Here is a 72089-nt window from a genome sequence, read left to right on the forward strand (position 1 = left end):
TGGTATGATATTGTTTATTCTCAAACTGAAGGACTCTCTTTAATAATTCTTGTAACCTCAGTTTGGATTTACATATCCCCTTAATTTCTGTTTATCTTGAAATGTCCTAATTTTACCATCATATCTGAATAAGAGTTTTGCAGGGTATATTATTCTTGGTTGGCAGTTTTTTTTCATTCAAGGTTTTATATATGTTATCCCATTTCCTTCTTGCCTGCATGGTTTCTGCTGAGTAATCAGAATTTAGTCTCATTGTTTCTCCCTCGTATGCGACTTTTGTTTTTCTCGAGTTTCTCTCAAGATTCTTTCTTTGTCTCTGGTTTTAGTGAATGTGATTATGATACATGCATTGGTGTTTTTCTTTTGGGGTCTGTCCTATATGGGGTTCGTTGAGCTTCTTGGACGGTCACTTTTTCATCAATCGTGATATTAGGAAAGTTTTCTGTCAGCAACTCTTCAGTGATTGTCTGTGTGTTTTTCATTTTCTCCCCCTGTTCTGGAACTCCGATCACAAGTAAAATTTTTGCTTTTGATTGTATCGCACATAATTCTCAGGATTTCTTAATTTTTCTTTGTTCTTTTTTTCTGATTTTTTCCCCAAAGTAATACCCAAGTATTTGTCTTCAATTTCACTGAACTTTTCTTCCATTGTTTGAAATCTGATCCCCAGACCTTCCATGACACTGTCCATTTCTGAAATCTTATTGTTTATCTTTTGGATTTCTAATTGTTGTTTTTTTTATGATTTCTAGTTGTGAATTTATTTTGACATTTTGTTCCTGTATTATTTTCATGAATTCTTCCATTTTTTGTCTGTACTTTCTGTGGATTTGTCTATTTTTCCTCATTTTTGTCTGCTTTTTGCTTCAATTCCTGGATAGCTCTGAATATTAGAGATTTGGATTCCCTATTAAGTAGTTCCAGTGCCTTTTCTTCTACCGGAAAGTCATTTCATGTTTTATTTTGGAATCCCACTGGAACCATCCTGTCCTTTTTTATATATATGTTTTGATATTGCCTGCTGTCTTCAGGACATTCATTATTTTCTTTGTTTATTGATTGTAGATTTGTTTATTTCATCCTGCTTTTTTATTTTGTTTGGTTATATCTGGGCAGGCAGGCTGTGTGTTCCTTGTTGTTTGCTCATCTGTGGGCTCAATACTTTTCACCCTCTCGTCCAAAGGGCAGCGCTGGTCACTCAGCTATGGCACAGCAGGGCAGATCCAGCTAAAGGGGAGGGGCTGGGATGGGTTGTTTATGGCATGTACTAGGGCCAACAGGACAGGTTGGGGGTCAGTGCAGGGCAGGTTCTGGTAGGCTGAGCCTATGCTGCTTAGGACTGTGATGTTCATTGCCTAGTGTAGTTAAGCAGAAAGGAAAAGGGAGGTTTTGATGTGTGAAGCTAAGACAGGTATGAGAAAGAAGAGGTAGAGGAGAGAGAAACGGGAACCAAAAAGCAAAAAAGTGCTCAGAGAACTAGCCATTGGAGTGGAGAGATGAGAAACCAAGAAAAACAAACAGGAAAAGAGAAAAAATAAATAAGTTTTTTTTTAAAAAGGCCCCCAAGGATCCCAGTGACATGGGTATGCAGACTGAGGCAGTGGCTCCAAAGCCATGCAGTACAGCCTGGCTAGAAGGGATGGAGATGGCACACAGCACCAGAAATTCAGGAAGCAGGAAAAGAAGGTAAGTAGAAAGAGACAAGAAACTGATAAATGAAGAAAAACAAACAGGAAAAAGAAAGAAAAGCTTCCAGGGATCCCACCAGCATGACATCACAGACCTGGGAAGGGGCTCTCAAGCTACAAAAAGAAAATAAACAAAGAGTACAAAAAAAAAAAAAAAGAAGCACCCAGAGATCCCACCAGCATTGCAGCACGGATGGCAGAAGAAGTTCCCCAGCCAAGTGGTGTTTTACAGCCTGTCAGGAAGAAGGAAAGATGGCACACAGAACCAAGTGTTTGAGAGAAAGGAGGAGGAGGAGGTGACAGGCAGGGACAGAACAAAAAGAAGCCAAAAAAAAAAAGCAACACAAGCAACAACAAAATGGCACTGAAGGAGCCGGCCTATGTGGGCGGGGTGAATCCTAGTGGCAGGGAGCCAGTGCCTTCCGGCCAGCCTAGCAAACTGGGCCTGCTTGAGAAGCATCAGGGACCAAGCAGGGGGAAGAAGGGTGGGGGGCGAGGAAGGGTATATTGCTGGCTACTGGTTGTTTTGTCTCCTGCTGGAAGCTCTGTGAAGCTGCTTTCTGGTACTCCCTGTCTGCCAATCCCCAACAGGCATCCAAGATGCTGAATCCGTGCTGTTTTAGCTGACATGGGACCTCTGTTTGTATCTCTCCTTAGTCTCTGTTCTCTGTCAGTTTCTTATTGCCTTCAGGTGTACTAGAAACTGGGAGAGCTGAAAAAGGATCTTCCCTTAGAGCCTTCAGAAACAGCATAGCCCTGCTGACAACCTTAGTTCAGACTTTGAGCCCCCAGAACGTTGAGACAAAAGATTTTTCTCATTTTAAGCCACCCACTTTGTGGTACTTTATTATTAAAAAAAAAATTACCATTGATTCGATTCTAACTCACAGCAACCCTATAGGACAGAGTAGAACTGCCACATAGAGTTTCCAAGGAGCTTCTGGTGAATTCGAACTGCTGATGTTTTGGTTAGCAGCCATAGCACTTAACCACGACACCACTAGGGTTTCCACTTTGATATGGCAGCCCTATAAAACTAATACACCTGTTAAGTTGCCAGTATTTGATCATATTTGTTCTATGTAACTGGCAATGGGATTAAAGGTCATTGTTTTATCACCACCGTGTGTATCCCTATTCAACTTATAAATTTGCACCTTTTTAAACTTGTTAATAGTGGAACATTAATATATAAAATTTGTGTCCTGATTGTGCTTTTGAAATTCAATCATGTGGCTGGGTGTAATAGTAACTAATTTGTTTAAATTCTGTATGTATTTACGTTATGTATGGTGATATTACAAAATACACCTGATTTTTTATGTTGATGGAAATTTTGGTAGCTCTGTTTGAACATTCTCATGCCTGTCTCCTGGTGGAAATGAGTCAGTTTTATACCTGGGGTGGAATTTTTGGGTGCAGTAGAGTACTTACTCTCCTTTGACAACTTCTGAAGAGTTTGTCTAAGTGGATGAAACATTTTAAACATCCGTAAGAAGTTCCTGGTGATCCAAATAATCACTAACACATTTTCGTTTATTGTGAAAATTTAGAGGGTGTAAAAATTATTTCATTTGTTGGCATTTCCTTTATTATTAATGAAGTCAAGCATCTTCTCACATATTTATCGTCCATGTATTTTTCCTCTTGTGGAAACTTCTCTCTGATACTTCTATTGAGCTCTTTATCCATTTCTTATTAATTCATATCAGTTCTTTATATAACCAAGATATTAATCTTTGTCAGTAATATGCAGTGCTAATTTATTTTTTAGGTGCATGGTTGGTTTTTTGCCTATCCTTTATAGTATTTTTGGATGAATATATGTTCTTAGTTTTAATATAGTTGTATTTCTCAGAGCTTTCCTTAGTGAATTGTGCTCAGTAGGTCTTGTTTGTGAAACTGCTAGTTACCTCAATCTATAGTTTTGTCTTTTATATTTGAAGCTTGAACTTACTTAGAATTTTTTCTTGCTTTTGACATGAGGCAAGAATTCAAGTTCATTTTTATGTTGTAATACCTTTTATTAAAATAATCCGTCAATCCAATTCAGTAGCAAATAAAGTGGCCATTTATATTGGTCCTTATGTGGGCTCTCTCTTAAGGTCAATAGAGCCATTTTATCTATCTCTGAATGCATATTACATGTTTTAATTATTGTAACATAACAGTCAGATGAAAATATCTTTGTTGTCATAACAAACAAGGCCCAACATCACTCAGTACTGCAAAACTATCACAGCTTCACTATTTTCCTGATAATTTTTAATTTACTACAATATTGATAACAAAAAGCCATAATTTCAACCTATGATCTGCAATGCAAAAAAAAAAAAAAAAGTATATTTAAGCTAGAATTTTGAAATTAGGAAAACTTGGTACCAAATTCTAAAAACGGCATAAAATGGCTGTTACGTGTTCATTTTGATCCCAAAGATTATATTATGCAGTGCTGAATATAATATGCAGAAATGACAGCAACATTCAATGAGCCATACATAAAAATTAGCCTTCAAAATCAGTACTTTGAGGGTGCATTTGCTATATTATCATTTGTATTTATACAGAAGATATATATATATATAAAAGCCAAACCCATTGCTGTTGAGTTGATTCTGACTCACAGCTATGCTATGGGATACAGTAGGACTGCCCCATACAGTTTCCAAGAGGTGCCTGTTGGATTCGAACTGCCAACCTTTTGGTTAGCAGCTGTAGCTCTTAACCACTAGACCACCAGTGTTTCCATATATATATATATATATATATATACCCCCACATGTCTGTCAGTTTATCTTGTGATGTTGCTGTGATGCTGGAAGCTATGCCACCTATGCTATGCATTGGGCACATCTGCTGCAAAGGACCTCTTTAAAGTGTCGAAGAGCAAAGATGTCACCTTGAAGACTAAGGTGCGCCTGACCCAAGCCATGGTATTTTCAATTGCATCATATGCCTGTGAAAGCTAGACAATGAATAAGGAAGACCGAAGTACTGATGCTTTTCAATTGTGGTGCTGGTGAAGAATACTGAATATACCATGGACTGTCAAAAGAACGAAGAAATCTGTCTTGGGAGAAGTACAACCAGAATGCTCCTTAGAGGTAAGGATGGCAAGATTGCATCTTACATACTTTGGACATGTTGTTAGGAGCGATCAGTCCCTGGAGAAGGACATCATGCTTGGTAAAGTAGAGGGTCGGTGAAAAAGAGGAAGACCCTCAAGGAGATAGATTGACACAGTGGCTGCAACAGTTTTGTTCTGTGGTTCATAGGGTTGCTATGAATGGGAAATGACACAACAGCACCTAACAACAACAAATATATATATATATACACACACCCCAACCCCAGTGCCGTCGAGTCGATTCCAACTCATAGCAACCCTGTAGGACAGAGTAGAACTGCCCCATAGAGTTTCCAAGGAGTGCCTGGTGGATTCGAACTGCCGACCCTTTGGTTAGCAGCCATAGCACTTAGCCACTATGCCACCAGGGTTTCCAATATATATAATATTAATATAAACTATTTTTTTAACCTAAACATGGTGTCAGTCTTCCTGACAATGTTTTAGAATAGGGATGACTTTGAATGCACCTGCAGAAAGAAGGGAGCTTGTCCATGTGTGCAAAGGGCCTGAAAGGACAGTGAGCAGAGAAATTAGAGCGTAGGGGATGGCATAATACTGGCCCCAGGGTGTGGCCATCAGACAGCACAATAGTTTTCCTTCTCTGAGCCTTGCTCCTTAGGGATTTGCAGTGCTCTTTTTTTAAGATTATAATTACAACAAAAACTCTTACTAATGAGGGATTTTGGATATTGAACTCTCAAAGGCCACAAAGACTACAAAGAATCCTCCTGTGACCACCCTACCTAACAACCCTACCCAGGTTCATTGGCTGAGCACCTGAGCCAAGGGACCATCACTTCAGTGCATTTCTCATCATTGTACTATTCCGTTAATGCCTTTTTTTTTTTTTGTAATTTTATCATGGGAAAATATATTTAACAAAACACTTGCCATTGAAACCAAATTTAAGTGTACAATTCAGAAACAACTATTGCATTCATTTAGTTGTAAAAATGTCACCACTATCCATTTCCTAATGTTTTTTATCACCCAAAAGAGAAATCACATTTTATTTATCCATTCATGCGTTGATGAGCACTTGGGTTGTTTATACCGTTTGGCTATTGTAAATAATGCTACAATCAATACTGATGTAAAGAAACTGAGTTGTTGCCTACAAGTCATGTATTGAATTGTGTCCCCCAAAAATACATGGCAACTTGGTTTGGCCATGATTCCCAATATTGTGTGGTTGTCCTTCATTTTGTGATTTCCCTATGTGTTATAAATCAAAATCTCTGCGTGTGGTTAAAGAGGATTAGGGTGGAAGTAAAACACTTGCTCAGGTCACATCCCTGATCAAATGTAAAGGGAGTTTCCCTGGAGTGCGGTCTGCACTACCTTATATCTTACAAGAGATAAAAGGAAAGGGAAGCAAGCAGAGGGTTGAGGGACCTCGTACCACCAAGAAAGCAGTGCTGGGAGCAGAGTGTGTCTGCTGAGGTTCCTGCACAGAGAAGCTCCTAGTCCAGGGGAATATTGACAAGAAGGACTTTCTTCCAGAGCCGACAGAGTGAGAAAGCCTCCTCCTGGAGCTGATGCCCTAAATTTGGACTTGTAGTCTACTAGACTGTGAGAGAATAAAAATCACTTTATTAAAGCTGCCCACTTGTGATATTTCTGTTATAGTGGCACTGAATGACTAAGACAATGAGAGTAGGATTTCTGAGTCATATGGTAATTCTATGTTTAACTTCTTGAAGAAACTTGTGTTTTCAAGAATTTTACACTATTTTACATTCCCACCAGCAATGGATGAGCATTTCAATTTCTCAACAGCCTCATCAAAACTTGTTATTTTTCACTTTTCTAGTAGTAGTCACCCCAGGGGGTATGAGGGAGTATCTTATAGTGGGTTTGATTTGTATTTTCCCAATGACTAATGATGTTGAGCATCTTTCCAAGGCTTACTGACCAGTTGTATATCTTCTTTGGAGAAATGTCCATTCAAGTTTTTGCTCATTTTTAAATGGGGTTGTTTGTCCTTTTGTCATTGAGTTGTAGAAGTTTTTCCTGTATTCTGAATATTAAATCCTTATCAGATATGTGGTACCCAAATACTCTCTCCCATTCTGTAGGTTGCCCCTTCCTTTTATTGATAAAGCCCACTGATGCACAAAAGTTTTAAATTTATTTTTAATTAAAACTTAATTCACATACTACAAAATTTTTCCTTTTACAATGTGCAATTCAGTGGGTTTTAGTACATTCACAAAGTTCTACATCAATCACCATTATCTAATTTCAAAACACTTTCATCACCCCCAAAACTAAACTCTGTACTAATTAGCAAAAATAAAAAAAAAAAACCGTTGCCATCGAGTCAATTCCAACTCATAGTGACCCTACAGGACAGAATAGAACTGCTCCCTAGGGTTTCCAAGGAGTGTCTGGTGGATTCAAACTGGCAACCTTTTGGTTAGCAGCAGTAGGTCTTAACCACTACAGCCATCAGGGTCTCCTACTAATTAGCAGTCACTGCATAATTCTCTAAACCCCTAGGTCTTGAAAACGACTAATCTGATTTGTGCATCTATGGATTTGCCTGCTCTAGATATTTCATATACATGAAATCATAAAACGTATGGCCTTTTTTTCCTCTGGTTTCTCTCATTTAGTATAATGTATTCAAGGTTCATCCATACTGGAGCATGTATCATAACTTTATCCCTTTTTTTGCTTAGTAATATTCAGTTGTATAGCTACACTACATTTTATTTATTCATTCATGGATTGATGGGCATTTGAGTTGTGACCATTGTGTTACTGTTATGACTAATGCTGATATGAACATTTGAGTACAAGTTTTCATGTAGACATAGCCTTTCAGTTACCTTGAGTATAAACCTAGGAGGGGTATTGCTTAGCCATAAATGAACTATGTTTAACATTCTGAGGAACTGCCAAACTGTTTGACAAAGTGGCTGCACAATTTTCATTCCCACCAGCAATGTATGAGAGTTCTAATTTCCCCACATTCTCTCCATTTGTTATTTTTTTTTTTTGTATAGCCATCCTAGTTGGAGTGACATGTTATTTCATTGTGTTTCTTTAAATGAAAAAATTATTGCAGTAAAATATATATTTTAAAAAGTTTGCCATTTAGCTATTACCAACAGTATTCATTTCCAAAAGTTATACATCAATCCAAAGAGAAATTCAATATCCCTTTTGCAATGACTCCTATTTCCTCACTCTTGTCCCCCGCACAGTTTCTGGAAACCACTAATAAGCTTTTCTGTCTATGCATTTGTGTAACTAGGTACTTCAGATAAGTAGGATTATAAAATATTTCCCTTTTGTGTCCATCTTATTTTACTCAGAATAAAGTTTTCAAGGTTCGTTCATGTTCTAGCATGTGTCAAAGCTTCATTTCTCTTTATGGCTGAATACTATTCCATGGATGAATATACAAAATATTGCTAATTTATTCATCTGCTGATGGACACATGGCTTGTTTCCACCTTTGGCTATTGTAAATAATCATGTAATAAATATCGGGGTACAAATATCTGTTCGAGTCCTTGCTTTCAACTCTCTTGGCTATATAACTGCAAATGAAATTATTGGGTCATATGATATTTCTGTATTTAACTTTTTGATGAACTGTCAAACTGTTTTCCACAGGGGCTGCACATTTTACATTTCCACCAACAATGTATGAAAACAAAACAAAACCATTGTCGCCAAGTCAATTCCAATTCCTAGTGACCCTATAGGACAGGGTAGAGTTGCCCCATAGGATTTTCCAGGAATAACTGGTGGATTCAAATGGCTGAACTTTGGATTAGCAGCCAAGTTCTTAACTACTGCATCACAGGGCTCCAACAAGGTATGAGGATTCCAGTTTCTCCACACCCTTGACAACACTTGTTAGTTTTCATTTTTCTGATATTAGCCAACCTAGTGGTAGTGAACTGGTATCTCATCATGGTTTTGATTTGCATTTCCCTAAAGACTGATAGCATTGCTGATGTTAGATGGATTCCAGCTGAAAGGAAAGAAGGCCAGAAAGACGTTTACTGTGTTTTGTTGATTATGCAAAGGGATTTGACAGTGTGGATCATAACAAATTATGGATAGCATTGCAAAGAATAGAAATTCCAGAACACTTAGTCGTGGTCATGAGGAAATTGTACTTAGACCAAGAAGCAAGTGTTTGAATGGAGCAAGTGGATACTGCATGGTTTAGTTAAGAAAGGTGTGCATCAGAATTGTATCCTTTCAGCATGCTTATTCAGTCTGTAGGCTGAGCAAATACTCTGTGAAGCTGGACAGTATGAAGAAGAACATGACATCAGAATTGGAGAAAGACTCATTAACAACCTACATGCAAATGACGAAACACGGCTTGCTGAAAGTGAAGAGGACTTGAAGCACTTACTGATGAAGATCAAAGATCACAGCTTTCACTATGGGTTACACCTTACATAAAGAAAACCAAAATCCTCACAACTGGACTAACAAGCAACATTAGGATAAATGGAGAAAACATTGAAGTTGTCAATTATTTCATTTTACTTGGATACACAATCAACACCCATGGAAGTAGCAGTCAAGAAATCAAGCGATGCTTTGCGTTGGGCAAATCAGCTGCAAAAGACCTCATTAAAGTGTTAAAAAGCAAAGATGTCACTTTAAGGACTAAGGTGTGCCTGACCCAAACCATGGTGTTTTCAGCCTCCTCATACGCATGTGAAGGTTGGACAATGAATAAAGAAGATCAAAAAAGAATTGATGCCTTTGAATTATGTTGTTGGCAAAGTATATTGAGTATACCATGGACTGCCAGAAGAACAAACAAATCTGTCTCAGAAGGATGCTCATTAGAAGCGAGAATGGTGAGACTAGGTCTCAATAAAATGGGTTGACACAGGGGCAGCAAAACTGGGCTCAAGCATAACAATAATTGTGAGGATGACACAGGATCGGGCAGTGTTTCTTCCTGTTGCACACAGTGTCACCATGAGACAGAACTAACTCGATGGCACCTAACAGTAACAACACAGTAATAGCCACTCCCAGTGAGCATGAGGGGGTATCTCGTTGTGGTTTTGATTTGTATTTCCCTAACTACTAACGATGTTAAGCATCTTTCCGTGGCTTACTGGCCATCTGTGTATCTTCTTTGGAGAAATGTCTATTCAAGATTTTGTTCATTTTTAAATTGTGTCATTTGTCTTTTTTCATTGCATTCTAGAGGTTTTTTTCTGATTTTGAACATTAAACCCCTGTCAGATATATGGTAGCCAAATGCATTCTTCTACTTCGTAGGCTGCCGCTTCTTTTTCCTGATAAAATCCCTTAATGCACAAAAGCTTTAAATTTATTTTCATTTTTAATAATATTTTCATTAAAATACAATTCACTTACCATGAAATTTATCCTTTTAAAATGTACAATTTGGTAGTTTTTAGTACATTGACAAAGGTGTTCACTGATCACCATTATCTAACTCCAGAACATTTTAATCACCCCAAAAACTAAATCCTATATAATTAACAGTCACTGCACACTTCTCTGAACCGTCAGTTCCTGAAAACCACTAATCCGATTTCTATCTCTGTGGATTTGCCTACTCTAGATACTTCATATACCTGAAATGATACAATGTATGACCTTTTCTTAGATCTTATTTCTTTCGTTTATTATAGTGTATTGAAGATTCATCCATGCTACAGAATGTATCATAACTTCATTCCTTATTTGCTGAGTAATATTCCACTGTATTGCTGTACCACATTTTTTCATTCATAGGTTGATGGACATTTGAGATGTTTCCACTGCTTTGCTATGATGACTCATGGCGCTATGGACATTTTAGCACAAGCCTTTGTATAGACACAGTTTTTCATTCACCTTGAGTGTAAACTTGGAGAGGAATTGCTGAGCCATAAACTAACTTTATGTTTAACATTTTGAGAAATTCAAACTGTTTGACAAAGTGGCTGCACAATTTTCCCTCCCACCAACGGTGTATGAGAGTTCCCATTTCTCCACATTCTCTCTAATATTTGGTATTATCTGTTTTTATTTACTTATTTTTCATTGATTTTTTGTATAGCCAGCCTCACAGCAGTGACGTGGTATCTCATTGTGTGTGTGTTTTCCTTTTTTAAATTTTATTGTGGCAAAATATATATAACAAAAAGTTTGCCACTTAACTAATTTTAAATGTGCAGTTCAATGAGATTAACTACATTTACCATGTTGTGCTACCATCAACACTATTCATTTCAAAAAGCTTTGCATCACCCCCAAGAGAAATTCAGTATCCCTTCAGCAGTGACTCCTATTCCCTCACCCTCAGCTTCTGGAAACCACTGATAAACTTTGCTCTCTAAGCGTTTGTGTAACTAGATACCTTGTGTAATTAGGATCATAAAATACTTGCCCTTTCGTGTCCATCTTATTTCACTCAGCATGAAGTTTTCAAGGTTCGACCAAGTTCTGGCATGTGTCAGAACTTCATTTCTCTTTACAGCTGAATAATATTCCATTGTACGGACATGCAAAATTTTGCTAATGTCTTCATCTGTTGATGGACACATGGCTTGTTTCCACCTTTGGTTATTGTAAACACTGCTGTGATAAACACTGCCACACAAGTATCTGTCTCAGTTTCAGTGTCATGGAATGAATTATGTCCCCCCAAAAATGTGTATCAACTTGTTTAGTCCATGATTCCCAGTATTCTGTAGTTGTCCTCCATTTTGTGATTGTGACTTTATGCTAAAAGGTTAGGGGTGGGATTGTAACACGACTCTTACCCAGGTCCCATCCCTGATAAAACGTAAAGGGAGTTTCCTTGGGGTGTGGCCTACACCGCGTTTAATCTTTCAAGAGATAAAAAGAAAGAGAAGCCATTCTGGCCAATGGTTTATCAATTTTGTTAATTTTTTCAAAGAACCAGCTTTTGGTTTGTTAATTTTTTCAATTGTTTTTCTGTTCTCTAATTCACTTTGTTCAGCTCTAATTTGTATTGTTTTCTTCTGGTGCCTGATGGATTTTTTTGCTGCTCACTTTCTATTTGTTCAAGTTGTAGGGACAGTTCTCTGATTTTGGCTCTTTCTTCTTTTTGTATGTGTGCATTTATCGATATAAATTGGCCTCTGAGCACTGCTTTTGCTGTGTCCCAGAGGTTTTGATAGGAAGATTTTCATTCTCATTGCATTCTGTGAATTTCCTTATTCCCTCCTTAATGTCTTCTATAACCCAGTCTTTTTTCAGGAGGGTATTGTTCAGTTTCCAAGTATTGATTTCTTTTCCCTAATTTTTCTGTTATTGATTTCCACTTTTACGGCCTTGTGGTCTGAGAAGATGCTTTGTAATATTTCGATGTTTTGGATTCTGCAAAGGTTTGTTTATGACCTAATATGTGGTCTATCCTAGAGAATGTTCCATGTGCGCTAGAAAAAAAAGTATACTTTGCAGCAGTTGGGTGGAGAGTTCTGTATAAGTCAATGAGGTCAAGGTGGTTGATTGTAGTAATTAGGTCTTCCGTGTCTCTGTTGAGCTTCTTACTGGATGTCCTGTCCTTCTCCGAAAGTGGTGTGTTGAAGTCTCCTACTATAATTGTGGAGGTGTCTATCTCACTTTTTTCGATTGTGAGGATGGTGCAGGAACAGGCTGCGTTTTGTTCTGTTGTACATAGGGTCGCTATGAGTCACAACAGTCTTGAGGGCACCGAGCAACAACGACAACATTTATCTATTTTGTCTTTGTTGCTTGTGCTTTTGGTGCCAATTAAGAATTCATTGTCAAAAACAAGGTCTTGAAATTTTACTCTTATGTTTTTTTTATAAGAGTTTCATGGTTTTACTTCTTATATTTAGCCCGTTGGATGCATATTGAGTTAATTTTTACATATGGTGTGAGGTATGGGCCCATCTTCATTCTTTCGCATTAGTCTAGTTCTCCCAGCACCATTTATTAAAGAGACTGTTCCTCCTCCATTTAATGGACTTGGTACCCTTGTCAAAAATCAATTTGGCATAAATGTATGAGTTTACTTCTCTGCTCTTAATTCTATTCCATTGGTTTATATGTTCATCCTTATATCATTACAACACTATTTTGATTAGTTTCTTTATAGTATGTTTTGAAATCAGGAAATGTGAGTCTTCCTATTTTATTGATCTTTTTTAAGAGTGTTTTGGCTATTTAGTTTTACATGAATTTTAGGAATAGTATTTTCATTTCTGAAAAAGGTCTGTTAGAAATTTGACAGATATTGCATTGAATCTGTAGTTTACTTTGGGGACTATTGACATGTTAACAATATTGAGAGTTCTAGTCCATAAACAGAGAATATCTTTCCACTGATTTAGATCTTCTTTAATTTCCTTCGGCAATGTTTTATAGTTTTCATTATAAAAGTACTTTCCTCTGTGGTTAATTTTATTCCTAGATATCTTATTCTTTTATATGCCATTGTAAGACGAAATGCCTTCTTAATTTTCTTTTAATATGCGTCATTGCTGACATATAGGTAAAACAGCAGATTTTTGTGTTGTTCATGTACCCTGCAACTTTGTTGAAATCATTTATTAGTAATAGTAGCTTTGCTGTGGATTCTTTGGGATTTTTCATATACATAGAATCATGTCATCTGTGAGTGGAGATAATTTTTCCTTTCCTTTCAGGTTTGAATGCCTTTCATTTCTTTTTCTTGCCTAATTTCTCTGGTTAGAACTTCTAGTCCAATGTTGAATAGCAGTGGTGAGAGAGGGTATTTTTATCTTATTCCTGATTTTAGAGGGGAAATCTTTCAGTCTTTCTCTATTGAGTATGATCTTTATTGCTCATTATAATGTTGAGAAATTTCCCTTCTGTTCCGAGTTTCTGGAGTGTTTTCTCATGAAAGGGTGTTGGATTTTGTCCAGTGTTTTGTTTTGTTTTGCATCTATTGAGATGATCATGTGGTGTATTACATTCATTGATTTTCTTATGTTTCATTTTGGGCAAAATTCTACTTGGTAATAGCATATAGTCTTCTTAGTACACTGTTAAATTTGATCTGCCAGTATTTTGTTGAGTATCTTCACACTGATATTCATAATAGACATTGTTTTTGCAATAGCCAAAAGACTTATGGCTGGCTTTAAAGTCACCTACACACTAACAACTCCCAAATTTATGTCTTCCAGAAGGAACACTCTCCTGGATTCCAGACCTCTGTAGTGAACTGCTCACTTAATATCACCATGTGAATTCCTAACAGGCACCTCAAATTCAACATACTCTAAAATACTACACTGATACTTAGATTTTGTCCACAGTATTTCCAATCACTCTTGATGGCAACCCTATTTTTTAAGGTGCTGAGCTGTTTTCTCTAACTGAGCATCATCTTTGATCCCTCTCTCTTTCTTATACCCCACGCCCACTTTTTCAGAAAACCCTGTTGTCTATACAATACAAATATATCCAGATTTCCACCAAAATTCACCACTTCCACAGTTATCACCAAGGTGAAAGCCACCACTATTCCAGGAATATTACAAAATCACTACACATAGTGACCCTGTGTCGGCCTTTGCCATCAGGAGACTGTTTGAATAATCTGTCTGACACTACATCTTTGATCTCATCTTTTCTATTCTCCACATGATTCACCCCCTTTCAACCTTCCTGGCCTCTGTATGATCTGATCATTGATTTTTTTTCTGAATTATTGATCTTGTGGGTCATCATTTTTGCTTTGCTTTTCTTCAAGGATATTAAGTCAGATTTTACTGATAATATTTGAATGGGAAGATTTTTTTCCCCCTCCATGTTTTTCCATCTGTATGCTCACTATTTCTTGTCTAACATGTTCACAGTAGCCCTCACCAATCACCACTCCTCTAATACTGACTTCCTTTTCCTGACTCTCGTGGTGCAGTAAATTGAGACTATCACAATTTCAGCCATTGTGCTAACAGGTAGCTTGGTTCATATTCTCCTTGGAGGCTTTTCTGAAACTTTCAGCTGTTCTAAGTCTGTATTCGTGGCCCAGTCAGTGTCCACAAGGCTTGTGTTCACCCAGGTTTTTCAAATAAAAAATGCTAACTCTGCCCTTGATTTCAATGCCAAATTTTTTCTAGAATATTTTGTCCTCTTTATCTGAATGAGTACACTTACAGCTAAAAGTTCTTGCTTTGTACACAAATCCATAGCTCACCATACTCACCACTAATGTTTCTGTTCTTTTTTTAGTACCTGGAAAACATAACTGGTATTTTTTTTTTTTTATTGTACTTTAAGTGAAAGTTAAAAATCAAGTCAGTCTCTTGTACAAAAAAATTTATATACCCTCTGCTACGTACTTCTAGTTGCTCTCCCCCGTTGGGATAGCACACTTCCTCTCTCTATGCTGTATTCCCCATGTCCATTCAGCCAGCTTCTGTCCCCCTGTGCCATCTCCATGCCTCTCCAGACAGGAGCTGCCCACATAGTCTCATGTGTCTCCTTGGGCCAAGAAACTCACTCATCACCAGTATCATTTTTTTATCTTATACTCCAATCAGATCTCTGTCTAAAGAGTTGGCTTTGGGAATGGTTCCAGTCTTGGGCTAACAGAAGGTCTGGGGATGATAACCTCTGAGGTCCTTCTAGTCTCACTCAGACCATTAAGTCTGGTCTTTTTATGAGAACTTAAGATCTGCATCCTGCTGCTCACCTACTCCGTCAGGAACTCTCTGTTGTGTTCCCTGTCAGGGCAGTCATCAGTTATAGCCAGGCACCATCTAGTTCTTCTGGTCTCAGGCTGATGTAGTCTCTTATTTATGTGGCCCTTTCTGTCTCTTGGGCTCATAATTGCGTTTTGTCTTTGGTGTTCTTCATTCTCCTTTGCTCCAGGTTGGTTGAGACCAATTGATGTATCTTAGATGGCCACTTGCTAGTGCTTAACACCTCAGGATGCTAGTGTCCTGCTTCCTCTGATAGACAGATGCTCCACATTGCTACAGTTAGTAACCTCATAGGGACATATAACCTCCTTCCTTCCTTCTGCTTTTTCCTGGGAGTTTTTATGCCTTCTTCCTCTTCTGTCATCTCTCTGTACCTCTTGCTCTGGATGACCTCCTGCTGTAGAAGATTACACCCTACTTGTAGCTGTCAATGCGTCAGCCCCAATAAACACCTATTCAGCTGCTATCTCATGGTCATAACATTTTTCTTTCTTTCTTTTTTTTATTGTGCTTTAAATGAAAGTTTACAAATCAAGTGAGTCTCTTATACAAAAACTTATACACCCCTGGTTATGTAACCCTAGCTGCTCTCCCCCTAATGTGACAGTACACTTCTTCTCTCCACCCTGTACTGCTGTGTCCATTCAACCAGCTTCTGTCCCCCTTTGCCTTCTCATCTCACCCCCAGACAGGAGCTGCTCACATAATCTCATGTGTCTAGTGGACCCAAGAAGCTCACTCTTCATCAGTATCATTTTCTGTCTTATAGTCCAGTCCAATCTCTGTTTGAAGAGTTGGCTTTGGGAATGGTTCCAGTCTTGGGCTAACAGAGGCTCCGGGGACCATGACCTCTGGGATCCCTCCAGTCTCAGTTAGACCATTAAGTCTGGTCTTTTCATAAGAATTTGAGATCTGCATCCCACTGTTCTCCTGCTCCATCAGGGATTCTCTGTTTTGTTCCCTGTCAGGGTAAACATCAATGGTAGCTAGGCACCATCCAGTTCTTCCGATCTCAGGCTGATGTGTTCTCTGGGTTATGTGGCACTTTCTGTCTCTTGGGCTCATATTTACCTTGTGTCTTTGGTATTCATCGTTTTCCTTTGCTCCAGGTGGGTTGAGAGCAATTGGTGCATCTTAGATGGCCACTTACTAGCATTTAAGGCCCCAGATGCCACTCACCAAAGTGGGATGCAGAGAGTTTTCTTAATACATTTTTTTTATGCCAATTGACCTAGACATCCCCTGAAACCATGGTCCCCAGGTCCACATCTCTGCTACTCTGGCCTTCGAAGTATTTGGTTGTATTCAGGAAACTTCTTAGCTTTTGGTTTAGTCCAGTTGTGCTGACCTCCCTGTGTTGTATGTTGTCTTTCTCTTCACCTAAAATGGTTCTTGTCTATTATTTAATTAGTGAATACCCATTTCCCTCCCTTCCCACCCTCATAACCATCAAAGAATATTTCCTTCTGTGTTTAACCTTTTTCTTGAGTTCTTACGATAGTGGTCTCATACAATATTTGTCCTTTTGGGACTGACTAATTTCACTCAGCATAATACCTTCCAGACTCCTCTATGCATAACCTTTTTTCTTGATCACCCTTAAATTCCATTAAACTCACTACACTAAGTGCATTTCAACTTGGATTGAAACCTGACTTGGCTTTTCATCTAGATCTGTGCTGTTTGACAAATGATTTCAACACTCTAAGCTCAGTTTCTTTGGGAATTTTCCACAGAAGACTTCTTATTATGGGATGGTGTTAGTAGCCTTCTCAGACAAAAGCAAGTGGGAGAGGATAAATAAGGCAGGGAAGGATCTAAGAAAGGTAGCAGTCATAGCTAGAGAGTAGCTTCAGCCTCATCTAATGGATAGGGTTGTGAATTGCACCCCATACTTTCCTCACTGTGAGAAAAGTGTGCTGACCTTTCATGCCTCGATTCAGTAACTACTGAGATCTGCCACTGATAAGCTGTCTCTGCTAATCACAATATTAGCATCCTCCACACTCAGTTTCATCATCTACAAAATAATCTCTGCGATTTGAAGAAAAAGAATTGACACTAACATCCTCAAGCAATAAAGGTATACGTCATTACAAAGAAAGGCCTTCAGAGGTAGGAAACATACAGGAACAGAAAAGTAGGCTGCATTTAGTCTTCTGCAAGGTGGCTTAATCCTAGAACTGGCTTATCCTCATGATCTCCTGATTGCTGCAATAGGCTCAGGTGTCATATCCACAGGTGATGTCCAGAGAGAGGAAACTTGCTGTCCTTCTCTGGATTTATTGTTAATAAACCCTTCCATGGAGTCACCAGAGGGTATCCCCTTTGTATTGGGTTGAATATGCCTCTCCCAATGATATCTCAATCCCTGGAATCTCTGTACTTTACTGAGACAATTAAAAGGGTGAATGTTTGTGCCCACACTTTTTGTGTCATATTTAAGAAACCATTTTGCAATCCAAGATCATGAAAATTTGCCTCTCTATTTCCTCTAAGAGGTTTATAGTTTTAGTCTCTGGTCTCTGATTTGATAAACTGATGATGACAGGGAGCTCAAACAAAAATCCAAATACAAACAAAACCTGGCTAGATCCATAGTTCTTGACCATGTAGTGAGCCAGATTTCCACTAGGAAAATCCTCTGCTTTCTTGGGCTTGGCATACCCCATTTTGAGAGAGCCTTAAGTACTACAAAACAACAAATTCACCAAACTCACAATAAATATTGAATTCAAGCTCAAAATGCAAAAGGAGTAGAGCTGGAGAGTCCGAGAGGGCTTACCAACGTGGCCTTCAGATGCTGCATGGAGGCAGTAAGATGAAACGGTTTTTATGGACATTACATCTGTGCTCAACGAGAGCTCTCGGGGAAGTTATTCAGGTGCTATGGATCCAAATTCTGGTGCCAGGAATTGTCAAGAAACCTAAATGCACAGACAAATACCAGACATTAGTGTAACAGAATATTTGTTTTGTGAGTGGATATGATTCCAATCAGGCAACAGTTGACTCAAAAATACGGGGAAGGCACTCCAAAGAGGGGATGGTGAAAACAGGTTATACAGGTCATTGTCATGTTAATTTCTCAGGAGATAGCATTGGAATACATTCAGGATTCCAGGGTCAGTCAGCTCTAGGAGCAGAATCACTAAGAACATGCCATACATTTCCCAGTCAGACCCTGAGGTTCCTGCTTCTTGAAACTGACTACCAAACCTAACCAAACCAAAACAAACCCATTACTGTCTACTCAATTCCAACTCATAGTGACTCTGTAGGACAGAGTAAAATTGCCCCCATAGGGTTTCCAAGAAATGCCTGTGGATTTGAGCTGCCAACCTTTTGGTTAGCAGCTGTAACTCTTACCCACTATGCCACCAGGGTTTCCTGAAACTGACTGCACCTTGGTAATTCTTTAAAACAACCTAAGGCCTGAGGCAAAACAGTCTCCAATGAACTGCTCACTAGGATATTGTTTGACTTGAAGGTGGCTGCAGGAAAATCAGTTCCTTAAAGGGTCAAGGTACAAAAGGACACTTAAGGGTAAATGCTGTGGGTGAGTCACAACAACTCCATGAATCAGAAATCTGGATTCCAGGAGAATTAAAATGGTTTGTCAAAAACTGGTTGTCTATATGTGGGACTCTATCAAGAGAAATAACCTACAAGTGATTGGACTACCAGAACAGGGAGGGATAACAGAAAATACAGAGAGAATTGTTGAAGATTTGTTGGCAGAAAACTTCCCTGATATAGTGAAAGATGAGAAGATATCTATCCAAGATGCTTATCGAACTCCACATAAGGTAGATGCTAAAAGAAAGTCATCAAGACATATTACAATCAAACTTGCCAACACCAAAGATAAAGAGAGAATTTTAAGAGCACTTAGGGATAAATGAAAAGTCACCTGCAAAGGAGAGCCAATAAGAATAAGCTCAGACTACTCAGCAGAAACCATGCAGGCAAGAAGGCAAAAAATTAAGGAAAAAAAATTGCCAGCCAAGGGTCATATATTCGGCAAAACTTCTCTTAAATATGAAGGTGAAATTATGACATTTACAGGTAAACGGAAGTTTAGGGAACTCTTAAAAAGCAAAAAAAAACTACAAGAAATACTAAAGGGAGTTCTTTGGTTAGAAAATCAATGACACCAGGTATCAACCCAAGACTAGAACACTGGGCAGACCAATCAGAAGTCAACCCAGACAGAGAAATCAAAAAAACAAAGTAAGATTAAAAGAAAAAAAAAAAAAAAACTCAAAACAAGGTAACAGCAATGTTATGATATAAAAGAAGACAATATTTATAACAATAAAGAAGGACTAAGAAATGTAATCATAGACCTTCCATATGGAGAGGAATATACAGCGATATAAAGAAATAAAAGGTTTAAATTTAGAAAAATACAGGTAAATAATAAAGTTACCACAAAGGAGACAAACTATCCTACTCATCAAAATAAAATACAAGAAAAAAATAGAGACTCAGCAGAAACAAAATCAATAACAACAAATATGAGGAAAGGACAAATATATAAAGTTAATCTACTCAGCACATAAAGTTAAGTGAGAAAAAGAAACTGTCAACAACACACAAAAAAAGACATCAAGATGATAGCACTAAATTCATACCTATCCATAATTACACTGAATGTAAATGGGCTAAAAGCACCAATAAAGAGACAGAGAGTGGCAGAATGGATTAAAAAACGTACTCCATCTGTATGTTGCTTACAAGAGACACACCTTAGACTTAGAGACACAAACAAACTAAAACTCAAAGGATGGAAAAAATATATCAAGCAAACAACAATCAAAAAAGAGCAGGAGTGGTAATATTAATTTCTGACAAAATAGACTTTGAAGTTAAATCCACCATAAAGGATGAGGAAGGACCCTACATAATGATTAAAGGGACAATGTACCAAGAAGATATAACCATATTAAATATTTATGCACCCAATGACAGGGCTGCAAGATACATAAAACAAACTATCAACATTGAAAAGTGAGATAGACAGCTCCACAATAATAGTAAGAGACTTCAACACTCCACTTTTGGTGAAGGACAGGACCTCCAGAAAGAAGCTCGATAAAGACACGGAAGATCTAAATGCCACAATCAACCAACTTGACCTCGTAGACATATACAGAACACTCCACCCAAGAGCAACCAACTACGCTTTCTTTTCTAGTGCACATGGAACATTCTCTAGAATAGACCACATAATAGGTCATAAAGCAAGCCTTAGGAGAATCCAAAAACATTGAAATATTACAAAGCAGCTTCTCTGACCATAAGGCCATAAAAGTAGAAATCAGTAATAGAAAAAGCAGGGCAAAGAAACCGAATACTTGGAAACTGAACAATATCCTGCTCAAAAGACTGAATTATAGAAGACATTAAGGATGGAATAAAGAAATTCATAGAATCCAGCAAGAATAAAAACACTTCCTATCAGAACCTTTGGAACACAGAGAAAGCAGTGCTCAGAGGCCAGTTTGTATCAATAAATGCACATATCCAAAAAGAAGAAAGGGCCAAAATCAAAGAATTATCCCTACAACTTGAACAAATAGAAAGGGAGCAACAAAAGAAACACCCACACAGCAGAAGAAAACAAATTAAAAAAAAAATTAGAGCAGAACTAAATAAAATAGAAAACAGAAAAACAATTGAAAGAATTAACAAGACCAAAAGCTGGTTCTTTGAGAAAATCAACAAAAGTGATAAACCATTGGCCAAACTGACAAAAGAAAAACAGGAGAGGAAGTAAATGCCCCTCATAAGAAATGAGATGGGCAATATTACAACAGACCCAACTGAAATTAAAAGAGTCATATCAGATTACTACAAAAAATTGTACTCTAACAAATTTGAAAACCTAGAAGTAATGGGTGATTTCCTAGAAACACACTGCCTACCTAAACTAACACACACAGAGGTAGAACAACTAAATGGACCCATAACAAAAGAAGAGATTAAAAAGGTAATCAAAACACTCCCAACAACAAAAAAACTCTTGCCCAGACGGCTTCACTGCAGAGTTCTAACAAATTCTCAGAGAAAAGTTAACACCACTACTACTAAAAGTATTTCAGAGCATAGAAAAGGACAGAATACTACCAAACTCATTATATGAAACCACCATATCCCCAATACCAAAACCAGGTAAAGACACCACAAGAAAAGAAAATTATAGACCTATACCCCTCATGAACTTAGATGCAAAAATCCTCAACGAAATTCTAGCCAATAGAATTCAACAACATATCAAAAAAATAATTCACCATGACCAACTGGGATTCATACCAGGTATTTTTTTTATGCAGGGATGGTTCAACATTAGAAAAACAATTAATGTAATCCATTACATAAATAAAACAAAAGACAAGAATCATATGATTTTATCAATTGATACAGAAAAGGCATTTGACAAAGTTCAACACCCATTCATGATACAAACTCTTAGCAAAATTGGAATAGAAGGAAAATTCTTCAACGTAATAAGGGCATTTATACAAAGTCAACAGCCAACATCACCCTAAATGGAGAGAGCCTGAAAGCATTCCTCTTGAGAACGGGAACAGACAAGGATGCCCTTTATCACCGCTCTCATTCAACATTGTGCTGGAGATCCTAGCCAGTGCAATTAGGCTAGACAAAGAAATAAAGGGCATCCAGATTGGCAAGGAAGAAGTAAAATTATCTCTATTTGCAGGTTACATGATTTTATACACAGAAAACCCTAAGGAACCCTCCAGAAAACAACTGAAACTAATAGTTCAGCAGAGTATCGGGATACAAAATAAACATACAAAAATCAGTTGGATTCCTCTACACCAACAAAAAGAACATCAAAAAGGAAATCATTAAATCAATACCATTTACAGTAGCCCCCAAGAAGATAAAATATTTAGGAGTACATCTTACCAGAGATGTAAAAGACTTATACAAAGAAAACTATAAAACACTTCTGGAAGAAACCAAAAGAGACCTACATAAGTGGAAAAACATACCTTGCTCATGGATAGAAGACTTAACACTATGAAAATATCTATTCTACCAAAAGCAACCTATACATTTAATGCAATTCCAATCCAAATTCCAACGACATTCTTTAATGAGATGGAGAAACAAATGACCAACTTCATATGAAAGGGAAAGAGGCCCCAGATAAGTAAAGCATTACTGAAAAAGAAGAACAAAGTGGGAGGCCTTACTTTACCTGATTTTAGAACCTATTATACCACCACAGGAGTCAAAACAGCCTGGTACTGGTAAAACAACAGAAACATAGACCAAAGGAACAGAATTATAAATCCATCCACATATGAGCAGTTGATATTTGACAAAGACCTCAAAAGAGTTAAATGGGGGAAAAGACAGTCTTTTTAACAAACGCTGCTGGCATAACTGGATATCCATCTGCAAAAAAATGAAACAAGACCCATACCTCACTCCATGCACAAAAACTAACTCAAAATGAATCAAAGACCTAAATATAAAATATAAAATGGTAAACATCATGAAAGAAAATATAGAGACAATGTCAGGAGCCCTAATACATAGCATAAATAGTATACAAAGCATTACTAACAATGCAGAAGAAAAACTGGATAACTGGGAGCTCCTAAAAATCAAACACCTATGTTTATCCAAAGACTTTACCAAAAGAGTAAAAAGATTACCTACAGACTGGGAAAAACTTTTTAGCTATGACATTTCCGGTCAGCGCCTGATCTCTAAAATCTATATGATACTGCAAAAACTCAACTATAAAAAGATTAACCCAATTAAAAAATGGGCAAAAGATATGACCAGACACTTCACTAAAGAAGACATTAAGGTAGCTAACAGATACATAAGGAAATACTCACGATCCTTACCCATTAGAGAAATGCAAATCAAAACTACAATGAGATTTCATCTCACTCCAACAAGGCTGGCATTAATCCAAAAAACACAAAGCAGTAAATGTTGGAGAGGCTGTGGCGAGATTGGAACACTTAAACACTGCTTGTGGGAATGTAAAATGGTACAACCACTTTGGAAATCAATTGGGTGCTTCCTTAAAAAGCTAGACATAGAACTACCATACGATCCAGCAATCTTACTCCTTGGAATATATCCTAGAGAAATAAGAGCCTTCACACAAACAGATATATGCACACTCATGTTCATTGCAGCACTGTTTATGATAGCAAAAAGATGAAGGCAACCAAGGTGCCCATCAACACATGAATGGATAAATAAATTATGGTATATTCACACAATATACTAGGCATCGAAAAAGAACAGTGAGGAATCTGTGAAACATTTCATAACATGCAGGAATCTGGAAAGCGTTATGCTGAGTGAAATTAGTCAGTTGCAAAAGGACAAACATTGTATTAAAAAAAAAGACCACTAATATAAGAACTCAAGAAATAGTTTAAACAGAGAAGAAAATATTCTTTGATGGTTACGAGACGGGAGAGGGAGGGAAGGAGGGAAAGGGGTATTCACTAATTAGACAGTAGATAAGAACTACTTAAGGTGATGAGAAAGACAACACACAATACAGGTGAAGTCAGCACAACCAGACTAAACGAAAAGCAAAGAAGTTTCTGGAATAAACTGAAAGTTTCGAAGGCCATTGTAGCAGGGGTCGGGGTTTGGGGACCATGGTTTCAGGGGACATCTAAGTCAACTGGCATAATAAAATCTATTAAGAAAACATTCTGCATCCCACCTTGGAGAGAGGCGTCTGGGGTCTTAAACACTAGCAAGTGGCCATCTAAGATGCATCAATTGGTCTTAACCCACCTGGATAAAAGGAGAATGAAGAATACAAAGGACACAAGGTAACTATGAGCCCAAGAGACAGAAAGGGTCACATAAACCAGAGACTACATCAGCCTGAGACCAGAAGAGTTAGATGGTCCCAGACTACAACCAATGACTGCCCTGACAGGGAACACAACAGAGAACCCCTGAGGGAGCAGGACAGCAGTGGGATGTAGACCCCAAATTCTCATAAAAAGACCAGACTTAATGGTCTGCCTGAGACTGGAAGGACCCCGGTGGTCATGGCCCCCAGACCTTCTGTTGGTCCAGGACAGGAACCATTCCCAAAGCCAACTCTTCAGACATGGATTGGACTGGACAATGGGTTGGAGAGGGATGCTGGTGAGGAGTGAGCTTCTTGGATCAGGTGGACACTTGAGACTATGTTGGCCTCTCCTCCCTGGAGGAAAGATGAGAGGGTAGAGAGGGTTAGAAGCTAGAAAAATGGTCACGAAAAGAGAGAGTGGAGGGAGGGAGCGGGTTGTCTCATTAGAGGGAGACCAATTGGGAGTATGTAGCAAGGTGTATATAAGTTTTTGTGTGAGAGGCTGACTTGGTTTGTAAACTTTCACTTAAAGCACAATAAAAATTAAAAAAAAAAAGAAGTTTCTCAAGGACCTTCTCCTCTGAAATGTAATTGCAAGGAATATCATATCCTTACCTCTCAGTTTCCTGGTAAGGTTTTAACATAACTTTAGGTGTCTTGGCATAAAGACATTGGAAAATTAGTAATTTTATCTTGAAGAGATGAAAGTAATGAGTTGTATACTCCTGGCTATACAAAGGGTCAGTTACCTTGCTGACTTTGTAATCTCTTTAGTGGATTTCCTGTGATGCATCACATTCTGGTTTAATGCTTACGCAATAATAAAACTTACCTTTCTCTTAAAAGAGAGAGAGATGCAAATAATCAATACCGCTGAACTACACATGTAAAAATTGTTGAATTGGCAAATGTTTTGTTGTGTATATTTTTACCACAGAGAGAGAGAGATGCAAAGAGAGAATAGACACGGACAGAAGAGAAGTTAATGTGACTATAGAGGCAGAAATTGGCATAATATGGTCACAAACCAAGGAAAACCTGAAGCCACCAGAAGTTCGAAAAGGCAGTGAATGGATTTGCCCATAGAGTCTCCGGAGAGTGTGTGACTGTGCACACACCTTGATTTCTGCACTGTGAAACTGATTTCAAACTCATGGCCTTCAGAACTGTAAGAGAATACATTTCTGTTGTTTTGTGCCACCAAGTTTCTGGCCATGTAGTTAATACAGCAGCCAGAAGAAACTAATGTACTTCACTTTCAGTGTTATACATTATTGTAGTTTTTATCCTACTTCACTGGCCACTAGCCTCCTTTGATGTGTCCTGCTCATCTTTCCAACCTCAAGCCATGGAGGGCCTTAAGGCTCACTCCTAATCCTCTTTGCTCCAGCTACCCTGACTCTTTTGCAATAGCATCCAGACCCATGGCCTTAAAAGTCATCTGCACTCCAACGACTCCAAAATTTTTGTTTCCAGAGAGGAACACTCCCCTAAATTTCAGACTGGAATACCCAGCTTCCTACTTGACTTCTCAAGTGGATGCCTCACAGGTACCTCAAACTCAACTCTCTCCAAACTACAACCTTGATATTAAACTTCCAAATATATTTGCCTACAGTCTTTCCTATCACAGTTAATGGGAACTCCACTCTTTTAGATGCTGAGCAGTTTTCTCACACCAAGCATTGTCTTTGAATTCTCTTTTTTTATACCATGTGCCCATTCTTTCAAAAGAAAAACATATCTAGAATCCTACCAAATCTCACCACCTCCACTGTTATCACCATTGTCCTGTTGTTGTTGTTGTTAGGTGCCATCGAGTTGGTTTCAACTCATAGCGACCCTATGCACAACAGAACGAAACACTGCCTGGTCCTGCACCATCCTTACAATCATTGTTATGGTTGAGCTCATTGTTGCAGCCACTGTGTCAATCCACCTTGTTGGGCCCCCTAGGTTGGAAGGTACTCAAAAGATGACTGGGGAAGAGCTGCCTCCTCAAAGTAGAGTTGACCTTAATGACGTGGATGGAGTAAAGCTTTCAGGACCTTCATTTGCTGATGTGGCATGACTCAAAATGAGAAGAAACAGCAGCAAACATCCATTAATAATTGCAACCTGGAATGTAAGAAGTATGAAACTAGGAAAATTGGAAATGATCAAAAAGGAAATGGAATGCATAAACATCGATATCCTAGGCATTAGTGAGCTGAAATGGACTGGTATTGGCCATTTTGAATTGGACAGTCATATAGTCTACTATGCTGGGAATGACAACTCAAAGAGGAATGGTGTTGCATTCATCATCAAAAAGAATGTTTCAAGATCTATCCTGAAGTACAACGCTGTCAGTGATAGGATAATATCTGTACGCCTACAAGGAAGAAGTGTTAATACGACTATTATTCAAATTTGCGCACCAACCACTAGGGCCAAAGATGAAGAAATAAAAGAATTTTATCAGCTGCTTCAGTCTGAAATGGATCGAACATGCAATCAAGATGCATTGATAATTACTGGTGATTGGAATGAGAAAGGTAGAAACAAAGAAGAAGAATCAGTAGTTGGAAAATATGGCCTTGGTGATAGAAACAATGCCGGAGATGGAATGATAGAATTTTGCAAGACCAACGACTTCTTCATTGCAAATACCTTCTTTCACCAACATAAACGACGACTATACACGTGAACCTCGCCAGATGGAACACACAGAAATCAAATTGACTACATCTGTGGAAAGAGACGATGGAAAAGCTCAATATCATCAGTCAGAACAAAGCCAGGGGCCAGCTGTGAAAAAGACCATCAATTACTCATATGCAAGTTCAAGCTGAAACTGAAGAAAATCAGAGCAAGTCCACCATAGTCCTAGCCACCAACACTTTAGGATTATTACAAAGTGACTAAACGTAGTACCCTGCATCTGCCCTTGCCATCAGGAGACTGTTCCAATAATCGGCCTGTCACTGAATCTTTGATCTCATCTTTTCTATTCTCCACGTTACTCATTACATTACAACCGTCCTGGCCTCTGTGTGATCTGATTATTGATTTTTTTCTGGATTATTGTTTTGGTTGGTTATCATTTTAGCATTGCTTTTCTTCATAATTATTTAAATTAGAACATACAGATTCTATTTAAATGGGGAGATTCCCTCCCTTCTGTGTTTTCTCATCTATATGCTCACTCTTTATTGTCAGACAGGTTCACAGAGGCCTAGCCAATCATCACTGTCTAAGTCTGAATTTCATTCCTTGACTCCCCCCAGCTCAATAATATTGAGGCTATCACAAATCCAGCCACCATGCTAAAAGGTAGCTTGGTTTATCTTCTCCTTGGAGGTTTTCTGAAACTTTCAGCTCATCTAAGTCCATAGTCATGGATCCAGTCAGTGTCCACAACTCTTGTATTCATCTACATATTTCCAATAAAGACATTCTATCTCTGCCCTTGGCTTCAACGCCACATATTTTTCTAGAACATTTAGTCCTCATTAACTGAAAGAGTAAATTGCAGCTAAAACTTCTAACTATGGACATAAATTCTTGGCTCAGCTTACTCATCATTTTATATTTGAGTTCCTTTTATGGTACCTGGAAAACTTAACTTGTATTTTTATATTTCAGGTCTTTCTGTGGTAATGGAAATTTTTCTTTTCTTTTTTTTTTTTTTTTTTTTGAGACCAGCTATATTTTCTTCTAGTTTATGTATTATTTCATGTATTTGAAGTGAATAGCAAAGAATGACAACACAATATCATCTTCTCAACTTAGTTTTCATAAAAGATATGAAGAAAACTCTATATTAAGGAAGTTTATATAGAAATAGCTAGATGTGGTAAAATAAATTAATAAACACAAAAATGTTGAGTTCATTAAAGGTAAAAGACTTTTAAGTAGACTCTAAATGGAGCACCATCACCTATTAAATATTGGCAGTTATCTAACTAAATCTACCGAGAGTATGAATGCACCTGTATCCTAGTTCCTAGCCAAAGACATTGTGATTTCTCACAACTCCATTAAAAATCAAGAGCCAAAATATCAAGCCAACCTCCACTTACATGAAGAAAAATGTACACTGAAACAATTGTGATGAAACTGGAAACACTGGTTATGGAAACGGAAACATCAAAAGGGAGTCTATCTCCAGTGATCACAGTCAGAATTGACCACAGAGAAGAGCTTAGAACATGCTGTATATAAAATATACAAAATGATACAGTAAGGTTCAGGGAACAACGACTCTCAGAAAGAAAAAAACACTACTTTCATTTTACACTATCTTAACTCTATTTATAAATATATTATGTTGTTATGCTGTTAGGTGCCACGGAATCAGTCCTGACTCACAGTGACAGTATGTACTACAGAAGGGAGCACTGCCCAGGCATGTGGCATCCCCACAATCCTTGCTATGCTTGAGCCCATCATTGCAGCCACTGTGTCAATTCGTCTTGTTGAGGGTCTTCCTCTCTTTTGCTGACCCTCTACCAAGCATGATGTCCTTCTCCAGGAACTGGTTACTCCTGATAACTTGTCCAATGTACTTGATATTAAGTCACACCATCCTAGCTTCTAAGAAGCATTCTGGCTCTAATTCTTCCAAGACAGATTTGTTCGTTCTTCTGGCAGTCCATGTTATATTCAATATTCTTTTCCTTACCATAATTCAAAGACATCAATTCTTCTTAGGTCTACCTTATTCACTGTCCAACTTTCACGTTCATATGAGGCGATTGAAAATACCATGGCTTGGGTCAGGGACACCTTAGTCCTCAACCTAACATCTTTGCTTTCAGCAGTTTGAAGAGATCATTTGCAGCAGATTTGCCCAACGCAATTTGTCATTTGGTTTCTAGACTGCTGCTTTCATGGGTGTTGATAAATATATTATAACCATATACATAACTATATCTTCACACCTAAAACAGGAGTCAAGGTCCTAATGCAACTGGTAAGATAGAGTTGCTGTCAAGTTGTGTTAAAAAAAAGAAAAAAAGAAGACGACTGGAATCCAGTTGGAGAAGGCTTTTGTGTCCATGTGTGCACGTTGTTGACACGGAGGTTAGCAGGAACAGAGAGAAAAATGGCATGATCTTACAGGAGCAAGGAATCAGCCATCCTGAATTTCACATTTTAAAGCCTTAGTCTTTCAGGATTTTCACTGTCCTGGGATCAGAATGACAATAAAAGTGCTCAGTTAATGAGGAGCTTTGGATATTGAGCCCCCAGGGATACAGAGACTGCAAATAGTCTGCCTGTGACCACCTCACTCAACATCCCTCCCCCAGGCAGGGAGCAGCACACCCGAGACTCCACCCACAGATAACCCTGAAGCCCAGGAGCCAGGTGACCCACTCAATCTCTCTGCCTTTCCTCAGAACACATCCTCCACCTTCACCATCCAGGGGATTTATCAACATCATTCTACAGCCACGTCAGCCAGGTAACTTAAAATTGCTTAGTTATTGTTTGGAAATAAGGACAGGTGTTTTACCTCATGCTCATTCCCGGGAAACTGTGTTGACAGTACATGCATGAAATGATTGAACTCAAGTTTCCCATGGACTCCTGCCTGTCTTCTCTCGTCCTGACATGTTTCCTTCTATCTTTGCACCAGTCCCAAGAAGCTCCAATTCTACCAGTCTCTAATCCTGTCTCTACAATGGTAAAGACCATTTTCCTCCTGAACAGAAATCGCCCCTTCTCCAACATGATGACTATGATAAAATTCTGTGATATTTTCTTGCATTCTTATGGTGATGAAATAGGGTTATCAGGTTTGCCTTATCTACCCACCCCTGGTTCTTAAAACACATTTGTATTATTGCTATCACCTGGCTCTAATCTCTGGGGGGAAGAAACGTGAAGTCTGCAAGAGACACTTCAGAGTGCCTCCCTCTTCTGTTTTTCTCTATAATATTACCAAATTTTTGAAGAAAATAATTTTACTGATGCTTCTTGTCTGGGAGGACGCATTTTTCTTTGTAAAGATGGATCTTTCCTTGGAGTAAACGTGCCCATCCAGACCTTGTTAGAATATGCCCCTTGGGCTGGAAATCTAGGCCCACAATGAAGTCCACAGGGGCCCTGTTGTTTTTGTTAGCTGCCAGTGAGTGGACCCTTGACACATGGCAACTCCTGCTCAGCAGAACCAAAAGCTGCCACGTCCCATGCCATCCTCATACTTGGTTGTGAATTGAACCATTTTAATACACAGAGTTTTTATTGGCTAATCTTCAGAAATAGGTTACCAGGCCTTTCTTCCTATAAAATTACAAAATATTTAAAATGATCGTAAGAACTCAGATAGTGTAAAAAAAAAAAAAAATGAGCTCCTTATCAACACTTTGTAGAATAAATAAATGTTGATGCTCAGCTATTGATCAAATTCACATGTTTTTTGTTGAATAATCAAATAATATGCACCAGGTGACACCAACTTTCTATTCTTCTCAATTTCTCATGACCCTGCCCTAGGTGCTGTTTACCTTTGGTGATGCAGCTACTGCTGGTATAGGGACCACGCACTTGATTGTCTTGTCACCTGATCTGTTCCATCAGATTCATCAACAGTATGAAACCTAAAAACCAAACAAGTTTTTCTGGATTCCTTCTCCTGGCACTGACAGAGAATCTGGAACTGCAACCCCTTCTTTTTGCCCTGTTTCTGTTCATATATCTGGTCACTGTCCTGGGGAACCTGCTCATCATCCTGGCTGTCAGCTTTGACCCTCACCTCCACACCCCCATGTATTTCTTTCTTGCCAATCTGTCCTTCACTGACATGTGTTTCAGCACCACCACAATCCCAAAAATGCTGGTGAATCTCCAAACACAGAATCAGAGCATCACGTATGCAGGCTGCCTCACCCAGGTCTGCTTTGTCTTGGTTTTTGCTAGTTTGGAAAGTTTTCTCCTGGGAGTAATGGCCTATGACCGCTACGCGGCCATTTGTCACCCGCTGATATACACAGCCATCATGAACCCCCGCCTCTGTGGTCTGCTGATTCTACTCTCCTTGTCCATTACCACTGTGGATGCCTTGATCCACAGTCTGATAGTGTTGAACCTATCTTTCTGCACAGATCGGGCAATTCCCTACTTCTTCTGTGAAGTTGTTCAGATCATCAAGATTGCCTGTTCTGATACCCTTCTCAATAGCACCTTCTTATATTTGGCAGCTACCATACTAGGTGGTGTTCCTCTCTCTGGAATCATTTTCTCTTATACTCAAATTGTCTCCTCCATTTTGAGAATGCCTTCAGCAGGTGGAAAGTATAAGGCTTTCTCCACCTGTGGGTCCCACCTCTCCGTTGTTTCTTTGTTCTATGGAACAGGCTTAGGTACGTGTGTTAGTGCTGCATTTACACACTCTTCCAGGAAGACTGCAGTAGCTTCAATGATGTACACTGTGGTCACTCCCATGATGAACCCCTTTATCTACAGCTTGAGAAACAGGGACATGAAGGGAGCCTTGAAGAACATTTTCAAGTGCATACCTGCTTTTCAGTGATTAAATTATCTGCTTTGGGCCTGGCTTTCTAGTTTGCATCAAAGCGAAAAAATACTTATGAGCTAGAATCCCCGACTCTCTTTTAACCAGGTTATTCTAAAATGACAAAATAACATAATGGCTAAGCAGCTAAGAAATCATATGACACATGGCATTGGGCAAATCTGCTGCAAAAGACCTCTTTAAAGTGTTGAAAAGCAAAGATATTACCTTGACGAGTAAGATGCACCTGACCCAAGCCATGGTGTTTTCAGTCCCCTTCTATGCATGTGAAAGCAGGAGGATGAATAAGGAAGACCAAAGAAGAATCAATGTCTTTGTATTGTGTTGTTTGAGAAGAATATTGACTATATCATGGACTACCAAAAGAAGGAACAAATCTGTCTTGGAAGAAGTACAATCAGAATGCTCCTTAGAAGCAAGGATAGCGAGACTACGTCTCACACACTTTGAACATGTTATCAGGAGAGATCAGTCTCTCGGGAAGGACAGCATGCTTGGTAAAGTAGCGGGTCAACAAAAATGAGGAAGACCCTCAGTGAGATGGATTGACACAGTGGCTATCACAATGGACTTAAGCATACCAAGGATTGTGAGGATGACTCAGGACCAGGCCATGTTTTGTTCTGTTGTACATAGGGTAGCTATGAGTCTGAACTACTCGGCGGCACCTAACAACAACAATAACAAGTGCATTTCAACTTGGGATTGGGCCCTGACTCTGCTCCTTGTGTAACCTCGGTTTCTTTCTTTCTTTCTTTTTTTTTTTTTTAGTCAAGTTCTATAGAAGCAGTGCCTGAGGCAGGTGTTTTGTTATGTGACTTTAGGGGGCAGCAGAAGGGAAGTGGGTGGAGGTGAGGAGGGCCGGAAAAAGGAAAAAGTAAGGCTGTAGGAATAGCCAGAGACTACCTACAGTTTGATCCCAAGGATAAAGCCATGTGAATGAAAACCTAGACTTAGTCCCAATGTGAGGGATGGGAGCTTACTTTTCATGCCCTGATTAGTAGTTACTGAGACACGTCACTGGTAAATTGTATGTGTCCAGGGTGACATCAGCATTCACTGTATTCAGTTTCATTATGTATAAAATGATCATATTAGATGGTCTCAGGACTTCAGAAGATTGTGAAATACCTGAACCTTTTCAGTAAAATAGGCTTCGGTTCAAAAGGAAATATAAACTCTACTCTAACATGCTTTCATTACAAGGACTTCATTACAAGGACTTGAGAGTTAGAGAATGTACAAAAACAGGAGAGTAGGGCTTCATTCAGTCTCCTACAAGGTGGCTCCATCCTAGGATGGCTGCAACAGATCCAGGCTTCATATCCACACATGATGCTCTGAGACGCAAAACTGACCTTCTCTGGGCCTATTGTTAATAGAGGTCTATTGTTAATAGACGTTTCCATGGAGTCATACAGAAGACATCTCCTCCTGTCTCATCACTTTGAATAGCATCATACATCCCTTCCTCATCAAATTTCTGGTATGGGGAAAAGCAAGTACTATGACAGGCTCAGACTGACCATGCAGATTGTATTTCCTGTTGGGAAGTGAACCCCTGCAACCACTAATATCACTTAAACAACAGCTGGCACATAATTCTCAGTACAATCCAACTGGGATCATTGTGTACATGTCACCATTATTTATAAGGCTTGTTATTCCTTACTCTCAAACATTTCTACCACTTAATTCAGCAGTTTTATTAGTTTACCTTTAATGTAATATCTTTCAGTAGGTTTTACTAGTCTTGATAATATAATCAAATGAATAATTATTCAGTAGGCTAGGTAAGGTTGATAATTGTCATGGATTGAATTGTGTCCCCTCAAAATAACTGTCAACTTGGCTAGGTCATGTTTCCCAGTATTGTATGATTATCTACCATTTTGTCATCTAAAGTGATTTTCCTATGTGTTGTAAATCCTATTAACATGATGTTAATGAGAGGGATTAGGAGCAGTTGCATTAGATAGTGTCTTAATCCAATTTTTTTTGAGATATAAAAGATAGAAGCAAGCAAAGAGCCATGGGGGACCTCATACCACCAAGAAAGCAGCACCGGTAGCAGAGTACCTTCTTTGGACCTGGTTCCACTGTGCCTGAGAAACTCCTTCGCCAGGGGAACTCTGATTACAAGGATCTTCCCCCAGAATCGATACAGAGAAAGTCTTCTCCTGGAGCTGATGCCCTGAATTAGGAATTTTAGCCCACTAGCCTGTGAGAGAATAAATTTCTCTTTGTCAAAACCATCCACGTGTGGTATTTCTGTTATACCAGCACTAGATAACCAAGACAATAGGCCTTTTTGGAACCCTATGTCCTTGATCCATTCTTATTGATTCATTGGTCAGAGTGTATATGAGATGTTACTCTTCTCTTTAGTCACCTTATTTTGCAGTTTTTCTTTCTCATCTCTCGTGAGTCCACACAGAAGTTGAATAAAATTAATTAAATCACTAAAGTTTTAGAGGGCTTGCTCTACTCTTATGGATCTCATGTAAAATTTTTTAATGTGTATTTGTGAGGAAAACAGTTTCTGTGGTGGTAGACTTTATTTTGAAGAAGATGTGTTGAGTGTACAGTAGGCAGCAGAAGAGGGAGATGACTTTTCCCACAGGCACAAAGAAATGGGGTCATTAGTCAGAATCATCTCTGTAGCATGGGTGTGACAACAATTCAGGGGTTGTAGGAGAATCAATGGAGTGTATAGAAAGCCTACTGTTCAGGTCACCATTGATGGTGGTGGCAGGATTGTGTTCAGCAGCACACTTGGAGGACACCTCACATGGCACACCAGATGTCTTCTAGTGCAAAGCTGGTCCATTTATGTTCGTACTGCAAGTTTCCATACTTCACCAAAGAACTATTGACTCTAATCTCTGGGGAGACAATCCAATGATGAGCATTATTAATAACCACTTTTTGATATTTTGATGCACACTAAAATCTGAGGAACATGACTTTAAAATAAAAAGATCATGAGAGAATGTATTTAGAATCTGAAATATGAATGAATCAGGAAAAGACAGGAAAGAAAGAAAAGACCAAGATAGGTGTCAGAGGAGATTCTGAAACTTGCTCTTGAACTTTGAGTAGCTAAAGAAAAAGGAAAAAAATGATGAATTAAAAAAGCTGAACATAAGATTTCAATGGGTGGCTGGAGAAGACAAAGTAAAGTATTATAATGACTTGTGCAAAGACCTGGAGTTAGAAAACCAAAAGGTACGAACACGCTCGTCATTTCTCAATCTAAATGAACTGAAGAAAAAACTCTAGCATCGAGTCATAATAGTGAAGGATTCTATGGAGAAAAATATTAAACAATGCAGAAAACATCAAAAGCAGATGGAAGGAATATACAGAGTCTCTATACCAAAAAGTATTATTTGACATTCACCATTTCAGGAGGTAACTTATGATCAGGAATCAATGGTACTGAAGGAAGAAGTTCAAGCTGCACTGAAGCCTTTGGAGAAAAAACAAGACTCCAGAAATTGACAGTATAACCATTGAGATGTTTCAACAAAGGGATGCATGCTGGAATTGTCAACTCACCTATGCCAGGAAATTTGAAAGACAGCTACCTGTCCAACCAACTGGGAGAGACCAATATTTATGCCTATTCCAAAGAAAGACGATCAAACCAAATGTGGAAATTATTGAACAATATCATCAATATCACACACAAGTAAAATTTTGCTGAAGATCGTTCAAAAGCGGCTGCAGGAGTATATCTACAGGAAACTGCCAGAAATTCAAGAGAGATTCTGAAGAGGACATGGAATGAGGAATGTCATTGCTGATGTCATGTGTCCCCTGGCTGAAAGCAGAGGATAGCAGAAAGATGTTTACCTGTATTTATTGACTATGCAAAGACATTCGCTGTGTGGCTCATAATAAATTGTGGATAACACTGCAAATAATGAGAAATCTACAACACTTAATTGTGCTCATGAGGAACCTGTGTATAGATCAAGAAGCAGTCATTTGAAAGGAAAAGGAAATACTAAATGGTTTAAAGTCAGGAAAGGTGTACGCCAGTGTTATATTTTTTTCACCATACTTATTCAATCTGTATGCTGAGAAAATAATCTGAGAAGTTGGACTATATGAACTAGAACAAGGCATCAGGATTAGAGAAAAGCTTGTTAAAAACCTGAGTTACGCAGGCAACACAACCTTGCTTCCTGAAAGTGAAGAAGTCTTGAAGCACTTACTGATGAAGTTCAAAAACCACAGCCTGAGAAATGCAGAGCACATTCTTACCTTTTGATTTTCTAACTCTAGGTCTTTATACATTTTGTTATAATACTTTACTTTGTCTTCTCAAGTAGCCCTTTGAAATCTTCTGTTTAGGTCTTTTACTGCATCATTTCTTCCTTTTGCTTTTGCTACTCGACATTCAAGAGCAAGTTTCAGACTCTCTTCTGACACCCATTTTGGTCTTTTCTTTGTCTCCTGTCTTTTTCATGACCTCTTGCTTTCTTCATGTATGATGTCCTTGATGTCATTCTACAAGTCGTATGATCTTCAGTCATTGGTTTTCTTCAGATGGTCTCTAAATTCAGGTGGGGTATGTTCAAGGTCGTACTTTGGCTCTTGTGGATTTGTTCTCATATAGGGTGGAATTAACTCGAAGGCGCTGGGTTTGGTTTTTTTTTTTTTTTGGTTTGGATTTGTTCTAATTTTCTTCAGTTTTAACTTGAACTTGCATATGAGCAATTTATGGTCTGTTCCACAGTTGGTCCCTGGTTTTGTTCTGACTCATGATATTGAGCTTTTCCATTGTCTCTTGCCATAGATGTAGTTGATTTGATTCCTGTATATTCCATTCAGCGAGGTCCATGTGTATGGTCACCATTTATGTTGGCGAAAAAGGTATTTGCAATGGAGAAGAGTTTGGTGTTGCAAAATTCTATCATGCGATCTCTGGCTCTGTTTCTATCACTAAGGCCATATTTTCCAATTACTAACCCTTCTTCTTTGTCTCCAACTTTTGCATTCTAATCACCAGTAATTACCAATGCATCCTGATTTCATGATAAAACTAATACACCTGTGAAATTGCCAGTATTTGGTCATATTTGCCCAATGAAACTGGCAATGGGATTCAAGGTCATTGTTTTATCACCACTGCATGTATCCCCATCCAATTTATAAATTTATATCTTTTTAAACTTGTTAATAGTTCAATATTAATGTACAAAATTTGTGTCCTGATTGTGCTTCTGAAATTTAATCATGTTGCTGGGTGTAAGAGTAATTCATTTATTTTAAATGCTATATATATTTATATTATGTCATGGATTGAATTATGTCCCCCAAAAATGTATGTATCAACCACCCAGTATTGTGTGGTTGTCCTACATTTTCTGATTGTAATTTTATGTTAAGAGGATTAGGCTGGGACTGTAACACTACCCTTACTCAGGTCACCTCCCTCATCCAATGTAAAGGGAGTTTCCCTGGTGTGCGGCCTGTGCTACCTTTTATCTGTCAAGAGATAAAAGGAAGGGGAAGCAACCAGAGAGTTGAGGACCTCATACCGCCAGGAAAGCAGTGCTGGGAGCACAGCATGTCCTTTAGACCTGGGGTCCCTGTGCTGAGAAGCTCCTAGTCTGGGGGAAGATTGATGAGGAAGTCAACAGAGAAAGAAAGCCTTTCCCTGGAGCTGATGCCCTGAATTTGGACTTTGAGCCTACTTTACTGTGAGAAAATGAACTTCTCTTTATTAAAGCCATCCACTTATCTTATTTCTTTTATAGCCATGCTAGATGAATAAGACACATTATGTATGATGACATTCTCCCATACATCTGTCAGTTTTCCAGCAGTCTACTTCTGAAAAGAATAAGCCAGTAGAAACCTATGAATAGCAGTGGAATGTTGCCTGATATAGTGCCAGAAGATGAGCCCCTCCAGTTGGAAGGCACTCAAAAGACTACTGAGGAAGAGCTGCCTCCTCAAAGTAGGGTCAACCTTAATGACACGGATGGAATCAAGCTTTCAGGACCTTCATTTGCTGATGTGGCACAACTCAAAATGAGAAGAAACAGCTACAAATATCCATTAATAATCTGTACCTGGAATGTGCAAAGTATGAATCTAGGAAAATTGGAAATAGTTAAAAATGAAATGGAATGCATGAAGATTGATATCCTAGGCATTGGTAAGCTGAAATGGACTGGTATTGGCCATTTTGAATTGGACAATCATATGATCTACTATGCCGGAAATGACAACTTGCATTCATCATCAAAAAGAGAATTTCAAGATATATACTGAAGTACAACACTGTCAGTGATAGGATAATATCCATATGCCTACAAGGAAGACCAGTTAATACGACTATTATTCAAATTTACACACCAATGACTAAGGCGAAAGATGAAGAAATAGAAGACTTTTACCAACTTTTACAGTCTGAAACTGACCAAACATGCAATCAGGATGCACTGAAAATTACTGACGATTGGAATGCAAAAGTTGAACATGAAGAAGAACCAGAAGTTGGAAAATATGACCTTGGTGACAGAAACAATGCTGAAGATCAAATGATTGAATTTTTGAGACCAACGGCTTCTTCATTGCAAATACCATTTTTCACCAACACAAAATGGCTACTATACACTTGGACCTCACCAGATGGAATACGCAGGAATCAAATTGACTACATCTGTGGAAAGAGATGATGGAAAAGCTCAATATCATCAGTCAGAACAAGGCCAGGGGCTGAATTCAGATCAGACCATCAATTACTCATATGCAAGTTCAAGTTAAAACTGAAAAAAATTAGAACAAATCCACCAGAGCTGAAGTACCACCTTGAGTATATCCTATCTGAATTTAGAGACCATCTCAAGAACAGATTTGACACATTGAACACTAATGATAGTAGACCAAATGAGTTGTGGAATGACATCAAGGTCATCTTACATGAACTAAACAAGAGGTCATTAAAAAGACAGGACAAAAAGGAAAGACCTAAATGAACGTCAGAACGGACTCTGAAACTTGTTCTTGAACGTCGAGTAGCTAAAGCAAAAGGAAAAAATGATGAAGTAAAAGGGCTGAAGAGAAGATTTCAAAGGATGGCTCAAGAAGATTTAGCAAAGTATTAAGGTGACATGTGCAAAGACCTGGAGATAGAAAAGTATAAGTGAAGAACACGCTCAGTGTTTGTCAAGCTGAAAGAACTGAGTTGCAATATTGAAGGTTTCTACAGAGAAAATACTAAACAACACGGGAAGCAACAAAAGAAGATGAAAGGAATACACAGAGACACTATACCAAAAAGAATTGGTTGATGTTCAACCATTTCAGGAGGTAACATATGATCAGGAACTGATAGTACTGAAGGAAGAAGTCCACTCTGCACTGAAGGCATTGGTGAAAAACAAATCTTCGGGAGTTGGCAGAATACCAACTAAGATGTTCCAACAAACAGGTACATCACTGGAAGAGCTCACTTATCTATACCAAGAAATTTGGAAAACAGCTACCTGGCCATCTGACTGGAAGAGATCCATATTTATGCCTATTCCCAAGAAAGATGATCCAACTGAATGTGGAAATTATCAAACAATATCGTTAATATCACATGCAAGCAAAATTTTGCTGAAGATCATTCAAAAGTGGCTGCAGCAGTATACTGACAGGAAACTGCTAGAAATTCAAGCTGAATTTAGAAGAGGAAGTGGATCCTGGGATATAATTGCTAATGTCAGATGAATCCTGGCTGAAAGCAGAGAATGCCAGAAAAATGTTTATCTGTGTTTTATTGACTACGCAAAGGCATTCAACTGTGTGGATCGTAACAAATTATGGATAACATTGTGGAGAATGGGAATTTCAGGATACTTAATGGTGCTCATGAGGAATCTGTACATGGATCAAGAGGCAGTCATTCGAAAAAAACAAGGGAATACTATTTGGTGTAATGTCAGAAAAGGTGTGTGTCAGGGTTGTATCCTTTCTCCACACCTATTCAATCCTTATGCTGAGCAAATAATCTGAGAAACTGGACTATATGAAGAAGAACGGGGCATTAGGATTGGAGGAAGACTCATTAACAGCCTGCATTATGCAGATGACAGAACTTTCTTGCTGAAACTAAAGAAAGCTTGAAACACTAATGAAGTTCAAAGACCAGAGCCTTCAGTACAGATTATACCTCAACATAAAGAAAACAAAAATTCTCACAACTGGACCAATAAGCAAAGTCATTATAAACGGATAAAAAATTGAGGTTGTCAATGATTTCATTTTACTTGGATCCACAATCAACACCCGTGGAAGCAGCACTCAGGAAATCAAAAAACACATTATATTGGGCAAATCAGCTAGCTACAAGAGAGCTCTTTTAAAGCATTAAAAAGCAAAGATGTCCCTGTAAAGACTAAGTTGTGCCTGACCCAAGCCATGGTGCTTTAAATCGCCTCATATGCATGGGAGAGGTAGTTAATGAATAAGAAAGACCGAAGAAAAATTGACACCTTTGAATTATGGTGTTGATGAAGAATATTGAATATACCATGAACTGCCAAAAGAACAAACAAATCTGTCTTGAAAGAAGTACAACCAGTATGCTCCTTGGAAGCAAAGATAGTGAGACTGCATCTCACTTACTTTGGACATGTTATCAGGAGGCATCAGTCCCTGGAGAAGGACATCATGCTTGGTAAAGATGAGGGTCAGCAAAAAAGAGGAAGGCCTTCAATGAGATGGAATGACACAGTGGCTGCGACAATGGGCTCAAGCATAGTGAAAATTGTGAGGATGGCGCATGACCAGGCAGCCTTTTGTTTTGTTGTACGTCATTTAGTTGTGAGTTGGAACTGACTCTACAGCATCTAACGACAAAAGCAACAACATGGCGACATTACAAAATACCATTTTTTATGTTGATGGAAATTTGGGTAGCTACTGTTCTTCTATTATGAATAAATCTATTTGAACATCCTCATGCCTGTCTCCTGGTGGAAATGAGAGTCAGTTTTATACCTGGGGTGGAACTTCTGTGTGCAAGAGAGTACATTGTCTCCTTTGGTAACTTCCAAAGAGTTTGTCTAAGCAGACGAAACATTTTAAACATCCATAAGAAGTTCTTGGCGATCCACCCAATCACCAACACATTTTCATTTATTCTGACAATTTAGTGGGTGTAAAAATGATTTCATTAGTTGACATTTATTTTATTATTAATGAAATCAAGCATCTTCTCACATATTTATGGGCCATTTATTTTTCCTCCTGTTGAAATTTCCTCTCCCGTATTTCTCTTGAGCTGTCTATCCATTTCTTATTGAATTATGTCAGTTCTTTATATAACCAGGATGTTAATCTTTGTCAGTTGCATCCACTGTCTCCTTATTCTTTAAATGCGTGGCTTGTTTTTTGCATATCTTTTATAGAATTTTGGGTGAACATATGTTCTTAGTTTTAATATATTTGTGTTTCTCAGAACTTTCCTTAGTGAATTGTGCTCAGTAGGTCTTGTTTGTGAAACTTCTACTTACCTCAAGCTATAGTTTTGTCTTTTATATTTGAGGCTTGAACCTACCTAGAATTTATTTTGCCTTTGATGTGAGGCAAGAATTGAAATTCATTTTTATGTTGTAGCACCTTTTATTAAAATAATCCATCAATTCAATTCAGTAGCAAATAAAGTGTCCATTTATGTGTTGGTCTTAATCTGCACCCTCTCTTAAGGTCAATAGGCCCCTTGTATCTATCCCTGAACTCATATTATGTTTTAATTATTGTAACATAACAGTCAGCTAAAAATATCTTTGTTGTCATAACAAACAAGGCCCAGCATCACTCGGTTAGTACTGCAAAGTATTACAGCTTCAGTATTTTCCTGATAATTTTCAATTTACTACAACAGTATTGATAGCAAAAAGACATAATTTCAACTTATGATCTGTAATGCAAACAAAAAAAATGTATATTTAAGCTAGAATTTTAAAATTAGGAAAAGTTGGTAGTAAAATTCTAAAAAAGGAACAAAATGGCTGTTCCATGCTCAGTCCATTTTGACTGCAAAGATTATATTAGGTAGTGCTGAGTATAATGTGTAGAAACAACGGCAACATTCAATGAGCCGTATGTAAAATTAGCCTTTAAAATTAGTACTTTGAGGGTGCATCTGCTATATCATCACTTATACTTATAAAATATATATAATATAACATTAATATAAACTATTTTTTTTAACCTAAACATGGTGTCAGACCTCCTGATACTATTTTAGGATAGGGATGCCTTTGAATGCAACCTAAAGAAAGAAGACTAGGATCCAGTTACAGAGGTAGGTTATCCATACGTACAAAGGGCCTGAAATGAATGTGAGCAGGAGAATTACAGGGAAGAGGACTGCATGTTTCTGGCCTCAGGGTGCAAGCATCAGCCAAGGCAAAATTCTTCCTCTGAGCCTTGCTCCTTAAGGATTTGCAAAGCTCTGTGATTACAATGACAGCAAAAGATTTTACTCATGAGAAATTTTGGATGTTGACCCATCAAGGGCCACAAAGACTGCAAAAACTCCCCCTGTGACCACTCTACTGAACAGCCCTACGCAGGTCCATTGACTGAGCACCTGAGCCAAGGGACCACCACTTCTGCACATTTCTCATCATTGCAACATCCCGTTAATGCTGTTTTGTTTTATGTAATTTTATCATGGTAAGATATATTTAACATAACATTTGCCATTGAAACTATTTTTAAGTGTACAATTCAGAAACAATAATTACATTCATTTAGTTGTACAAACATCACCACTATCCATTTCCTAATGTTTTCCATCACCCTAAACGGAAACCACATTTTGTTTATACATTCATATGTTGATGGACTCCTGGGTTATTTACACATTTTTCGCTGTTGTGAATAATGCTGCAATGAATATTGATGTAAAAAAAAAATTGAGTCCCTGTCTAGAAGTTTTTTGGGTATATACCTGGAAGTAGAATTGCTGAGTAATTCTGTTTAACTTTTTGAAGAAACACATTGTTTTCCAAAAGGCTACACCATTTTACATTCCCACCAGCAATGAATGAGCATTCTAATTTCTCAACATCCTTGTCAACACTTGTTATCTTTCATTTTTCTAATAATAGCCACCCCAGAGGGTCTGAGGGGGTATCTTGTGGTGGGTTTGATTTGCATTTCCCTAAAGACTAATGATGTTGAGCATCTTTCCATGACTTATTGGCCATTTGTATATCTTCTTTGGAGAAATGTCTATTCCAGTTTTTGCTTGTTTTTAAATTGAGTTGTCTTTTGTCACTGAGTTACAGGAGTTCTTTCTGCATATTAAATCCTTTCTGGATATTAAATCCTTATCAGATATATGGTACCCAAATACTTTCTCCCATTCCATAAGTCCTTTGATACACGAAAGCTTTAAATTTATTTTTATTTTTAATAAACATTTTTATACCATCGAATTTATCCTTTTAAATTGTACAATTCAGTGGATTTTAGTACATTCACAAAGTTCTTCATCGATCACCATTATTTAATTCCAGAACATTTTCAAAACCCCAGAAACTAAACCCCAAGCCCATAAGCAGTCACTGCACATTTCTCTGAACCCCCATTACCTAAAAACTTTTAATCTGATTTCTGTCTCTATGGATTTGCCTACTCTGGATATTTCATATACATGAAATCATACAACGTAAGGCCTTTTTAAAGGTCTGGTTTCTGTCATTTAATATCATGCATTAAAGATTCATCCATATTGGAGCACGTATGATAACTTTATTCCTTTTTTGCTTGGTAATTACCTGTTGTCTAGCTATCCTACATTTTGTTTATTCATTCATGGGTTGACGGACATTTGGGTTGTTACCACTGTGCTGCTATTATGACTAATGGTGCTATGAATATTCAGGTACAAAATTTTGTAGTGGACATAGATTTTCAGTTACCTTGAGTATGAACTTAGGAGTGAATTGCTGAGCCATAAATCAACTCTATTTAACATTCTGAGGAATTTCCAAACAGCTTTACAAAGTGGTTGCACAATTTTCATTCCCACCAACAGTGTATGAGAATTCCAATTTCTCCACATTCTCTCCAATACTTGTTGTTATTTGTTTTTTTTTTTTTTTTTTAATAACCATCCTTGTAGGAATGAAGTGGTAACTCATTATGGTTTGTTGTTGCTGTTGTTTGTTTTTTTAATTGTGGTAAAATATATATAACAAAAAGTCCAAAGTTTAGCTATTTTTAAGTGTACAATTCAATGACCTGAATGATATTTACCATGTTTTGCTACCATCAACATTATTCATTTCCAAAAGTTTTACATCACTCCAAAGAGAAACTCAGTATCCCTTCAGCAATGAGTCCGATTCCCTTCTTGCCCCCCCAGCTTCTGAACACTACCAATAAGCTTTGTTTTTTAAGCATTTCTGTAACTAGATACTTTATATAAATAGGATCATAAAATATTTCCCTTTTGTGTCCATCTTATTTCACTCAACATAAAGTTTTCAAGGTTCATTCACTTTCTAGCATGTGCCAGAACTTCATTTCTCTTTATGGCTGAATAATAATCCATTGTATGGATACACTAAATTTTGCTAATCTATTCATCTGCTGAGGGACATGTGGCTGGTTTCCACCTTTGGCTATTGTAAACAATGCTGTAATAGACGTTGGTGTACAAGTGTCTATCTGAGTCCCAGCTTTCAAATCTCTCAGGTGTATAGCTACAAATGAAATTGTTGGGTCGTATGTTATTTTATTTTTTTTTTTTGGAGCAAAGCCCTGCCATCCTCTGCAGCTAACTTCCTTTTTTTTTTTTTTTCTTTTATTTCCTAGTGTCTTTTTTTTTTTTTAATAACTTTTATTAAGCTTCAAGTGAACGTTTACAAATCCAGTCTGTCACATATAAGTTTACATACATCTCACTCCCTACTCCCACTTGCTCTCCCCCTCTTGAGTCAGCCCTTTCAGTCTCTCCTTTCTTGACAATTTTGCCTGCTTCCCTCTCTCTCTATCCTCCCATCCCCTCTCCAGAGAAGAGTTGCCAACACAATCTCAAGTGTCCACCTAATATAATTAGCTCACTCTTCATCAGCGTCTCTCTCCCACCCGCTGACCAGTCCCTTTCATTTCTGATGAGTTCTCTTCGGGGATGGTTCCTGTCCTGTGCCAACAGAAGGTCTGGGGAGCATGGCCGCCGGGATTCTTCTAGTCTCAGTCAGACCATTAAGTTTGGTCTTTTTATGAGAATTTGGGGTCTGTATCCCACTGATCTCCTGCTCCCTCAGGGGTCCTCTGCTGTGCTCCCTGTCAGGGCAGTCATCGATGGTGGCCGGGCACCAACTAGTTCTTCTGGTCTCAGGATGATGTAGGTCTCTGGTTCATGTGGCCCTTTCTGTCTGTTGGGCTCTTAGTTGTCGTGTGGCCTTGGTGTTCTTCATTTTCCTTTGCTCCAGGTGGGTTGAGACCAATTGCTGCATCTTAGATGGCCGCTTGTTAGCATTTAAGACCCCAGACGCCACATTTCAAAGTGGGATGCAGAATGATTTCATAATAGAATTATTTTGCCAATTGACTTAGAAGTCCCCGCAAACCATGTTCCCCAGACCCCCGCACTTGCTCCGCTGACCTTTGAAGCATTCATTTTATCCCGGAAACTTCTTTGCTTTTGGTCCAGTCCAATTGAGCTGACCTTCCATGTATTGAGTGTTGTCTTTCCCTTCACCTAAAGCAGTTCTTATCTACTGATTAATCAATAAAAAACCCTCTCCCACCCTCCCTCCCTCCCCCCCTCGTAACCACAAAAGTATGTGTTCTTCTCAGGTTTACTATTTCTCAAGATCTTATAATAGTGGTCTTATACAATATTTGTCCTTTTGCCTCTGACTAATTTCGCTCAGCATAATGCCTTCCAGGTTCCTCCATGTTATGAAATGTTTCAGAGATTCGTCACTGTTCTTTATCGATGCGTAGTATTCCATTGTGTGAATATACCACAATTTATTTACCCATTCATCCGTTGATGGACACCGTGGTTGCTTCCAACTTTTTGCTATTGTAAACAGAGCTGCAATAAACATGGGTGTGCATGTATCTGTTTGTATGAAGGCTCTTGTATCCCTAGGGTATATTCTGAGGAGTGGGATTTCTGGGTTGTATGGTAGTTCTATTTCGAACTGTTTAAGATAACGCCAGATAGATTTCCAAAGTGGTTGTACCATTTTACATTCCCACCAGCAGTGTATGAGAGTTCCAATCTCTCCGCAGCCTGTCCAACATTTATTATTTTGTGTTTTTTGGATTAATGCCAGCCTTGCTGGTGTGAGATGGAATCTCATCGTAGTTTTAATCTGCATTTCTCTAATGGCTAATGATCGAGAGCATTTTCTCATGTATCTGTTGGCTGCCTGAATATCTTCTTTAGTGAAATGTGTGTTCATATCCTTTGCCCACTTCTTGATTGGGTTGTTTGTCTTTTTGTGGTTGAGTTTTGACAGAATCATGTAGATTTTAGAGATCAGGTGCTGGTCGGAGATGTCATAGCTGAAAATTCTTTCCCAGTCTGTAGGTGGTCTTTTTACTCTTTTGGTGAAGTCTTTACATGAGCATAGGTGTTTGATTTTTAGGAGCTCCCCGTTATTGCGTTTCTCTTCATCATTTTTGGTAATGTTTTGTATTCTGTTTATACCTTGTATTAGGGCTCCTAGGGTTGTCCCAATTTTTTCTTCCATGATCTTTATCGTTTTAGTCTTTATGTTTAGGTCTTTGATCCACTTGGAGTTAGTTTTTGTGCATGGTGTGAGGTATGGGTCCTGTTTCATTTTTTTGCAAATGGATATCCAGTTATGCCAGCACCATTTGTTAAAAAGGCTATCTTTTCCCCAGTTAAATGACACTGGTCCTTTGTCAAATATCAGCTGCTCATACGTGGATGGATCTATGTCTGGGTTCTCAATTCTGTTCCATTGGTCTATGTGTCTGTTGTTGTACCAATACCAGGCTGTTTTGACTACTGTGGCTGTATAATAGGTTCTGAAGTCAGGTAAGGTGAGGCCTCCCACTTTCTTCTTCTTTTTCAGTAGTGCTTTGCTTATCCGGGGCTTCTTTCCCTTCCATATGAAATTGGTGATTTGTTTCTCTATCCCCTTAAAATATGACATTGGAATTTGGATCGGAAGTGCGTTAAATGTATAGATGGCTTTTGGTAGAATAGACATTTTTACTATGTTAAGTCTTCCTATCCATGAGCAAGGTATGTTTTTCCACTTAAGTATGTCCTTTTGAATTTCTTGTAGTAGAGCTTTGTAGTTTTCTTTGTATAGGTCTTTTACATCCTTGGTAAGATTTATTCCTAAGTATCTTATCTTCTTGGGGGCTACTGTGAATGGTATTGATTTGGTTATTTCCTCTTCGGTGTTCTTTTTGTTGATGTAGAGGAATCCAAGTGATTTTTGTATGTTTATTTTATAACCTGAGACTCTGCCAAACTCTTCTATTAGTTTCAGTAGTTTTCTGGAGGATTCCTTAGGGTTTTCTGTGTATATAATCATGTCATCTGCAAATAGTGATAACTTTACTTCTTCCTTGCCAATCCGGATACCTTTTATTTCTTTGTCTAGCCTAATTGCCCTGGCTAAGACTTCCAACACGATGTTGAATAAGAGCGGTGATAAAGGGCATCCTTGTCTGGTTCCCGTTCTCAAGGGAAATGCTTTCAGGTTCTCTCCATTTAGAGTGATATTGGCTGTTGGCTTTGCATAGATGCCCTTTATTATGTTGAGGAATTTTCCTTCAATTCCTATTTTGGTAAGAGTTTTTATCATAAATGGGTGTTGGACTTTGTCAAATGCCTTTTCTGCATCAATTGATAAGATCATGTGGTTTTTGTCTTTTGTTTTATTTATGTGATGGATTACATTAATGGTTTTTCTGATATTAAACCAGCCTTGCATACCTGGTATAAATCCCACTTGATCAGGGTGAATTATTTTTTTGATGTGTTGTTGGATTCTATTGGCTAGAATTTTGTTGAGGATTTTTGCATCAATGTTCATGAGGGATATAGGTCTATAATTTTCTTTTTTTGTAATGTCTTTACCTGGTTTTGGTATCAGGGAGATGGTGGCTTCATAGAATGAGTTGGGTAGTATTCCGTCTTTTTCTATGCTTTGGAATACCTTTAGAAGTAGTGGTGTTAACTCTTCTCTGAAAGTTTGGTAGAACTCTGCAGTGAAGCCGTCCGGGCCAGGGCTTTTTTTTGTTGGGAGTTTTTTGATTACCGTTTCAATCTCTTTTTTTGTTATGGGTCTATTTAGTTGTTCTACTTCTGATTGTGTTAGTTTAGGTAGGTAGTGTTTTTCCAGGAATTCATCCATTTCTTCTAGGTTTTCAAATTTGTTAGAGTACAATTTTTCATAATAATCTGAAATGATTCTTTTAATTTCATTTGGTTCTGTTGTGATGTGGTCCTTCTCATTTATTATTCGCGTTATTTGTTTCCTTTCCTGTATTTCTTTAGTCAGTCTAGCCAATGGTTTATCGATTTTGTTAATTTTTTCAAAGAACCAGCTTTTGGCTTTGTTAATTCTTTCAATTGTTTTTCTGTTCTCTAATTCATTTAGTTCAGCTCTAATTTTTATTATTTGTTTTCTTCTGGTGCCTGATGGGTTCTTTTGTTGCTCACTTTCTATTTGTTCAAGTTGTAGGGACAGTTCTCTGCTTTTGGCTCTTTCTTCTTTTTGTATGTGTGCATTTATTGATATAAATTGGCCTCTGAGCACTGCTTTTGCTGTGTCCCAGAGGTTTTGATAGGAAGTATGTTCATTCTCGTTGCTTTCTATGAATTTCCTTATTCCCTCCTTAATGTCTTCTATAACCCAGTCTTTTTTCAGAAGGGTGTTGTTCATTTTCCAAGTATTTGATTTCTTTTCCCTAGTTTTTCTGTTATTGATCTCTAGTTTTATTGCCTTGTGGTCTGAGAAGATGCTTTGTAATATTTCGATGTTTTGGACTCTGCAAAGGTTTGTTTTATGACCTAATATGTGGTCTATTCTAGAGAATGTTCCATGTGCACTAGAAAAAAAAGTATACTTTGCAGCAGTTGGGTGGAGAGTTCTGTATAAGTCAATGAGGTCAAGTTGGTTGATTGTTGTAATTAGATCTTCCGTGTCTCTGTTGAGCTTCTTACTGGATGTCCTGTCCTTCTCCGAAAGTGGTGTGTTGAAGTCTCCTACTATAACTGTGGAGGTATGTCTCGCTTTTCATTTCTGTTAAAATTTGATTTATATATCTTGCAGCCCTGTCATTGGCTGCATAAATATTTAATATGGTTATGTCTTCCTGATCAATTGTCCCTTTTATCATTATATAGTGTCCTTCTTTATCCTTTGTGGTGGATTTAAGTCTAAAGTCTATTTTGTCAGAAATTAATATTGCTACTCCTCTTCTTTTTTGCTTATTGTTTGCTTGATATACTTTTTTCCATCCTTTGAGTTTTAGTTTGTTTGTGTCTCTAAGTCTAAGGTGTGTCTCTTGTAGGCAGCATATAGATGGATCGTGTTTCTTTATCCAGTCTGTGACTCTCTGTCTCTTTATTGGTGCATTTAGTCCATTTACATTCAGGGTAATTATAGATAAAGAAGTTTTTAGTGCTGTCATTTTGATGCCTTTTTATGTGTGTTGTTGACAATTTCATTTTTCCACATACTTTTTTGTGCTGAGGCGTTTTTCTTAGTAAATTGTGAGATCCTCATTTTCATAGTGCTTGACTTTATGTTAGTTGAGTCGTTACGTTTTTCTTGGTTTTTATCTTGAGTTATAGAGTTGTTATACCTTTTTGTGGTTACCTTATTATTTACCCCTATTTTTCTAAGTAAAAACCTAACTTGTATTGTTCTATATGGCCTTGTATCACTCTCCACATGGCAGTTCAATGCCTCCTGTATTTAGTCCCTCTTTTTGATTATTGTGATCTTTTACCTATTGACTTCCATGATTCCCTGTTATGTGTATTTTTTTTTTTTAATTAATCTTAATTTGTTTGTTCTTGTGATTTCCCTATTTGAGTTGATATCAGGACGTTCTGTTTTGTGACCTTGTGTTGTGCTGATATCTGATATTATTGGTTCTCTGACCAAACAATATCCTTTAGTATTTCTTGTAGCTTTGGTTTGGTTTTTGCAAATTCTCTAAACTTGTGTTTGTCTGTAAATATCTTAATTTTGCCTTCATATTTCAGAGAGAGTTTTGCTGGATATATGATCCTTGGTTGGCAGTTTTTCTCCTTCAGTGTTCTGTATATGTCGTCCCATTCCCTTCTTGCCTGCATGGTTTCTGCTGAGTAGTCAGAACATATTCTTATTGATTCTCCCTTGAAGGAAACCTTTGTTTTCTCCCTGGCTGCTTTTAAAATTTTCTGTTTATCTTTGGTTTTGGTGAGTTTGATGATAATATGTCTTGGTGTTTTTCTTTTTGGATCAGTCTTAAATGGGGTTCGATGAGCATCTTGGATAGATATCCTTTCGTCTTTCATGATGTCAGGGAAGTTTTCTGTCAGGAGTTCTTCAACTATTTTCTCTGTGTTTTCTGTCCCCCCTCCCTGTTCTGGGACTCCAATCACCCGCAGGTTATCCTTCTTGATAGAGTCCCACATAATTCTTAGGGTTTCTTCATTTTTTTTAATCCTTTTATCTGATTTTTTTTCAGCTATGTTGGTGTCGATTCCCTGGTCCTCCAGATGTCCCAGTCTGCATTCTAATTGCTCGAGTCTGCTCCTCTGACTTCCTATTGCATTGTCTAATTCTGTTATTTTATTGTTAATCTTTTGGATTTCTACATGTTGTCTCTCTATGGATTCTTGCAACTTATTAATTTTTCCTCTATGTTCTTGAATAATCTTTTTGAGTTCTTCAACAGTTTTATCAGTGTGTTCCTTGGCTTTTTCTGCAGTTATCCTAATTTCATTTGTGATATCATTAAGCATTCTGTAAATTAGTTTTTTATATTCTGTATCTGATAATTCCAGGATTGTATCTTCATTTGGGAAAGATTTTGATTCTTTTGTTTGGGGGGTTGGAGAAGCTGTCATGGTCTGCTTCTTTAAGTAGTTTGATATGGAGTGTTGTCTCCGAGCCATCACTGGGAAACTAGTTTTTCCAGAAAATCCGCTGCGTCCAGTCCAAATCCCTGAGGGACGGTTCCCCGGCTCTGACGCTGCTCTTTCTGCTCCAAGACCAGTCACTGCCTCCCGGGGACTTCTCCTACCGGCTGCGTCCCACACCACCCGTGGAACCGGCTGGTCCCCCTCCCGGCGTTAGTTCAGGTGGGTGGAGCCGCTCTCTGTGCTTGTGCCGTACCTGACTGGTACGCTGGCTCCAGGCTCTGGAAACAATCGCTGCTTCCCCGTATTAGTTCGTTCTCCGTCTCTAAATCTGTGTTTGTTGTTCAGGGTTCGTAGATTGTTATGTATGTGATCGATTCACTTGCTTTTCCGTGTCTTTGTTGTAAGAGGGATCCGAGGTAGCATCTGCCTAGTCCGCCATCTTGGCTCTGCCCCCGTATGTTATTTTTGTATTTATCTTTTTGAGGAACTGTCAAACTTTTGTTCCACAGGAGTTGAACACTTTACATTGCCACCCACATCGTACTGAGTTCCAATTTCTCCACATCCTTCATAACACTTGTTGGTTTCCATTTTTTCTGATAAAAGCTACCCTAGTGGAAGATGATGGAAAAACTCAACATCATCAGTCAGAAAAATGCCAGGAAATGATTGCAAAACAGACAATAAATTGCTCATATGCAAGTTGAAGAACGTTAGAACAAGTCCAAAAGAACCAAAGTATAACAACCTTGAGTATACCCAACCTGAATTTAGAGACCATCTCAAGAATAGATTTGACATGTTGAACGCTAATGACCAAAGACCAGATGAATTGTGTAATGACATCAAGGGCATCATACATGAAAAAAGCAACGGGTCATTAAAAAGACAGGAAAGAAAGAAAAGACCAAAACAATTTCAGAAGAGGCTCTGAAACATGCCCTTGAAAGTCAAATAGCTAAAGTAAACTGAAGAAATGATGAAGTAATAGAGCTAAGTAAAAGATTTCAAAGTGTGGCTAGAGAAAACAAAATAAAGTATTAAAATGAAATGTACAAAGACCTGGGGTTAGGAAACCAAAAGGGAAGAACACATTCAGCATTTCTCAAGCTGAAAGCATTGAAGAAAAAGTTCAAATCTTGAGTTGAAATATTGAAGGTTCTACGGGCAAAGTACTGAATGATGCAAGAAGCATCATTCGGTTCAAAAGATGGAAGGAATACACAGAGTCACTATACCAAAAAGAATTGGTCAATGTTCAATCATTTTAGGAGGTAGCATATGATCAGGAACCGATGGTACTGAAGGAAGAAGTCCAGGCTACACTGAAGGCATTGGCAAAAACAAGGCTTAGGGAATTGACAGAATACCAATTGAGATGTTTCAACAAATAGGTGCAGTCCTGGAAGTACTCACTCATCTATTCCAAGAAATTTGGAAGACAGCTACCTGGCCAACCAGCTGGAAAAATCCATATTTATGCCTATTCCCAAGACAGGTGATCCAACTGAATGTGGAAATTATTGAACAATATCATTAATATCACACGCAAGTAAAATTTTACTAACGATCATACAAAAGCAGCTGCAGCAGGAAAACTGCCAAAAATTCAACCAGGATTCAGAAGAGTACGAGGAAACAGGGATATCATTGTTGGTGTCAGACAGATCCTGGTGGAAAGCAGAGAATAGGAGAAAGATGTTTACCTGTGTTTTATTGACTATGCAAAGGCATTCAACTGTGTGGATCATAACAAATTATGAATAACATTGGGAAGAGTGGGAATTCCAGAACACTTCATTGTGCTTATGAGGAAACTGTACATTGACCAAGAGGAAGATTTTCGGACAGAACAAGGGAATACTACATGGTTTAAAATAAAGTTAAAAAATGCCCTTCAGGGTTTTATCCTTCCACCATACTTATTCAATCTGCAAGCTGAGCAAATAACTGAGAAGCTGGACTATCTGAACAACGTGGCATCAGGATTGGAGGAAGATTCATTAACAACCTGTGTTATGTAAATGACACAACCTTGCTTGCTGAAAGTGAAGAGGACTTTAAGCACTTACTGTTGAAGATCAAGGATTATAGTCTTCAGTATGGATTACACCTCAACATAAAGAAAACAAAAAATCCTCACAACTGAACTAATAAGCAACATCATGACAAATGGAGAAAAGACTGAATTTGTCAAGGATTTCATTTCACTGAAATTCACAATCAAGACCCATGGAAGTACCAATCAAGAAATCAAAGGACATTTTGCAGTGGGAAAATCTGCAGCTAAAGGCTTCTTTACAGTGTTAAAAAGAAAAGATGTCACTTTAGATACTACGGTGAGCCTGACCCAAGCCATGTTGTTTTCAGTTACCTTATATGCATGAAAAAGCTGGACAATGAATAAGGAAGACCAAAAAATTGTAGCCTTTGATTTACAGTGTGTTGGCAAAGAATATTGGCTATACCATGGACTGCCAAAAGAAGGAACAAATTTGTCTTGGACAAAGCACTGCCAGAATGCTCCTTAGAGGCAAGGATGGGGAGAATTTGTCTCACATACTTTAGACATGGAAAAAGACATCATGCTTGGTAAAGTGGAGAATCCGCAAAAGAGAGGAAGATCCTCAATGAAATGGACTGATACAGTGGCTGCAACGATGGGTTGAAGCATAATGACAATTGTGAGGATGGTCCAGAACCAGGCAGTGTTTCGTTCTGTTGCACATAGTGCTGCTATGACAGGAAACTGACTGGACAGCACCTAAGGACAACAAGAACAGTGGGAGTGAAGTGGTATCTCATTGTGGTTTTGATTTGCATTTCTCTAAAGACTAATGGGGATCCTAATGGCCCAGTGCTTAAAGACTTTGGCTGATAACCAAAAGACCAGTAGTTCAAATCTACCAGCCACTCCTTGGAAAACCTATGAGGCAGTTCTACTCTGTCCTATAGGGTTGCTATGAGTCAGAATGGACTCCACAGCAACAGGTTTGGTTTTGGTTTGGTAAAAACTAATAATGTTGAACATCCCTTCATGTACATATTGGCCATTTTGTATCTTCTTTGAGGCATTTGTAACGCAGTGGTAGAATTTCTCCTGCCCATCCAGGGGAACCTGGCCAATCACCTCATGTCAGGCCACCAACTGTCTGTCAGTTTTGTCTTAGATGTTGCTATGATGCTGAACAGATTTTCATGGAGCTTCATGGAAAAAAAAAACAAACTTTTTTTTCTCATGGAAGAAAGGCATGGGGATCTACTTCTGAAAAGATAGCCAATGACAACTCTAGAGGTCACAACAGAACATTGCCTGATCTTCAAACAATCATAAGGATGGCCTAGGACCAGGCAGCATTTTGTTCTGTTATTCATAGGGTCGCCATAATCGGGGCTGCTCAATGGCAGTTAACAACACCAACATACTGTGTCTGATGAAATACCTATTTAAGTTCTTGTTCGTTTTCTGATTGTGATGTTTTTCTTTTGTTGTTGAGCTGTAAGTGTCCTTTCTACATTCTGGATATTAAACCTTTATCAAGTATATGATTCCCAAATATTTTCTCCCATTCTGTAGGTTACCTTTTCATTTTCTTGATAAAGTCCTTTGATGCACATTTTTTTTTCAATTTTATGGGTCCTATTCATCTATTTTCTCTTTTGTTGCTTGTGCATTTGGTGTCAATCTAAGAATCCATTGTCAAAAATAAGACCTTGAAGGTTTTTTTTATGAGTTTTATGATTTTACTTCTTATATTGATACATTTTGAGTTAATTTTTACATATGGTGTGAGGCATGGGTCCAACTTCATTCTTTTGCATTTGTCCAGTTCCCCCAGTACTATTTATTGGAGATACTGTTCTTTCTCCATTGAATGGGCTTTGCACACTTGTCAAAAATCAATTGGGCATAAATGCATGAGTTTACTTCTTGGTCCTTAATTCTATTCCATTGGTCTATATGTATATCCTTATACCCTTGTGACACTATTTTGATTACTGTAGCTTTATAGTACATTTTGAAATCAGGACGTATGAGTCTTGCTATTTTTATTAATTTTTTTTAAGATCGTTTTGGCTATTTGCAGTTATATATGAATTTCAGGAATAACTTTTCCATTTCTAAAAAAAAGGCTCTTAGAGTTTTGACATGGATTGCATTGAACCTGTAGTTTACTTTGGGTAGTATTGACATGTTAACAATATTGAGAATTCCAGTCCATGAACACAGGATATCTTTTCATTCATCTAGATCTGCTTTAATTTCCTTCAGCAATGTTTTACAGTTTTCATCGTACAGGTATTTTCCTCCCTGGTTAATTTTATTCCTAGATATTTTATTGTTTTTATATGTCATTTTAAGTGGGAATGCCTTATTAATATTCTTTTAAAATGCTTCACTGCTGATGTGTACGTAAAATAACTGATTTTTGTGTGGTGTTCAAGTACCCTGCAACTTTGTTGAATTCATTTATTAGCCGTAGTAGCTTTGCTGCAAATTCTTTGGGATTTTTCGTATATATAGGATCATGTCATCTGGGAATGGAGTTAGTGTTTTTTTTCCTTTCTAATTTCAATGTCTTTTGTTTCTTTTTCTTGCTTAATTTCCCTGGTTAGAATTTCCATTCCAATGTTGAATAACCCACTGCCACCAATAGCAGTGGTGAAAGAAGGCATTCTTGTCTTATTCCTGATTTTAGAGAGGAAATCTTTTAGTCTTTCTTTACTGAGTATGATATTTGTGGTCTATTTTTCCTAGCTGCCCTTTATACTGTTGAGGAATTTTTCTTCTATTCTTATTTTCTTGAGTATACTATCATGGAACGGTGTTGGATTTTGTCAAATGCCTTTTTTGCATCAATTGAAATGATCACATGGTATATTACATTGATTGACTTACTTCAGTTTCATTTTGGTCAAAATGTCACTTGGTCTTGGTATATGATCTTTCTAGCATGCTCTTAGATTTGGTTTGCCAGTATTCTGTTGAGTATTTTCACACCAATGTTCATGACAGATATTGTTTTTGCAATAGCCAAAAGACTCGCGGCTTTAAAGTCATGGACAACTCCCAAATTCATGACTCCAGTAAGGACCACTCTCCTGGATTCCAGACTTCTGTATTTAATTGCCTACTTGCCATCATTATGTGGATGCTTAACTGGCACCTCAAACTAAACATACTCCAAAATGCTACACTGGCATTAAGACTTTGCCACAGTCTTTCCTATCCCAGTTGAAGGCAACTCCATTCTTTTAGGAGCTGAGTAGTTTTCTCTCACTGAACATCATCTTTGTTTCCTCTGTCTATCTTATGCACACTCTTCCAGAAAACTCTATTGTCTATCCAATAAAAAGATATCCAGAATCCCAGCAAATTTCATCACCTCCACTGTTAGACCATAGTGAAAGCCACCATCATTTTAGGAATATTACAAAATCATTACACCTAGTGACCCTGTGTCTGCCCTTGCCATCAGGAGACTTTGAATAACCTGTTTGACACTACATCTTTGATCTTATCTTTTCTATTCTCCACAGCACTCACTCCATTACAACGTTGCTGACCTCTGTCTGATCTGATTATCATATTCTTGTTGATCATCATTTTTCTTCACTGCTTTTCTTCAAGGTTATTTAAATTAGAACTTATCGATTCTATTTGAATGGGAATATATTTTTCCCCTCCATGTTTTTCCATCTATATGCTCACTCTTTCTTGTCTAATAGGTTCACAGTAGCCTATTAGGTGCCATCCTTTGCCCTCTTGTCTCAAGCTGGTTTTCAAAAGTTTATGTATTAACAAAGTTCATAAAGAAATTGTCAAATGTGGTAAAACAAATGAAAATATAGAGTTCATTAAAGTTAAAAGTTTTTAAGTGAGTACTAAATTGGAGCACCATCTTCATCAATTAAAAAAAATTGTTTTTATTTAACTAGATCTATTGACAATGGGCTCAAGCATAACAACGATTGTGAGCACGTTGCAGGACCGGGCAGTGTTTTGTTCTGTGGTACATAGGGTTGCTATGAGTTGGAATCAACTCAATGGCACTTAACAACAACAACAATAACAACAACAAAAATCTATTGAGTCTGTGGATAAGCCTGCATAGAAGTGCCTAGCCAGTGACATCATGATTTCTCACAACTCTATTAAAAATCAAGAGCAAAAAATATAAACCTATCTTGCATTAATGTGAAGAAAAATGTGCATTGAAACTATTGTGATGAAATTGGAGAAGCTTGCTATGGAACCCCCAAAAGGGACTAATATCTCTAGAGTGATCACAATTAGAATTAAACAGACAGAAGAGTTTAGAATACAATATATATAAAATATACAGATTGAAAAATAATGTCCAGGGAATATTCAATGACTATTATAAAGAAACGATGCTGAATATTTCCATTTTACAATAGCTTAGGTATATTTCTAAATTATTATATTCGTATGTATATGTAAGTATGTGCATGAGTATATTAAGATAATTCAAAAACAGTTGCAGAAGTACATCAACAAGAAACTGCTAGGAATTCAAGGCAAATTCAGAAGAGGATGTGGAATGAGGGCTATCACGCTGATGTCACATGGATTTTGGCTGGAAATGGAGAATAAAAGAGAGATGTCTACCTGAGTTTTATTGACTATGCAAAGGCATTCAACTGTGTGGATCATAACAGATTATGCATAACATTGTGAAAAATGGGAATTCCAGAACATTTAATTGTGCTAATGTGAACTCTTCCCCATGTGTCTGTCAGTTTGTAGTACTGTGGGGAATTGCATGTTGCTGTGATGCTGGGAGCTATGCCACCAGTATTCAAATATCAGCAGGGTCATTCACGGTGGACAGGTGAGCTTCCAGACTAAGATAAGACAGACAAGGAAGAAGGACCCTGCAGCCCACTTCTGAAAAGATTTAGCCAGTGAAAACCTTAGGAATAGTAGAGGAACATTGTTTGATATAGTGCTGGAAGATGAGCCCCTCAGGTTGGAAGGCACTCAAAAGACAACTGGGGAAGAGCTGCCTCCTCAAAGTAGAGTTGACCTTAATGACAAGGATGGAGTAAAGCTTTCCAGACCATTAATAATCAGAACCTAGCATATACAAAGTATGAATCATACAAAGCATATACAAAGTATGAATCATACAAAGTATTAATCTAGAAAATCTGGAAGTCATCAGAAATGAAATGGAATGCATAAACATTGATATCCTAGGCATTAGTGAGGTGAAATGGACTGCTATTGACAATTTTGAATTGGACAATTATATGGTCTACTATGCTGGGAATGACAGCTTGAGGAGGAATGGCATTGCATTCATCTTCAAGAACATTTCCCAGATATATCCTGATGTACTACGTGCCAGTGACAGGATAATATCCACATGCCTACAAGGAAGACCAGTTAACATGACTATAATTCAAATTTACCCACCAACCACTAAGGCCAAAGGGGAAGAAACTGAAGATTTTCACCAACTTCTGCAGTCTGAAATTGAGGAACATGCAATAAGGATGCATTGATGATTACTGGAGATTGTAATGCAACTATACACATGGACCTCACCAGATGGAATATACAAGAATCAAATCGACTACTTCTGTGGGAAGAGACAATGGAAAAGCTAAATATCGTTAGTTACAACAAGGCCAGTGTCCCACTGCAGAGCAGGCCACCAATTGCTCCCTATGCAAGTTCAAGTGGAAACTGAAGAAAATTAGAACAAGTCCATGAGAACCAAAGTATGACCATGAGCATATCCCACCTGAATTTAGAGACCATCTCAAGAATAGATTTGATGCACTAAACACTAACGACCGAAGAACAGATGAGTTGTGGAATGACATCAAGGGCATCATACATGAGGAAAGCAAGAGCTCATTTAAAAGACGGGGAAGAAAGAAAAGACCAAATGGATGTCAGAAGAGACTCTGAAGCTTTCTTTTGAATGTCAAGTAGATAAAGCAAAAGGAAGAAATGACAAAGTAAAAGAGCTGAACAGAAGATTTCAAAGGGCACCTCAAGAAGACAAAGTAGTATACTATACCAAAAAGAATCAGTTGATGTTCAACCATTTCAGGAGGTAACATATGATCAGGAACCAATGGTACAGAAGGAAGAAGTCCATGCTGCACTGAAGGCATTGGCAAAAAACAGGGCTCCAGGAATTGACACAACCTTACTTGCTGAAAATGAAGGTGAAGTATTTACTGATGAAGATCAAAGACGACAGCCTTTGGGATGGATTACACCCCCACACAAAGAAAACAAAAACACAATTGCACCAATATGACGATGCAACATCATGATAAACAGAGAAAAGATTGAAGTTGTCAAGGATTTAATATTAGTTGGATTCGTAATAAACGCCCATGGAGGCAACAGTCAAGAAATCAAACGGCATTGCATCGGGCAGATCTGCTGCAAAATACTTCTTTGAAGTGTTAAGTAGCAAAGATGTCACCTCAAGGACTAAAGTACTCCTGACCCAAGCCATGGTATTTCCAATCACCTCCTGTGCATTCAGAAGCTGAACAATGAAAAAGGAAGACTGAGGAAGAATTGATACCTTTGAGTTATAGTGATGGCAAAGAATATTGAAAGTACATGGCCTCCCAAAAGAACGAACAAATTTGTCTTGGAAGAAGTGCAGCCAGAGTGCTCATTAGAATGATGATGGCAGGACTTCGTCTTACATACTTAAGACATGTTATCAGGAGGGATCAGTCCCTGGAGAAGGACATGGTGTTTGGTAAAGTAGAGAGTCACCGAAAAAGAGGAAGACACTCAATGAGATGAACTGACACAGTGGCTGCAACAATGGGCTCAAACATAGCAATGATTGTGAGGGTGGCAGGATGGAACATTGTTTCATTCTGTTGTAACTGGGCTCATTATGAATCAGTACCATCTCGAGGGCACCTAACAACAACATACATAAATTATACTTTCACACCTAAAATAGGCATCAGGCTTCGTAATATCAGTGGTGAAAACCTGGTGGTGCTGTGGTTAAGACTTCAGCTGCTAACCAAAAGGTCAGCAGTTCGAATTCACCAGCCACTTCTTGGAAATCCTGTGCGGTGGTTATTGGTAAGATAAGAGTGGCTTTCAGTTGTAATTAAGTAAAGAACACTTCGATTAGATAAGGATAGTACATCACGTGTGCAAGGTGTTTGACATAGAGGTTAGCAGAAATGGCTGGAGAGAGGTGAATGGCATGCATCTGTTCTCCTCAGGGAATTATTCATCCTGAATGCCATGTTTTATTGTCTTGGTCTTTAAGGATTTGCACTGTCTTTGGATCAGAATGACAGTAAAAGTGTTTGACTAATGAGGAGCTTTGGACATTGAGCCCTCAGGGATAGAGAGACTGCAAATAGTTGGCCTATGACCTTCTCACTCAGCAGCCCTTCTCCAGTCAGGGGGCAGCACAGCCGAGACACCACCCACAGATGATCCTCTAGCCCAGGAACCCAGTGCCTGACTCGGTCCCTCTGCCTCTCCTGAGGACAGACCTTCTGCCTACATCATCTAACATCCAGGGCAGATATTTAGCCTCATTCCTCAGTGATGCCATCCAGGTTACCTAGAGTCCCTTAGTTAATGTTTGGAAATGAGGACAGGTGTTTCACTGCAGGCACGTCCAGAAAAAGCTGTGAGGAGTGTTGTTGTTAGGTGCCATTGAGTCAATTCCAACTCATAGCGACCTCGTGTACAACAGAACGAAATGTTACCTGATCTTGTGCCATCCTCACAATCATCGCTATGCTTGAGTGTATTGTTGTTCACTATTGCAGCCACTGTATCAGTCCATCCTCTTGAGGGTCTTCCTCTCAGCAGGGAGACTGATGAAAGTACATGCATAAAATGCTTGGAACTAAGTCTTCCACGGACTCCTGCCTGTCTTCCATCTTCCATCTTTCCTTGTATCTTTGTAGCAGTCTCAAGTAACTCCCATTCTACCAGTCTCCTCCTCTGTCGTTACAATGGCAGGCACCATTTTCCTCCTGAGCAGAAATCTTTCATTTCTCAAACATGATGACCACTAGAGAATTCGGTAATATTTACTTGCATTCTTGTGGTCGAGCCAGAGGAAGTTTTATCGACTTTATCTTATCTTCACATTTCTGGTTCTTAACACACATTTTTATCATGCCTGTTGTCCAGCTCCGATCATGGAAGTATGTAGGGTCTGAGATAGACACATCACACTATCTCCCTAGTCCATCCGTTTTTTCTTTATACAATTGCCAAACATTCAAAAAAGATCATAGGAACACAGGTAGTATTAAAAAAAAATAAATAAGTAGAAAGACCAGCCTTTCACCCCTTTTGAGAATAAATAAATGTTTACACTCAGCTCTATCAGATTTGGGTCTTTTTTTTTCTTTTTAATAGCCAGTTAATATGCATGGAGAGGACACAAGCTTTGTAGTCTTCTCCATTCTTCTCCTTCCCTTCCACACGTGGCATTTACCTCTGGTGATGAAACTGCTGCCGGTCCAGGGACCACACATTTGATTGTCTTGTCACTCATCTTTTCTATCAGTTTCAGCAACAATATGGAACCCAGGAACCAAAAATGTATATCAGAGTTCTTTCTCCTGGGACTGACAGAGGATCCAGAACTGCAGCGCCTTCTTTATGACACCTTTCTGTTCATGTACCTGGTCACCGTCATGGGAAACCTGCTCATCATCCTGGCTGTCAGCTGACTCCCACCTCCACACCCCCATGTACTTTTTTCTCTCCAATCTGTCCTTTACGGACACCTGGTAAAGCACAACCACAGTCTCAGCGATGCTGGTGAACATGGAGACACAGAGAAACTCTATCACTTATACAGGCTGTCTCACCCAGGTATGTGCTGTCCTGGTTTTCAGAGGTTTTGAAACTTGTCTTCTTGCAGTAATGGCGTATGATCACTATGTGGCCATTTGTTACCCACTGAGGTACACAGTCATCATAGACTCTCGACTCTGTGGCCTGCTGATTGTATTCTCTTTCTTCACTAGCACCTTGAACGCCCTGCTCCCTAGCCTGATGTTATTGCGACTGTCCTACACAGACCTGGATATCACCCATTTCTTCTGTGAACTTGCTCAGGCTCTCAGACTTGCCTGTTCCAATACCCTCATCAATAACATCATGCTATATTTTATGTCTCGCATATTTACTGGTATTCCTCTCTCTGGGATCATTTACTCTTATGCCCAAATTATCTCCTCCATTCTGAGAATGCCATCAGCTGGCGGAAAGTATAAAGCTTTTTCCACCTGTGGCTCTCACCTCTCAGTTGTTTTCTTGTTCTATGGGACAGGCTTTGGGGTGTACATTAGCTCTGCATTTACACACTCTTCCAGGAAGACAGCAGTAGCTGCAGTCATGTATGCTGTGGTCCCTCAGACGATGACTCCTTTTATCTACAGCCTGAGAAACAGAGACATGCAGGTAACCTTGAGAAAAATCATTGGTAGGATACCTTCTTTTTAATGATTGTGTTCTCTGCTTTGGGCTTCTATTTCTAGAATGAGTAAAGTAAAAGAAATACTGGCGTGTCAGAATACCTAACTATTCCATCAACAAGTTCATCTAAAATGACTAGATAATGTAATGGCTAAATGTTCCATAAATGAGTCAAAAATGCCCTCTGCATGTTGGTCCCCAGTCGTTTACTTCTTCATAGCAAGCTCAAACAAGACTGACAATGTCAAACTCAAATTTGTACATATCCAATTCTTTTTAAAAATACCCCAGGTAAGTCGATTTTACCAACTTAGAGCCTGTCTCCTTTACTTACCCCACAAAGCTGCACCCAACAGCTGCTAGATAAGACAAAACCTTATAGGGGTCCTAATGTGCTGCTGCCTTTGGAGTGTCTCTGACCTAGAGACTCTCCACCTTACTGCAGTAGGATATCTCATAGGGACACGTAATCCCCTTCCTTCCCTCTGCTCTTCCCTGGGACTTTTCATGCCCTCTTCTCCTTCTGTTGTCTCCCTGTAGCGTTTGCCTCTGGAAGACCTCCTACTGTAGGAGATGACACCCTAAATTGCTTGTTATGCAACTAGTATTTCACAGTCATAAATTTTTTTCTTGATCAGCCCTGAACTCCATTGAACTCACTATACTAAATGCATTTTAACTTGGGATTGAAACCAGGCTCTGTTTTCTGCCTAGTTTTGTGCTGTTTGACAAATGATTTGCACTCTTTAAGCTCAGTTTCTTTGGGCAGGTTCCACAGAAGCAGAGCGTGAGGAAGGACTTCTTGTTATAGGGATATTGTTAATATCCTACTCAGACAAAAGCAAGCGGGAGATGATGGATAAGGCAGGTAAGGATCTAATGAACGTTGCTATTATGGCTAGAGTGTGGCTTCGGCCTGGTACAATGGATAAGGTTGTGAATTGGACCCCATACGTACCTCACTGTGAGACAAGGTTGCTGACCTCTCGTGCCCCAATTCAGCACTTAGTGAGATCTGTCACTGATAAACTGTCTCTGATAATGGCAACATCAGTACCCACCATGCTCTGTTTCATCGTCTACAAAACGACCTCTGTAATTTGAGATGATTGTGAGATATTTAAATTTCATCAGTGAGGAAACCTTTGGTTCTAAGAAGAAAAAGAACTGACTCTAATATCCTCAAGCAATAGAGTTATATATCATTATAAGGAAAGGCCTTCAAAGATAGGGAATGAACAGAAACAGGAAAGTGAGCTTCATTTAGTCCTCTGTTAGGTGGCTTCATCTTAGAAGTGGTTCCCCTTGTGGTCTCCTGATTGTTGCAGCAGATCCAGGTGTCATATCCATACCTGATGTCCAGAAAGAGAAAGCTTGTTATCCTTACCTGTATCTATTAAAAAAATAGACCTTTCCATGAAGTCATCAGAAGGTAACTCCTCTGTAGTGGGTTGAATAATGCCCCCCCCCCAAAGATAGGCCAATCCCTGGAAACCTGTGGACATTACCTGATATGATAAAAAAAAAAAAAAAAAAAGTGAATGTTGCTGCCTGTACTTCTGGTGTCATATTTAAGAAACCATTTCCCAATCCAAGATCAAGAAAATTTACCTCTCTGTTTCCTTCTAAGAGGTTTATAGTTTTAGCGTTTGATCCATTTCGAGTTAATTTCTGTATTGATATAGAAAGGGAAGGGTCCACCTTTATTCTTTTGCATGTGGCTATCCAGTGGTCTCAGTGCCATTTTTTTAAAAAGTTTGTTTATTTTTTTCCTGTTGAATGGCGCTGGTGCTAAATGTTTAGTCTTTTTGTATATGGATTTTCTTAGTTTTCTGTTTTTTGTCTCTCACCCCCACCACCGCCACCATGTGCTTTGGAGATTCAAACCTGTTGTTGGGTGTAGCACTAGCTCATTTATTTTTCAGTGATGTACATTTTTACATTGTATACAGTAATTTCACAGAAGTTCTTTTTTTATGCAGATGAAAGTATTGCTAGGTAGTTTTCTGCTTTTATGGATAAAGCTGTTTCAATATTCTCATATATCTCTCCTAGTTGAAATCAGCAAGAATTTTATAACAGGGGAGAGGGAAGTATGTGTTATTGAGTATAGGGGAAAACCTATTATCCTTTGGGTAGCTCCAAAGTTTTTTAAGTGGTTGAACTAATTTTCACTCCCAATGAATATTCCTTGTATCCTTGTAATCACCAACACATTTTCATTTAGTTAAACATTCACTTAACAATCTGTTAAGTATAAAACTTTATTTATGAATTTGTGCATGATTTGTTGTGTATATTTTCACCACAACAAAAAAATTAAAATTATTTAATCGACTAACATTTCTGTTATGATGAGCTTGAGAATCTTTTCACTTACCTATTATGTGCCATTTATTCTTCCCTTTTTGTGAAATATCTGTTTATGGTATTTCATTGAGTGCTTTATCTTTTTTTCTTAATTCATAAGCTTTCTTTATTTGATGGAGGTGTTAATACTTTGTCAGTTAGATGCATTACAAATTTCTTCATTAGGTCCATGGCTTGTATTTCATATCCTTTCATGCCTGTTTGGATGAACAGAGTGCTTTTCCTCTTTTCCTCTCTGATGTTCCCTCTCCTTCTGTTCCAGAATGCCCTGCAGGGTCAGTGGGGGTTGGCATTGGGACTGTATCAAGACTGTTTCCCCCTCTTCCCAATCCTGTTCCCCTCCTTTATCTTTCAAGGTGTAGACTCCAGGAGCAGTTCCTAATAAACTTTTATCACGCTAATCTCTGCTTCCCAAGGGAGCCCAACCTGGAGCTATAGGAAAAAGATGGACTATTCGATGGTGCTAAATGTTATGGAGAATAAACTTCAGGAAAGGGATTAAGAAACCAGGAAGATGTTGCAAATTTAGATAGGAAGGCAGAAGGAACCTCACTAAGCAGTGTACTTGTAAACAAAGACCTACAAGAAGAGTGGAATGAACCTGTGGTTATCTGGAGGAAGAATCAACGGTAATTACCTGGAGTAAGGCCAAATTGGGCCTAAAGCATTATCTTTTTTTTTCATTTTTGCTGGATTAGATTTTTTTTTTAAATCCTGTTAGTAATTTTGTGGGAGTGCTGTGGGATTTTCCTTTCTTGTGCTAACCATGTCTACTTTTAGTTATAGAGGTTATGCTGGCCTTATACAATGAGATTGAGAATATTTTGTCCCTTTTATTTTCTGAAACGATTCCTTTTATTTTGTCTACACTCACATCATCCAATTCTTTCCTTCAATTTCCATTTGCGTTCAGTCTGTCAGAAAATCTAAATGTGCAAAGAAACAGGAGAAATTAGTATAAGAGAATATATTTATTGTGGGTAGAAAAGATCCCATTCAAATTGGGTAGCATCACCCCCCAAAACACAGGGAAGGCTATCCAAAGAGGATTAATGAAAACAGGTTATATAGGTCATCGTCATGTTAATTTCTCAGGAGATAGCAACAGAACAAATGTAGGGTTCCAGGGTCAGCCTGTTGTAGGAACAGAGGCACTAAGAACATATCATATATTTTCCAGTAAGACCCTGGGTTCCTGCTTCTAGAAACTGACCGCACATAAATAATTCTCTCAAAGATCCCAATGCCTGAGACAAAGAAGTCTTTACTAAGCTACTCACTAAGCTATTGTGTGACCTGAAGGTGACTCCAGGAAAACCAGTTCTTTAAAGGCTCAAGGTTCAAAAGGACACCTAAGGGCAAATGGCCTGGGCCAGTTACCTCAACTCCAAGAACCCAGAAATCTGAGTATTTGGAGAATTAAAATGGTTTGTCATTTCCTCCCTTTTGATCACGATTCTGCTATAAAATCTGTGATCATAAATGTTCATTTATGGTAGGCAGGCATCGTCTGATTCTTCTGGCCTCATGACAAAGGAGACAGTTGTTAATGGAGGTATCAGACATGGAGCCTAGTTCTTTTTCTGCCTGCTACAACAGACAAACAAATGTCCTGGAAAGACAAACCCTTCTTTCCTTTGCTGCTCCAGATGAACAGAGACCAACTGTTGCACCTTAGATGGCCACTTGCAAGCTTTTAAGACCCCAGAAGCTACACAAAGAACTAGAAGGTAGAAACAGAAACATTAAGAACAATATTAGACCAATTTACTAAAATAACTCACAAAACTATGGCCCTAGGTCTTTCAACCTAAGAAACAAATTCCATGGCCATTTATTCGTAACCAGCATCAGTGACTGAGTTACATGTGCCTCAGCAACTACTTTCTGTAAAATCTAATATTGTGTATTATTACTATAAACACAGCAACATTCACCTATTAAGACACAAACTCCTTCTCGGGAGACTGCCATGGATTGAATTATGTCCCCCCCCCGAAAATGTATGTATCAATTTGGCTGGGACATGATTCCCAGTATTGTGTGGTTATCCTCCATTCTGTGACTGTAATTTTATGTTAAAGAGGATTAGAGTTGGATTGTAACGCCCTTACCAAGTCACATCCCTGATCCAATGTAAAGGGAGTTTCCCTGGGGTGTGGCCTGCACCATATTTTACCGCTCAAGAGATAAAAGCGAAAAGGAAGTGACTAGAGAGGGGGGACCTCATACAACCAAGAAAGCAGTGCAGGGAGCAGAGTGCATCCTTTGGACTTTAGGTCCCTTTGCAGAGAAGCTCCTAGTCCAGGGGAGCTTGATGAGAAGGTCAACAGAGAGAGAAAGGTTTCCCCTGGAGCTGACACCCTGAATTTGGACTTTTAACGTACTTTACTGTGAAAAAACAAGTTTCTTTTTGTTAAAGCCATCCACTTGCAATATTTCTGTCATAGCAGCACTAGATGACTAAGACAGAGAATAACAGGAAACTAAATACTATTCTATTTTGTAAAATCACAGCTCAAACTTCAGATACTTCTCTATTTATGGTCTTTACAGCTTTGCTAAGTTTATCAACAGAAATTTCTAATTCCAGAGTCAGAATATCTAAATCCATCTAAAGTTCGATAATTTCTTTTAATGTGAGAGTCAGCTATTCCAGTAACTAACAACACTCTGCTGATTACAGAATAGCCTATGGTAATGGTTTTTCTCAACTCCAGATTCTTCTTTTAACTTTTAAAAGTTTATTTTCTGGTCTAAATTTCATGTTCCTCTCATATTTCTTTTTTCCTCTTGGTTAATAGATTATAGAAACAGCATAATACAAACCAGTTCAAAGCTGCAGAAGGAAAAAACAAACCCATTAATTACATAATTTAGGGGAAGGGTAAAAATGGTTTCTTTTATCTAGAAATTGGAATCTTTTAGTCCACTCACTCCTATGTAGTTGATTTCTGTTCATGTGATTCTGGATCAGCAGCAGTCCCTGAGCACATCAGGTCAGCTTTTACTCAAGAGTTCTGGAAATCTTGACTCAGTCCAGCAGTTGGAAAAAAATGTGGAACAAAACTAACTCACACAAAAAGACCAGGCTTACTGGTCTGACAGAGACTGAGAAACCCCAAAAGTACGGCCCCTGGACACTCTTTTATCTCAGTATTGAAGTCACCCCAGAGGTTGACCTTTCAGTCAAAAATTAGACAAGCCCATAATACAAAAAATAATACTCGTAGCTCTACCACATGTACGAGCCTAAATGGGCACACCATCCTAGGGGCAAGGACTAGAAGGCAGGAGGGAACAGGAAAGCTAGATGAATGAAAATGGGGAACCCAAAGTTGAGAAGGGGAGAGTGCTGACACGTCATGAGATCGGCAAAGAAAAAAAAATTTTTTAAAGTCTATTAATTGTTTAATGAGAAACTAATTTGCTCTGTAAACCTTCATATAAAGCACAATAAAAAAAAATAAAGAAAACATCTTGATTTGTTTTTCAGAGGCAAAAGTATGGCAGAGTAATTTCTTGGTTAGTATTCTTAGACTCACCACTGATATGATTTTTTATTTTTCTTTTGAGAGTTAACAGTAATGCAAGTCATTATAAAACGAAATGGTAGGGATGTATAAAATATATATAAAAAAAAAAACTCCATGGGTAAAATATGTGAATTCCCCAATTAAAACTATGGACATTGATGATGTTACATTCAAAAGAAATAAAGTTGCAACCAAATTTGCAGTTAAAATAACTAAAATTACTACTGATAATATTACACTCATTGTCAAAACGTAAGAGGAGTCAACGACACATATTATTTTAACCCAAAGAAAATTTGGTACTTTTCCTAATTTGACAATACATTTATGTAACTCATAACACATTAAATAAGGCTTTTTATTTTAGTATTTTTTCCTTTACAAAGCCAGAAAAAAATATTTTTTGGCTTTCCGAAAGGCTTCAAAGTTGTCAGGAGTTTATCGTAAGTATCCTAGAGACAATGCTTGTGGCTGGGTTTTTACCATGAACTCAGGAATGTATTTTAATAGACACCGAACCCTTGCCTTTGAGGCAGAATACACACAGGATAAAATTAAATCTTCAACCCAGTAATTAAAGATAATTTTTTAAGGTTAACAGTAAGAAACCCAATTTTTTTTTGGGGGGGGGCTTTATATGCTTTTTGACACTAAAGCTCTTAAATATCTCTTAAATTAATCCATTGAACTACAGCCATGACATAAAAATTAGACCTTATCAAGAAATTCCCTTCTGGTAAACCTTTTAAACTTTGTACAACCCTTAAAGTGGCAAAAACGAATACACTCGTTAGCTATCAGTTTGGCATACTGTGGGGGCTTGCTGTTGCTGTGATGATGGAAGCTATGCCACTGATACTCAAATACCAGCAGGGTCACTCATGGTGGACAGGTTTCAGCTAAGCTTCCAGACTAAGACAGAATAAGAAGGACCTGGAGGTCTACTTCAAAAAAGATTAACCACTGAAAGCTTTATGAATAGCTACAGAACATTGTCTGACATGGTGCCAGAAGATGAGCCCCTCAGGTTGGAAGGCACTCAAAAGACGACTGGGGAAGAGCTGCATCCTCAAAGCAGAGTCAACCTTAATGACAATGGGTTGAGTCAAGCTTTAGGGACCTCCATTTGCTGATGTTGTAACCCAACTCTTTCAGGTCAGCTCAGCTAGGAAGACACATAGAGCAGATGAAAGCAAAAGAAGCTTTATTTAGTTGGCCAAGTAAAGGAGCACACCAAGATGTCTCCTAGAACAATAGCCCAAGGAGTTTATATGGATAAAGTAGATCGGGTCTGGGGTCCTCAGGAACACCCAGGGTGGGGCCAGCTTACTGATTAGTTTGACCTCAGAGGGCATTCTAGTGGTGGTCCGATTTTCTGCACCTGTTCAGTCTGAAAGAGGGGGCCACAAAGATGACATTTTGCCCATGTCAGGGGTGTAAACAAGGTGTGTTTTTAGGCCTCTGACATCAGTAAGTTGTCTGAGGGACAAGGTCACCCGTACTGGGCAGTTCAGGCAGGCCTGAGCTAGTCCAAGGCAAATTTTAGCTGAATTGAAGACTGCAGTCTCTTTTTACTTACCTGAGTCAGAACTGAAACTATACCTAAATAAGAAGGTACTCTAAAAGCAGAGGTTAGTTCCTGTTTTGCCTAATAAGGGGATAGCTTACACACTGGGAGTTAACTCTTTGTGTTACTGAAGATAGCAGGCTTGGCCCGTTGGCACGGCCTCTTGTTTATTCAATGTGGCTAGAGTACTGCCGGCCTCAATGTGGCATGACTGAAAATGAAGAGAAACAGCTGCAAACATACATTAAATATCAGAACATGGAATGTGCAAAGTATGAATCCAGGAAAATTAGAAATCATCAAAAATGAATGGGCCACATAAACATAGATATCATTGGCGTTAGTGAGTTGAAATGGACACGTATTGGCCATTTTGAATTGGACAATCATATGGTCTACTATGCCAGGAATGACAGCTTAAGAGGAATGTTGTTGCATTAATCATTAAAAAGAACATTTCAAGATCTATCCTAAAAGTACAATGCTATCAGTGGTAGGATAATATCCATACCATACAAGGAAAACTAGTTAATATGACAATTACTCAAATGCACCCACCAACCACTAAGGCCAAAGATGAAGAAAATGAAAATTTTTACCAACTTCTAGTCTGAAATTGATCAAATATGTATCAGGATTCATTAATAATTATTGGTGATTGGAATACAAAAGTTGGAAACAAAAAAGAAGAACCAGTAGTTGGAAAATATGGCCTTGGTGATAGAAACAATGCTGGAGATCGAATGATAGAATTTTGCAAGACCAACGACTGCTTCATTGCAAATACCCATTTTCAACACCATAAACAGTGGCTATAAAAATGGATCTCGCCAGATGGAATGCACAGGAATCAAATTGACTACATCAGTGGAAGAAGATGATGGAAAAGATCAATACCGTTATTCAGAACAAGGCCAAGGGTCAGCTGCAGAACAGACCATCAACTGCTCATATGCAAGTTCAAGTCGAAGCTGAAGAAAATTAGAACAAGTCCACAATGGCCAAGTATGACCTTTAGCGTATCCCACCTAACTTTAGAGACCATCTCAAGAATAGACTTGATGCCTAGAACACTAATGACCAAACACCAGACGAGTTGTGGAATGACATCAAGGATATCGTATGTGAAGAAAGCAAGAGGTCATTAAAAAATACAAACAAGAAAGAAAAAACCAAAATGGGTGTCAGAAGAGACTCAGAAACTTGTTGTTGTTAGGTGCCATTGAGTTGGTTCAGACTCATAGCAACCCTATGCACAACAGAACAAAACGCTGCCTGGTCCTGACCATCCTTACAATCGTTGTTATGCTTGAGCTCATTGTTGCAGTCACTGTGTGAATCCACATTGTTGAGGGTCTTCCTCTTTTCCGCTGACCCTGTACTCTGCCAAGCATGATGTCCTTCTCCAGGGACTGATTCCTCCTGACAACATGTCCAAAGTATGTAAGATGCAGTCTCGCCATCCTTGCCTCTAAGGAGCATTCTGGCCACGCTTCTTCCAAGACAGATTTGTTCGTTCTTTTGGCAGTCCATGGTACATTCAATATTCTTGGCCAACACCACAATTCAAAGGCATTAATTCTTCTTCAGTCTTTCTTATTCATTGTCCAGCTTTCATATGCATATGATGTGATTGAAAATACCATGGCTTGGGTCAGGTGCACCTTAGTCTTCAGGGTGACATCTTTGCTCTTCAACACTTTGAAGAGGTCCTTTGCAGCAGATTTGCCCAATGCAATGCCAAATGTGGAAATTATAGAACAATATCATTAATATCACATGCAAGCAAAATTTGCTGAAGATCATTCAAAAATGGCTGCAGCAGTATATCAACAACGAACTGCCAGAAATTCAGGCTGTTTTCAGAAAAGGATGTGGAACCAAGGATATCATTGCTGATGTCAGATAGATCCTGGTTTAAAGCAGAGAATACCAGAAGGATGTTTACCTGTGTTTTATTGACTATGCAAAGGCACTCGACTGTGTGGATCATACCAAACTATGGATAACACTGCGAAGAATGGGAATTCCAGAAGACTTAATTGTGCTCATGAGGAACCTGTACATAGATCAAGAGGCAGTGGTTCGGACAGAACAAGGGGATACTGATTTGTTTAAATTCAGGAAAGGGGTGC

The 72089-nt window shown here is 38.4% G+C and overlaps 1 protein-coding gene across 1 annotated transcript; it reads left to right on the forward strand.

The window, feature by feature from the left end:
• The first annotated feature begins 28705 nt into the window (after positions 1 to 28705).
• Positions 28706 to 33085, forward strand: LOC135230622 (olfactory receptor 7G2-like). Its single transcript, XM_064280554.1, has one exon. The coding sequence runs from the start codon at positions 30953 to 30955 to the stop codon at positions 31889 to 31891; it is 939 nt and encodes a 312-aa protein (XP_064136624.1). The 5' UTR covers positions 28706 to 30952; the 3' UTR covers positions 31892 to 33085.
• The last annotated feature ends 39004 nt before the right edge of the window (positions 33086 to 72089 follow it).

This window comes from Loxodonta africana, chromosome 3 (genome assembly GCF_030014295.1).
Source record: "Loxodonta africana isolate mLoxAfr1 chromosome 3, mLoxAfr1.hap2, whole genome shotgun sequence".
NCBI lineage: Eukaryota > Metazoa > Chordata > Mammalia > Proboscidea > Elephantidae > Loxodonta > Loxodonta africana.

Bases quoted from the DNA above. Each gene is read 5' to 3' on its own strand.
- LOC135230622 (XM_064280554.1), top strand. From the start codon at position 30,953: ATGAAACCTAAAAACCAAACAAGTTTTTCTGGATTCCTTCTCCTGGCA.